The sequence below is a fragment of the Lepisma saccharinum genome, chromosome 24, assembly GCF_977018435.1.
Source record: "Lepisma saccharinum chromosome 24, izLepSacc3.1, whole genome shotgun sequence".
Taxonomy (NCBI): domain Eukaryota; kingdom Metazoa; phylum Arthropoda; class Insecta; order Zygentoma; family Lepismatidae; genus Lepisma; species Lepisma saccharinum.
The window spans coordinates 7,644,115-7,716,203 of NC_139252.1; positions in this window are offsets into that span (position 1 = coordinate 7,644,115).

The window sequence follows — 72,089 nt, forward strand, 5'->3', positions numbered from 1 at the left end:
GATGCACACGCATTCACTGGAAGTGTTTGGAGTTGTCACGATAGTTCAGTGGATTGTTATCACTCTCGGCACTACTGGAATTACGGATGTAAGTATGAATTAATATTTGGAATCCATGATGCACACATGTACACTTGGGGGAAACATGCCGTCGAGTTACTGTGAGACTTCCCTTTGGAGGTTGATGCACTTAGCAATTTTGCTTCGATGTTTTCTTTAAAGCTGGTAAGAAAACGATCGACAAGGGCATGTGTTAAAAGCACTGTTGATTAGTATTGTTCGGTGTACTTAATGATGAATAAACGACTTTTAAATATTTTCACATGGTACACTCCCGTGCAAAAGTTGCACAACTGGTTGCACACAGATTTTCATTTCAACGTTTCTTTCAAGGAACTAAGTGAGAAACGGTCGACAAAATTGTAGACATTGGCGAAACACGATTTTGTCATGCAGCATATTCACTTAAACCATGTAAAATTGCACCGTTGATAAGCATAGTTTGTGCATTTATGGAAAAGTGAATGAGACATGGGACGTTGAAACTCACTGAGTACACTCCTGTGCATGACGTTAAAAGACAGGTTGCACACACTGGAAGGTTCTTCTTTGTGGGTGTAAAACTGCTTTACATGAAAGTTGTAGAGTTGAATGTGACGCATTACATGTCACATAAAAATGCACTTTCGTAAACACTGCGGAATGACTTTTTAGGAGGGGTCATGTACATTCTGTAATGCAAGTGTACAGAGGTGAGAAGTGTAAACACTAGGATACGTCCTTGATGAATTTCTGCTTCTTCATTGGGTGAAATTTATAAAGACTGGCAGATTTTGGGGAACGTTTACACACAGTGATGACTTGGATTATGTAAGCTGCACTTTTGATTGAAGTACCGTGATATTTGTGGAAAGCGATGCACTTTCGGAACAGGAGCATATTGTGTGTAGTTTGTGGGGACAAAACTACGGTGTTCATTCTTCTCTCTGGTATTCTGCTCTCTTCCCTGCTCCCTCTTCATGTCTTCTGTTCTTCTTTTCTGCATCTCTTCTGTTCTTCTTTTGTGGGAGCATTGATGGGGAAAGGGACTGAAGAATTTTGTCCGGTTTGGGAGTTTCTTCTTATAAAAGGGTGGAAAGTGTTTGTTCCATGTACTAAAATATTGGCAGGCTGGCTGGCTCACATGGCTGTTGCATGCTGTTGTCCTGGGAAGCTAAACCGTCGGGATGCGTGCAGATTCGGGTTCGAGTCCCGTTCTCCTCGCTGGTGATTGGCCAAACTGCTGCATGTTGATTCCCAATAGATACGCTGGGAAAATCCTTCTCCTGTTGATAGCTCTTGACTGGTGTGATGAATAGACAGACTTAGGTAAAGGATAAAGTATAATTTCGTAAACGGGAAATGAGGAAAGGGGTGTTGATCTAGACTTATTAACACAAATACAGAAATTCAACTGCTTTGCCATTCCTCGTATGAACATTTATAAGTTACCACGATAATACAATATAAAGAAAGCTAATAACCATAAAATAATAAGGTATGTAATTAGATTGATACTAAATAAGGTTAGTTATATTTATGTGAGAATTCATAACGAAACCAATGAAATATTTGTTAAAATTATCGAAATTATTTCTTTAACTTCCCTTGTGCTATGAGAAATGTCCTGTTTCCGTTTGATTCAACTTAAATTACTACTACTCTTTTGAATGGAAAATTGCTTGCTATAAACATTGAAAACTCTACTTTGCCTATTATTATACTATTGTTAACGAACATTCTAGACAGTCGACCAAGTCCTGTTATCGTTAAAAATTGAACGTGTACTGGCTCATTGTGGTGAGAGAGGTTTAAAATATACATACTTTTACTGGGAAATAAAACGTTAAGATATATAATCGCTTAAATTTATTCTAATAGTTTGCTTCGCTTGAAGCAAATTCTGTTCGTAAAAGCGTTTCTGGGAATTATAACGCCGGAGTGGCAACATATTTGAGATGTGGCAACATTGTATCAAACAAAGAATTTGCTATCATTGAAGTTTTCCTTCCCGTGGTTGTCCTGTTAAAGGAATACATGTCTTTCGCGGCCGAAGTGGCTGCTTCTTGCTGCGTAACTCGATACAAGAGGGAAAGGGGGGTGATTTTCTTACGTTGCAAATTCTTCATTCCGACGGCTTCAAGACTGGAGACTAAATTCAACGTTTGGAAAAAAAAAAAAAAAAAAAGTGTCGTGACAAGCCGACTGGGTCCAAAGATGACCGACGGAGGATTGCGGGATGGCAAGGGGTTTGAGGAGTGAGAGGGGTTTGCTTCTCCGCTGCCGAGCTGGACTTTGGTCGCTCCCATACAAAAATGAACGTGTTTAAAACTGTACTGTTTACTCTCTCTAATGTTTATAACGTCGGGCTGGACTCGCGGTGATTGGTTGCTTGGTTATCGCGGAGGATTCGGCCGCAGCGGTGTTAACACTTTTGGCGCTGCTCCCGTTTTTCAGCTTGTGAGGTTTAAACTTTGATTCCAGCGACGTAGCTGCTGGCGATCGCGCTGACGCGACTCGAACCATGTCCCAATATTATTTCAAATTACCAGGCAAGCAGTTTAGTACAATCGAGGGTGTTTTAATAAGAAAATTCTTATTCTGAAGAACATGACTAATAAATTACTTTGGTTTCTTGTTAAGATGACACGATTTATGTAATGCTTCTGCTCTTGACTGTACAAGTTCCTGTGCATATTTAGTCTTAACCGCAGTTACTCTTTTTTACAACTAACGTTATTTCCTGCCTGAAGTTTTACTTTTCTTGATAGGGGCTTTTCTGGTTTAAATTTGTTCAAACTTTACTATTTAAAAGATAATTATTATTTTAGTCTCGTTAGTTTACTTTTCGTATTTTGAAATCGACCATAAAAAATAAGATAAAGTACTCTCTAAACATGCGATAATTAACTTTATATTATGCTAACATCACTAAAAATGAAGAATCTATAATTCCCTCTACTCATTCTAAAATATGCTTAGCATATTATTGTGGCAAAGTTTAAACTAAAACCGTTGTGGTTTAATCATAATCATTCTGCGATGGCAGAATGGATTTCCAGGATTTTGGTCATGATCCAATATCCGAAGGAAAATACTTGTTAGTGGAGCGCAATAAAATCTTGACGTCGACGTCTACATATTCATATAATATAAATATTCTCATAACTGGCGCTTAAAAATAAACTTTGCTAATATAATCCTATACCTTCTTCTGAAGAGTAACTATAAAATTCTAGTGATGTATTCGCTGAGCTAGTATTGTTACATACTGCAAAACTTTTGTGCCTAACGCACATTATTAAATAATAAGTCTGCTTTTAATCTTTAATATTATTAGTGCCATTTTATTATAAATTATTATTATGTCACGCGAGTGGATTTAAAATATTAGACCTGTTTCACTTTAATAAATGCCGTAACTTGGAGCAAACTTGCAATATTTATATTTAAACTTTTAAAACAATCTGCATTTTAAAGTTTTTAACATTCGAAGCTACAACGTGCTAAGGATAAATATTCAACTGTCAAACGAAACAATGTTTCGGACAGGAGGAAAAAAAAATATATAAATATATACTAACAAAAAATCTCGTTAATATGTGAGAAACGTCCACGCCGTGTGATGCTCTCCTAATTCTCTTCTAGTTATTCAAAATAAGTTGGCTGTGCCTAACTTTGCTTAAAGCATATAAGTATATGTATATCTGTGTACGGACTCATTCTCGTCACTACTGCTTACCTGTGAACGGACATCTCTCGTCACTGCAGCCTATTTATACATCTATTACTTCTCAACTAGAACTTTTAATTAATCGGGCGGTTTATACCCTAAATCACGGTACGCCAATTTGTACAGCGTGTCGAGGAATATAATTAGCGTTTCGTTTCTTTACATATTAACATGAATTAAAATTTTCAGGCAATGTATGCGTAAGTTAGGTAACGTAAGGCAAGTGACTATCTCGTATAAACTTGACTATCTCCTTAATCTAAGCTCCCTTCATGAGGTGCTAGGAGACTTCAGTCATTAAGAATATAAATGAGTGGTCCTCGGGGCCTTATTCGTTCCCAAAACTATATATGTAAAAAATGTAATATCCTCGTTGCAAAAGTCTTAGCAGTCATAGTTTAAGCATTCTAAATCCTTTACAAGTTACGGTCAGTTTTATACAAAATTTAAATTAAACTTTTAAGGAATTTCAATTAATAATAATAACAAAAACAAAATATTGACTCAAACAAGCATACTCTCTGCTATGACTCGTTAAAATGCACATAGTGCCAATTATCTCTGACTCGGTGGCAATAATTTTATTTTCCTCATTCATAAATAACTTTAAAATCCACTTTTATTCCACGTTGTTAATTAATTAAAATGTTAAGGATAAGCCTAATCACAATCTGAGCAAAATGCACAGGAACGTTAGATATATTAAAAAAATATGTTTAAAATTACTGTAGCTTACTGCATTATTTTAAACCTCATAAACAACGCTGTGATAATTTTCGTATACAAGATCATGATTAAAAAAAAAAATCCTACCTTTTACGTTCTAAAACCACTGTAAATGCAAAAAACCATCGAATCTAAATGCCTTTTCTTCTAAAAATTCTGGGAATGGTAAAATTTTTCCCAAGGTGGGAATTTGTCGTAGCCATGGTACCGGGTTCGTGAGTGAACCACAGAGCTACCAGGAGCAGATTGATAGGGAATCGTCCACGGACGTCCCTGGGCCGGCCACATTTTTGATGACATGGGCCTCCCTAAAATCCGACATCGAACCTTCCGCCACGCGGAATGCCGGACGCTCCTGATACCAAATTGCCAGCCCGACGCGGATAACCGCGACGGAGCTGGGGCGCAGGTTCCTCCGCAATTTACATTTTGCGGGTGACCGACTCTGACTTGAGGTCTATAGGTTCCATCTGATTCATCCTCAAGTTAGAACTCGACATCTATCATAGCTTAATGGTTTTCCCCCTCTGATATTAGCATTAAAACATGTGTAACTCTATAAATTCTCTACTTTTAAATACGTGCGCAGCCTGTTATTCATTTAATGTTTTCATTATAACTTTCATCCTTTCTTTTCTCTGCCTAGAAATGAGAAAACCTATCTGGAGGATGAGGAAACCTAATTTAAAATAAAATCTTATTTTTCTTTGCGTTTCCGCCTGAGATGAACGAAATCGGGCACAAAAATGGCATGACGGTTCTATGTTCTTAGTTTTCATTTATTTCAAACTGAAATGAATGAAAATTCCAGCACCTCCATCCACGTAACGTACTCTGAGTACGTGGGATCGAACCAAGAACCTTCACCATTGAGGGGGGTGATGTAGCTCGCTTAATCATTCATCCTCCTCATTTGAGCACTCGCCCTTCAAGGTAAGCCTAATGGTAATGGGCGAGAGGTACTAACTACACACTTGGAAATGGCAAAACACAAGCTTTCGGATTTATACCTTCAAGTCTAGATCAACATGGTTGGAAGTAACAATACCTGTCTGTCTCTGATGATACAATTCCCCGCTGATAGCTGTTCATATCGAAACGTGTTTGATGGCTCAATCTCCTCAGTTCCTTCTTGTTCGGCGATTCCAGGCAAAAGACCCCACACCACACATTGCTCTCTGTTTTGTTCTCTTTCCTCCTTCCCTGGTCGTTGCCCTGAAATACCAGCTGATCAGCACCTTAACTCCAATAGACCAGGAAGGATTTGTAAATTACTGATGTGACATTCTTTGAATGCCTGAGAGAGCAACGGCTGGCGACAGGGGTTATGAATTCAGGCTAGCTATAAATCTCAATTTAGAAGAGATTGATACGAATTCAAACGGGTAAAGTAATGAGTTATATTTCGGATGTTCCCCAGCATTGTTCGTAGAGCGCACGCGCACTTTTTGTAGCACTCTTGTAACATGAAAAATTGTTACAGCAAACATAAAACTGCTCGGTGACTCGTTCATTTTTGACAACGTACAGGAAAGTTGTCTACGCGATGAAGATGACGCTGCACATGTTGTCGGCGGGCAAAACGTCTTGAAACTCACACAATATCTTGATGTTGGTGCGTAGTTTGACTACCCTCTTTCTCTTCAACGTGTTGATGAGAAGCATAAGTCTGCGAGCTGTGAACTCGATGGGGGTGTAGAAGACGTCCACGTTGACGGAGGTCACCCTCTTGTACGTTGTATACGCCTTGCAAAGTATCAATAATTCATGGCTACGATGTTCAGGTGGTAGTTCTCGCGCTGAAATATCTCGTTCCTTCCATTTTTGAGGTTGGCGTTCTTGATCTTGAAGTTGTCGAACTGACTCGAATCTTTCACTCGATTGTTTCACTTCGTTGGTCCGTGTCTTGAGCTCGTTTTCCAACTTGCCGAAGCTCACCTCCAAGTTTCCAAGATGTCAATTGACGTGAGATCGGTGTGCTTTTGCAGCAGATATTTGAGTTTGGCGTCGATTTTGAGGATGGACTCCAGGTACTGAGACTGCAGACTGGCTATCTCCGTCTGGAGGCTGGAGTTCAGCGTGGACTGTATGGTCTGCAGGTCGCTCCGCAACTTCTTGACCCTGGCGTCGAGCATGAGAAGCTCGTCGACGTGATCGTCCTGTTTCGTATCGTCAAAGTTGTCGTTAAGCACTTCTACTATGGTCATGTATTATATGGTACGTGATTTTCATCTCTACAATCTCCATGTTAAATATACCATCTATGAAGGTTTGAATGTATACATGAATTAAATGGACTTATAGAGAAACTGCAGTTTCGTTAAATTTTCTTCACACGTATAAACTAATGAACGTATTTCTTTTATGTGACGGGCATGAGCACGTGTATAAAAATTTTAGGAACGATGTAAGCACGTAACTTGCTACCGTAGTCAAGTCTATTTTCACGGGTTACAAAAGATGAAAGCCTCTAACAGAAAAAAAATATAACCGTACCGAAGGAAATATAGAGATCAAAATACAGAAGTCAAAGAAGTGAAACACAGAAATTAATAAAGAGCGAGATGAGGAGGGTTTATAGGTATGCACATGGAAAGGTACTGGAATGATTTGTGTGGGAACCATGCTGTTCCAGTTCTTCAGCATACGTTTTTTGTTATCTATACGTGTCCATCCCAATATTTTGAAGGTCCCTTCTTTGTCATTTTTCACCTGGAAACAATACCCTTTATAAGATACTGTCTGTATACTTTGCCCACATTGCTCGCAGAATATAAGTAAAGTGTTCTTATAAATTTCAATTCATAAAGTTGTATTACCAGGTTAGTGTTTACAATTCTAAATAATCATCATTGTCAAGCACTAATAAATTGATGAATTAATTTAATTTGTTTCTATTTTTACCACGTTTCTCTGCCTCCTTCGGCTCAACTCGATAATGAGAAGGAGAGATGATATGATGATATTGATGAAAGGACACCCGCAAGAAACACAAATGCCCAAGCCTAGGTTAGAATCGGAGACGTATGATATCCTAGCATGCAGTGCTATCCACTCCACTACAAAGTCTGGTCAATTACCATGAAGCAAAAAGGATCGTCAGTGTACTTATTTGTTTCTATATCATGGTAGAAAAGGAGCTTTTGAATGTAAGGAAGATAAAAAAACTGATTCATTAGTCACATCATTGGTGTCGTAACGGAAAGGGAAACGCTCTTCTTGGTTTGCTTTCTTTATTTTCTTCCGTCCGCATCCCGAGTTTTTCAATCATATTTCTCCGTATGTTTTTTCCATCTACTTAGAATGTAAAATTGGACATGTACATGTTATTGCATTACTAATTAGACCGAAGGTCTTTCCTTAACCACTTCCTTAACGAGAAGAAAAACTACGACTTAGTAACTATGGTGGTGCTGTATCAAGACAATTTACTTCAGGTGTACTGACACAGTTGATCCATTCCGAAGCTGAACTTTATATCATACGAGTGTGATTCTTGATGTGAACAAAATTGTACAATGATGGAAGTGTGCACTAAAGAAAAATATAGTACTGAGATGAAGATCGAGATAGAGAAATGTGGATTGAAATTTTGGTAGACAATGTCTGACAATTTATGCTAATCCATGGTCGTATTAGTATTTTCGAGCATTCATATATTATAAAATGGTCTTCTAGTTAGCTAAGTAGCTATATCATTTGCAGATTAGTCAATAGTTATGGGTGCGGAAACAAAACTTTTGGATGGGATAATTATTTCAGACCATGCCTGCAATATGAAAAAAAACTGGATCTAAGATGGTAACTTGAATTTAATTTTCAAAGTCAGTGTCCCTGAATAAGCAGGGTATTAGTATTTTTTTTGTAATTTGATTTGATTTATTTTCTTGGCCTTTTGTGCGACCTTTGGCTAAAATCCGAAGATGGGGATGAGTAATGATATGACGAAATTGATGAATGGACACTCACTAATATCCATGCGCAAGCCAGGATTCGAACCCCGGACCCCTGCGTTGTAGCGCGATGTGCTAATCACTCCGCCAAGGGAGCCGACTCAGGGTATTAGTGTTTTTTCCATTATATTTTGTGTGTTGAGCAGTGTAACACCCTTGACGAACTTACCTGAGATTTCATGAAATTTATTGGTCATGAGATTTTCGTGTTACTTAACTCCGAGAATTTTGAATCCGTTATAATTTTTTGGTATTGTAATTATAAATATTAATAAGAGAATATGCTAATATTTCATTAAATGCTTATTTTAGGTCATATCTTTCAATGAAAAGAGACAATTTTTGTTTATGGACATTTACAACTGGAGGCAACTTGTTCTTTATCCGAAGATTATCCACACAGAATATGGGCCTTGCCATGCTTTCAACACACTTCTGGGAAATGGTGAATGGTACACCGTAATTTATATTTATTTCTTATAATTAACTTTACTGAAATACATTGACCAGCCCTAGCTAGTTATTCATACATTCTTTAACACATAACTATTCGATACATGTGAGAGAGAGTGTGAATGTTTAACACTTTCGGCACTGAATTTTACATATATTCACGTCATTGCAATATTTTGTTGCTACTCTTTTACAGCTACCATATGGTGCTTGATTGCTGATTTCTGAAGCAGTTGTTAGAATTTGTTTGGATGCTGGCAGGTGCTGCAACCTTATTTTTGATGTTGAAAAATATAAAATATTAAGGGTTGTAGGCATGGCGGAACATCCATCTAGTAAGTTCTCATTTATTGATATGAACATAACTTATTCATACAATTAACCTGTTGATATTCAAATTTAGATATTTGATAAAATTGATATTTTCAAAATTTCACCATAATTTTTGATGCCACCTTTCCGTTACGCGTACTCACACAATAATTGTTGACGTAGACAATTGTACACATCAGGTCTTCTGAGAAACGTCGAGTGTTTGAATGTGAAGCAAAGGTTTCCTGCTCTCTTTTCCAATGCTGCCGGTTGATATTAAAACCTAGTGAACAAAAGTCTTATGTGACTTTGTGTTTGATATTTCTGGTACCATTAAACATGGACACCTACACACATTACGAACCCACAAGAAGGGATATATTATTTTTAATTTTGGTTTATTTATGTATAATGCAAAAATATATATTGTTTGTCCTCTTCTTACTGTGTCGGAGTCTATATTACTCATTTGTATAATATATGATAATAAAAATATAAAATAAGGATACAGAATGCACGGTGAATATCCATTTGAATTTTTCTACTGGAAATAAAGTAAATTACATATATTTTTCGGATATTAAAGTGGGTTAAATTTTACTCAGAAAGCAAATTTGTATATACTCGTATATATATCCCAATTTGAATTTGAATCACAATATAACATTTCCAGAGAGTACTCGGCAGTTACATTTAGCTCTAATATATATTTAATACTTTGTAAGGAACAAGAAGTAAATTATACACATTTTCCTGTATTCCAGGACCTTCACATCACAAGAAACATCATGCTAAACGAGAAACCATTCTCAAAGAACAGAAAGACGAACGTCTCTAGAACTGCTTGGAAATGGCTATTTATAGGATAGTGATGAAGTTAAGAACGTGAGGATGAAGAAGCTTTAATTGAGGCTGCATTGAGAGGCAGAAAATTTGTTAAATAGGATGAAGTCGATCTGGATTGGGTCACATAGTGATGGAGATGAAGAGGAGGAAGAATACATTTGAAGTTTTCCCTGTTAAGAAAAGGCTCGAAATTATTGAACGTAAGAATTCCTATGAAAAATGAAAGATAAATAAATCAATGTTTCGTTCAATTGTTACTGAATTAAAATACAGACAAAATCCAGATAATGGCAGGCCATACTAATAATTTGAAAACATACGATATTTTACTGGAGGAAATATATCAACTGATTACTGATAAAACAACTATATATAATTTCAAATAATTGGAGAGAGCAAATATTGGTTGAAACCGTGACTCAGTGTGACAAAAATATAAAGTATATTCCATGATTAATAATACGCTTTACAAATAAACTCTGTACCATTTGACCTGTTGTATATAAAGCTGCACTTCTTGTATTTCACGAAATATAATACTTTGAACAAATATTCCGTCATGTGTTTCCTTAAATGAAAATATATATCTTAAAGATGGTGAAACTTTCTGCCTATGTAGCAGAAAAAACACAAAGTGTCATTTGTTAGCGTCTAAACCATCTTTTAACGAAGGCCTGGGTAATAATGACGTCATTTTCTGATTGGCTGAAAGGGCAAGAGAAGTTTCTAATACTGCGCAGAGGGGTATGTATCATGCTGTCATAAAACACTCTGATTGGCCGGAGAGTACGTGAAGGTGGAACCCTGGCTAATCGCTTAGGGATGTCCCCTAACGCCATAAAAAACTCCGATTGTATAGAGGTAAACAATGCCCAAGACAGTTGAGTAAAGGTTTATTAGCAGGATACAGTTTTTAAAAACAGAAAAATTCAATAACTTAGCTGTAAAATAGTTTATTTTCATAGCACGATCATGTTCTAATCTGAACTTTTTCAAACCTTCCTCAAGACTATCGTGAAGTTGTGGTAAGTAATGTGTTTTCTCTCCCTTAAGTAATATGATTATGAAAGGTGGTGTTAATGTTACTTCACACTCAATTATTATTTATTTATATATATATATATATAAATATATATATATTATTAACGGCGAAGAACGGAACGACAGATACGGCGGAGAAGGAGTCCTTTAGTACGGTGTAGATGGCGGAGGGGCAATAACTAAAATTGGGAAAACCACTGTCTATTGGCAAGTAGGGATCCTCGGAAGACTAAGGGAGAAAACCCCGACAGAAAGCCAACCAGTGCCATCGGGCTGAAAGGACTTAAGCAAAGGGCCCCTATTGCTCGGCTAATCACCCGCACAGGGATAGATGATAATTAAGAGAAGAAATGAATGCCTCGTGTGGTGTTTGCTTATAGCGATTATTATTTTAAAAGCTCCACCACATTCTCCTCTTTGCATTCACGAGGAGCTTTGCGTCAGAGTGTTACAGACGCTCGGGTCTCGTCGTCGGGCAGGTAAAATTCGCAACGCGGATTCCCCTAGCGGGAGATCAGTGTAACTCAACGGAGAAAGCCACGGCTGCGGGCGAGGTTTTCTTCCGAGAGAAAAGCAGTGGCAGTTGTGGCATACATTCGGAAGGAGCTCTCTTCTCCTTGTTCGCACAAAGGCGAAGGTGATCGGACGCGGGTCTACATGTGGATTTGACCGTGCCTTTTGACTGCTGGTTTCGACATTTAATATTAAGTATACTTATATAATTCATTTTGGTTTGAGTTAATGACCGGTCTGTTTTAGTTTATTATGATTTTCTGTAATAGTTTAAATTATTCATTTTCTTCGATACTTAATTCCTATATTCCATGCAACCACCGTACAGTCTAAATTCAATTGCTTGATTTCTAGTATATCTCGGACAAGATGACATAAGGTTTTCCGATCACCTAAACCGGCGAAAAATGCCAGAAATTTAGTTAAATGTGTGCTTATCTTCGTACTGTTTTTAAGGGTACGTATGGTAAATGAATTATTTATTACACATGTGTGTTTACTATTTTCTACGTACAGTTATATTTGTGAAGATGTATTTGTCAGTTGTTTGGGGACAGTTACAAATTGTACGGGGATTAGATTGTTATAATAAATTTGCCACAAAATGGAAGTTCCGACGTTTTCTAAATGTTCTTATTTGTTGACCAATCATTCCATCTATCTGTTGTTTTGGGAGACATACGTAACTGAAGCAATAAAGAGGGAAAGGAGCTATGTTAAATACTTGATTAAGATAAAATTGTAGTTATAAAACTTCTTGTTTCTGCATGTTGGATCGGATCCTTTTGTCGTGGCTAGACAACCACTATTATAGAAACAGATGGGTAATCCCGACTGTAGAGAAAAAGGGGAAGGAAACTGTATGATTGGGATCGGGTGCTCGGGATACACGATATTTTGTGAGTCAGCATAAAAGGGGGCCAAAACTTGATATCTCTGTGGTTATATCTGGATATTATATTTCGGATGAATGATTATTTTATCACATGTAATATATGGTGGTTTTGAGTCTAGAACAGAGACTGCGGAAAGGAGACAGAGTAATTAATCCTTTGGATACAGCTTGTAAACACAATGACATTGGCTTCAATACTTACAATGATCTTAGTGCTCGTCATGAGGCAGATCAAAAATTGGAGCAAGCAGCATTTGGAAGAGCAAAGATGCTTCATTAGGTTAATAAATTTCAGCATTAGGTACAACCATTGTCATGAATACAAAACAAAAATTAGGGTGGGGAATATAATCATATATATATATATATATATCATTATGAAACCTAGAGGTATTATATACCAAATACCTTATTCAGATCTAAAATGTGAAGCATCGTTAGACAGTCTCCTCACCAAAAAACAACAAGAGAAGAAAAAGAAACATGTTTGAGTAGATGCCATGGAATGAAATTAACACTTATTACACATCAGTTAAAAAGATTGCAGAGTTCCAGCAAAAAGAAACACACTGATGGTTTCATATTAAGTATTCCAACTTTTTTAGCAGCTCTGGGAGATGTGGGGAGTCTAGCAGGGGTAGTGCTGTTATAGCAAAAAAACAGTTATTGACGCAAAGAAGAAGAAATCTGAACTAGAAGAGTAAAAACGTCATGATTTGGAAATGGAGAAGAAAGTCAAGGGAATTAATGCTTTGAGAAAATATAAAAATATAGAAACACTCTTTAACTTTGATATTGAAAATTTAATTGAATATCTGAGAATTAAACACTTCAGAGATGTTTTCATGTCAGACTCTCTACCTATGAAGAGGCCATATAAAAAAGAGTGTGGTGTAGTCGATTTCAAGAGTTTCAAAAATGAAAGCACCCACTGGATCTGTCATTAGAAACGACCTAACATAGCTTTTGTTGCTGATTTTTTGGTATACCTCCATTAAGTTTAGTTAGTTATATCAATTTGTGAAGAGCTAAATAAGATTCGGTCATACTTATTTGTTCTAAGATAATTTCCCTGATAACGCCAGTAACGCCTGCAGATCACTTCGGAATGAAATTTCTATACCTTTGGACGCCAAGTTGAAAATACGTTATTTACAGACAACAACACCCACTATCCAAAATAGCAACACTAACCCCATTTACAGACACATGCGGAATTCCTCCCTCTGAAAGGAAAGAATTAAACATTTATGCACTGTCACGATCAACCAGAATACATATGAAAGAAAACGTTAAATAACGGAAATATGTACACAAAGAAACAATAAGAACATTTATTGAGTTGAACATTTACACATATGTTTCATGCTTGCATTGTCAGTCAGCTGATTTAAGAGAACTTGAACAGAACTTTTCATCCTTAACTGAAGCATATACTATTTTAGTACCAAGCATTGTATCTGATTATTGAGCTAGAATCTGTGAATCAGCTGTCAATCCGCTGCTCATGAATATTAGCATACATGGTCATGTGACCTTCGAGAATTCAACAATACCAATGTACATCATACAGTACAAATCTGTGATATATATATGATATATGTGACCTTCGAGAATTCAAAAATACTAAATGTACATCATGCAGTACAAATCTGTGATATATATGATATATGTGATCTTCGAGAATTCAACAATACCAAATGTACATCATGCGGTACAAATCTGTGATGATATAACCGTCCGATATTTATCATACGCAAATTACCAATTTATAATCGAATATCTCACGGGTTACGCTCGAGATATTAAAAATTCAATTTTCAGACATCAATGGCGTCCACCCACATCGCGCTCGTCCACGCGGTGCAAACAATGATTTATTCGTTTTCCAAAGTATCACACGGATCACACGCTAGCATGCTATGAACAAACGGGTAGATCTATCAACCAATGTCTATACATGAGCTCATGCAACGCAAAGAGTACAAATGCAGCTTACCTCCATTGTGCTCTCACGAGGCAAAATCAGTCCCTCTTCCTACCTTGTTTTGTATCAGCATTCAAAGTCCAGCTGTCATTCCCACGATGCGTGCTTGTTGAAATATTCACTGAACGATCCCAGCCCTTAGGCAATGTAATGTAATCGTGCATCTCAGGCCTGCACGCAGAAATCCGCAGATTTTCGTCACCGTTTCCTCATTCCGATACCGTTTTTTCAGCGTCCATCACGCGGGAATCCTCGCTCTCTTTTACTTTCTTCCTCTTCTTCCACTTCTCGTTTCCCCGTCCTTTTGTGTACAGCACGATTGTCTTTGCCAAATCAACAATTAACATGTTTAAGAAACCACACGAGTAGGTGAAATAGGCGATTCTGGAACAGCCCTTTGACCTACTTTTTATTTTACGACGTTTTACGCACTAAACTAACCTACAATGAGAGAAAAATGGACAGAAAAAGCTCTGGCATCACTTTTTAAGCTATTTTTTATGCTAACTCTTTCTTTGACCTACATTTGAAATGACTTACGACATTTTCCTATAAGGCTGCCTCACTCTTACTGTAAGGCCCCCCCCCCCTTAGTGTAATCTACTACAACCTGCTAATAGGCTTCTGCTCTCAGCGTAATCCGTTTTACGGGCTAAACTAACCTACAATGAGAGAAAATTAGACAGAAGAAAAGCTCTGGCATTAGTTTTTAAGCTATTTTTTTACCTCCTACTCTTATGCTAACATCGCCTTTTGACCTACATTTGAAATGACTTACGATATTTTCCTATAAGGCTGTCTCCTCTTACTGTAAGCTCCCCCTCAGTGTAATCTACTACAACCTGCTAATAGGCTTCTGCTCTCAGCGTAATCCGTTTTACGGGCTAAACTAACCTACAATGAGAGAAAATTAGACAGAAGAAAAGCTCTGGCATCACTTTTTAAACTATTTTTTATCCTATTTCAAATGTTGCTCTTATGCTAACTCATTTTTTGACCTATTTTTTATTTTACGACATTTTACGCACTAAACTAACCTATAATGAGAGAAAAATGAACAGAAAAAGCTCTGGCATCACTTTTTAAGTTATTTTTTACCTTCTGCAAATCTTGCTCTTATGCTAACTCTTTCTTTGACCTACTTTTGAAATGACTTACGACATTTTCCTATAAGGCAGCTGTCTCCTCTTACTGTAAGCTCCCTCAGCGTAATCTACCACGACCTTGTGCTCTCAGCGTAATCTGCCACGATGTTTTTTTTGTTTTTAAAACTCTCATGTGTGATCTTCTACAATGTGTGTGTGTATGTGTGATAATCAAAATTTATTTTTGTTAAGGAAATCCCTGGCCCCCAAAAAGAAAATATCCCGCCAGGGGTGCGTGGTGCCCAACACAGTTCTAATGGCCACGGCTAACAAAGCCATGCCTCTGTAGAGTTTCATGGTTTTTTTTTTAAACCCCCCCCATGACTCCCTACAGAGGACCTCCGTGTGTAATGTGTGTGTTTTATGATTGAAGAGAAGAAAAATTTTGGTTAAGAATGGAAAGTGTAAGAACTAAAAAAGTTTCCGTAGGGTGCAGCATCTGAAAGAAATAAAAAAATATCCTCAAAATAGTGTACATAATATGATAGAAAAAATATATAAAAAAAGTGTGAATGCAAAAATTAGTGTGAATGAATGTTTTTTTTTAAAAAAAAATGATAGAAAAAAATAAAAAAAAGTGTGAATGCAAAAATTAGTGTGAATGATTGTTTTTTTTTTTAAAAAAAGTGGGGCAAAAAATAATACGTACTTTTTTGATGCAGAAGTCTAATGGTGCGAGCAGGTTTCTTCCTCGTCATGGTATCCCCATTCTCGGGTGTGGATGTTGCAGTCCAGTAGCCTCAATTTGGTGTCGTGGGGATCAAGCGCCACTTTGTTGATCGTGGATGTATGCAACTGGTCGATGGTGCTCGTGATCCGATGTTCGGTCATGCGTTTGATTTTTTTGTCGAACAAGCACGACTTGTTATCTTCTACGGTTAGTTTGTTTGTGCTGGAACGCCCCACCCCCTTTGCCTTCTTTATTTCGGTCTCATCCTGAACTTTGATGGCGTACATTTTCGCTCGAAGACCAGCAAACTCTGTGATGATGCGGCTGTTGACTTCATCCTTTATCTTCCCGATCATCATTTTCTGGCTGTCGTCGAAGAGAGTGTGATCTTTCGGATAATTGGAGAAATCGAAATGCTGGGTCATGCTTTTGAGATCTTCGTATAGATCATCGGTGCGGATGTTGTACACGAAGCTGTCCGTGTCTGTGTACGCCACCTCGATCGCCTCTCCATAGCGCGGTTTCATGACGTCGTAGTGAAACTTGTACATGGCCAGCTTCGACAACTCGAGGATCGCGACTCCCACGGCGATTGGTATGTCGAATGTTATGTGGCGGAGAGCACGTTCGATCAATACCAACGTGTCGCTCAGTATCGTGAAGTTCTTGTACGTGGGCTGAGCGATGAGCTTGTTTATTTTCTTCGGGTCGGAGACCAAGTTGATATTTCTTTTTTTCCTGGCATCTTCCATGCTCTTGCCGTAGATGCTGTTGTTCATCAATTTGTATAGGTCTTTGTCTGCGGAAGAAGAAGCTGATGCTCGACGTTGAGTGTTGCCGTCGATATAGGGTGCTAGCCACCTGGCCTGTCTAAACTTCAATCCCGAGTGCACACGCTTCAAAACCAATCCATGCTGGAGGTAGAATTGTAGGAGACGATAATGCACCACGTAATTCTCTTTGCTCTTGAAGGTGAGCATCAGCTTATTCTCCGGAGCCGATTCCATCACAGGTGCCATCGCAAATCCATGGTGTTCTTGATGAAGCGATGCAGGATATTCCAAATCTACTTTCAGGAAACATCCATTTTCATGATCTTCGCTCCATTCCAAACAATCTTGAAGTTCCTGCTCCTTCATCCATTTGTATTCTCCGATGGGCAGAGACTCGGACATGGCATAACCATACAGGTTGTTCATGTCCCAATATGCCAAGAAGTTTGTCGGTTTCCCTGCATCGAAATCGGCAACATATGGATTGTTGGCCTTGACGTATCGAAGGGGACACTGGACGATTCCACCACGTTTTGCCTCTTCGACAAACAAAAGTTGATTGACGTCCTTGATGAGTTCTATCTTCACCTTCGTGGATTTTAACATCGCCTGCCAAGAATAACCCGGTGTGGTGTAGCTGAAAGCGGGGTCCAAACCATATGCTGCCATTCCTCTCGAACGATGGAGATGAAAACGATCGCTCAATAGCGTAACATCCAGTTTCAAATACAGATCGTGATAGTCGGCCATGGTTTGACAAGAGAATGTAGACCAGACGAGCTGAGCATGATGGTAGTCCTCTTCGGTGCAACAGGTGTCGCTAAGACGACTGTAGAATGCTTCTCTCGGTGGTAACGATGTTTCTGAGAATTTGGAAGCATCCGTCATGTATTCGTAGGGGTAAACACCCTTGCGTCTCAACAGTGCTAAATGTTGGTCGCCGAAACATTTCCTGGTGGCGACCAAATCATCGTCGGTGAGTTGAGACGCAAGTGTCGCCAAACTCGAAGACAGAAAGTTGTAGGAGTCCAAGAAGCGAATTTCTACGCGATTGCCATTTCCAACGTCCACCATCTTGCTGAATGAAATGAATTTCTCGTTGGTGCGAGCTATGACGCTAATGGGTTGAGCGTCGCATCCCATTTCCTTTATGAAGATTTTGGCGTCGTAGCCCTCCAAATTGTGAATGAATACAGGAATAAAATTTGGTTTTTTGATTTGTATATTACAGTCTTTACACAGGGGGGCCACATATTTTCCCGTGTGATGGTTATGGTGGCGAACTTTGACATTTTCGAGGGTGAAGTTACATTCGCACACATCACACTGAGAGGCAAGGTCGTATGCTTCCTTCTCTTCCTGGGTAAGAGGCTCCATTGCTTTGTCTTCTCTTAGTAGAGGAGCGAATTGTATGGCCATCTGTTTCAAGGTTTGAACGAATTTTTGTGGAGCATCATTGCCACGATGTAAAATAACATTGCCTGTGTTGTTGACCATCAATCCAAAAGCGCAGGCTTCGTGATGAAGAATTTCGGTAGTGCTCGATACGCTGGGATTCGGTTCGCAGATGGCGAGTGGAAGTTGGAAACTTTCAAAGTCGGCGCATATCACCACGGGATGCCAGAGTAATGCCTTGTAGTTGGAAAATGTCATGTCTTGAGAAGGCATTTTGATAGCCGTAGCCGGATGTTTACTACACATTTCATGATGATCTCGGAGTTCTTCATCAGCATTCTTTTTTCCTCGACCGTAGAATATACTCAGGCATCTGTCGTATACTCGAATTTTATGTTGATGTGTGGTAATTTGAATTCTTGTTAATTTTGAAAGATTCTGAATTAGACAATAATGATAATTATCATCATCTTCGATCAGGAGTAATCTGATGACACGATTACTTTTAATGTTGCTATGTCTGAGAACGTAGATGGTGTTGTTTTTGTCTAATCCGAAGATGTGTACTGCTATACTTTCGTTTTTATCTGTCTTGTACTGTGCCTCAAATTTACTAATGTCTCGTAGATTTACAGGGTAATTAATACCAGCCATAGGTTTTTCAAATTCTGAGAGATATTCTGGCTTGTTGTAGTGGCATAAGCGATGTTTGTTATCATTGGCTGGGTGATGATCGGCAATGATACACCATAAAAAGCATCTGTTATCCTCATTTTGAATGTTGATGATTTCTTTCTTACTGGCTATTTCCGAGGGCAAATCGATGAAGCTGGATCCTCCCATCGGGTTGTATCGTGCCACCTTCAAAGTTAAAGTGTGAGGCGAACCGCAAAGTGTCCAACCCGATCCATGTTTTTGGAAAGTCTCGTGCTTGTTCAACAAAGCGTCAAACATCTGGTTGCAAATAGCATCCACCTCATCGACGTCGGCGGCGTGGAGGCTCTTTACACCAGTGTAATGATGGAAAGTTTCTCGCTCTTTTTTCACGTTTTCGTAAATGACGGAAACGATGAGGTGGATTTTCAACGAGCATTGCAACAAAGCTTCAGTGATAGACGAAATTAACTTGCTTTTGACCGAGCGAAAAAAGTTGTTTAGATCAGATGTTTCTTCAGATTGGAAAGTCTCCTTGGTTAAAATATTTCGAATACTTTCGCCGGCACTCTTCTGCTTTTTTCGTGGCGCTTGATCGTCATCATCGAGCCCTCTCTTACTTGATCCTTCCCCATGCACATTCTTCCGATGTCTACCCAAGTGAGAGATGGATATATATTTCCCACAGTGGTCACATGCACGTTTCGCTTCCTTCTTCTCCATTCTTTTTGCTAAGAAAAAAAAGATGAAGTTACTAAATTGCACACATTTTTTTGTGGCGTTATTTATTTTAGACCCCAAAACATAAACGATCTACCATAGATGAAGTTACTATTTGTGGTGTTATTTATATTAGACCCAAGCATAAACAATCTACCATAGATGAAGTTACTATTTGTGGTGTTATTTATATTAGATACGATCTCAATTTTTTTCTTAAATAACCAGCATGAATCTTTTTGGTTTTCGAAAACAAACCAACATGGAGACTGTACACCGCACGACGACAGATCTACCTTCCATGTTAACTAAACTCAATGGTCTACTGATTGTTCATCTCAACAGTATTCGGACGAAATTGGATGATGATGTGGGCAAGATGTTTTACGTCTTCAACAACAATTTACATTTTTACGAAATTCCGATCGGTGGGAAACTTCAAATCACCGTGAATCCGGAAAACGTAGGCGAAATCAAAATATCTACCGGCAAGAACATTTTTCGAATCAAGCACGACAAGATGCTTTCTAACATTACGTACGATGTTTCTGCAGGAGATTATCTTTACGTTCAACTCCTAGGAGATTACGATAAACTCATTCCTCTCTTCGTAGAATTACGTATCGTCTATCCTATTATAAATAACCGTTAACCAAAAATGCCTAACGACATTTTCGGCAACACCAAGCGTGTAGACCACGCAGAAGAGATTCTCATGTTCGACGTCCGAATTAAAAAGTTGAGGAGCGATTTGATCGCTTTGCAGGAGACCTTAAACAAAAGTTTAGAGTCGGAAATCGCTACGCTCCAAACGCAATGTCTCGACCCCATTCTGAAAATCGATTCCGAACTGAAAACGCTCATAAAAAATTATGTCGACGTACCTTCTTACGACAGCGTTCAAAATATGCAGTTGAGGGTGGATTCGCTTCAAAATGATTTGGCCAAATTACAGCAATTTCAATCGAAAAATGAAGATTTGGAAAAATTGAAACTCGAAATCGAAGAACGAACTTCCGCAATCGAAAAGAATTTCTCTGAACTTCAAACCGTCGTGAAGGATATTGATGTAGAACGCTTGCACGTCGTCGTTTCCAAATAACAAGAAGAATTCGCCAGCACGTTGGAAGAAATTAAATCCAAGTTACAGACTTTGGAAGATACAATGACGAACCTACCATCGTCAGACGAACTGCAGGTCATCGGCAAGAGCGTTGCGAACATAGAAATTCAATTGGAGGCTTATCAAGATTTCGAACACATTCAAACCACCATCGCTACGCTTCAGGCGTCTCTGGAGTTGATCAACGAAGAAATTAAAAATATTCACGCTGAAACGAGAGCGTTGACGAGCATTCAGGACACGTTAATCACGGTTCAGCAGAAGATCGAATATTTAGAAAATTTGAACGTCGAATCCAATCTTGCTCATTTTCATCACGTACTCGACAACATACAGGGTGATTTGGAATCGTTACGGACGAGCGTACCTTCGAGCGAAGATTTGGAAAAATTGAAAACGGCCGTGACGGCACTATCCGAAAGGAGCGACATCAAAAGTTCGTTGAGCGATCTCGAGAGTAGGGTGGCCAATCTCCCCACCTCCAAAGAATTACATGCTTTGAAAAGGAACATATCACGTATGCTGAAACGACTGGAAACGGAAACGGCGAACGTGGAACAGATTCGAGACGAACTTGCTTCGCTGGTGTCGACGCTGCCCACTTCGCAGAGCGTCGCCGATCTTCACACGCAGTTTACCGAGATGCGAAGCATCGTGAACGATCTCACCGAGAAAAGTTCGAAATTGAATCAAGTCGAGAACCTTCAGAGTATTGTCGTCAACATCAAAAATCAAGTTGGAGTGCTGGAATCCACGCAGGAATCGACGCTGGCTTCTTTCGGTGCCAAGTTGCAAGAACTCAACGAAAACTACAAGCAGTTGAACGTGGAAGTGAAAATCAAACCGTCATTTTCTACAGTAACAGATACCATAGTCGAATATTTGTTGCCCGTACAAAATACACTGGGACAGCTTCACAGCAACCTCGTTAGCGTCGATACTAAATTCGCTAAACTGCATTCTCTGCAAGCCATCGAAATCAACAGCGTACCCAATCAACAGAGAATCTCCACGTTCGTCGAAGGTAACAAACTGTACATGTTGCATCCTTATCATCCGTACTACAAGTTTCTCCTCGATGGCACGATTCAGATAAACGAATTTTCGTACTGGTCTCACGGCAGAAAAGCTAGCGTTCCCACCATGACCTTGATATCGAATCGTGGTGTCCAGAAAGCAGGAAACATTCCTCTGGCACGTTGGAACGAAACGCGCAACGTATATGAAATACACGAAGACGAAGATCTTACCGTTTTCGACGTGAGTGACGGCGATAAGCTGATCGTTCAAAACACAGGTGAGGTGCCACCCTCTTTGAATCCCATCACGCTGGTGCTTCTCTTCAACCGTAATCTCTAAAAAATGTCTAGGCAAGCCATCGTCCAAGAATTGCATAAACCTGCACGCCGCAACTACGAACGTTTGGCGGTGGTGACCAAGGGCATCGACGACCTCTGGCAAAGTGACCTCGTGGAGATGAGCAGCGGCAATCTAAAAAACGTACATAAATTGAACAAGGGCAACAAGTACCTCCTCACAGTCATAGACACATTTTCGAAATTCGCATGGGCTCTACCTTTGAAGGCGAAAACGGGAACATGCGTCACGGAAGCATTCAAGACAATTTTTCGCAAAAGCGGCGGCAGACGACCACGGTTTTTGCAAACAGACAACGGTAAAGAATTTTACAATGCCGTATTCCAAAAGTTTATTCAAAAACATGACATTCGACATTATTCGACCTTCAGTCACATCAAAGCCAGCATCGTGGAAAGATTTAATCGAACCTTGAAAACACACATGTGGAAACAATTCACGCTTCGGGGAAATTACAAATGGGTCGACCTTCTGCCGGAACTCGTCGATACCTATAATGATACGGTACACAGAACGATAGGCATGAAGCCAGCTGACGTTACCAAGTCCGACGAGCAGCGATTAATTTCCAGCGTTTACTGTCCAAAGTACACGCCCACGACAAAAAAACCTAAATACAAAATTGGAGACCAGGTGAGGGTCAGTAAATTGAAGCGAACGTTCGACAGGGGTTTCACACGAAACTGGAGCACGGAACTTTTTACCGTGGTTCGAGTTCTACCCGGAAACCGTCATACGTATATAATAAAGGACAGTGGCGGTGAAATTTTATTGGGACGCTTCTACGAGGAGGAACTCTCTAAAACGAAATACCCCGACACGTAACTTATCGAAAAAGTTTTGCGTAAGAGAGGCGACAAACTTTTGGTGAAATGGCTGGGACTTCCGGACACGAGTTGGATCGATTCAAACGAAGTGATTCTATGAGTGCGTGGAATGTCGCGAAACGTCTACCTGATTCGGAAAATCGAAATAAGAAAAGGAACGGCGAGTTGCTTCCCGACAGCATCCGCTGTCTGATCGTAGGTCCTTCGGGGTGTGGGAAAACGACACTGCTCGTGGACAATTTTCTCCTCGCACCGAATTGGTTAGATTGGAAGAACAGGCACCTGTACGTGTTCTCGAAAAGTTTGGAGCAATCCAAATACCAGCAACTGATGAAACTGTACGATGGTCTGGACATTGCAATGTTCTCTTCGGAAATAAAACCACTCGACGATTGTCGTGAAAATTCAGTCGTTGTGTTCGACGATGTCATCCTGGAAAATCAAAATGAAATTCGCAACTTTTTCACGCAAGGTCGTCACAAAGGAATGGATTGCTTCTTCCTAGCTCAAACGTTTTCCAAAATTCCAAAACAGTTAGTACGCGACAATGCTAATTTCATATGTTTGTTTCGTCAAGATCACAACAACCTCAAGCACGCGTAGGCGGAGACATGAACTACAATCAATTTTCGGAACGCTGCTGCTCCCACTGTTGGAACAGTGACGATTTCGGATTCGCGACGATCGACATGACGAGGAAACCCAACGAGGGAAAATACAGAAACAAAATCAACTACTTTCTAAACGTTGCAACGTTGTGAGAAACGACGTGTATAAATAACGTTATGACGAAAAGAAAAATCGAAGACGAAAATCTCAAGCTTCGCGATTACCTCGCGAAACGCTTCAAAGGTTGGAAATCCGAGAATCGCGGATTCTACGAAGAGAAGAAACGTCAAGATCAACCTGTGATCGACGCCATCAGCGATCTAGGTAAAGAAATTAAAGGCGTCACGGAACAAAATAAAAATTTGATCAACGAACTCGTACCACTTGCAGCTAAAAGTTACACCGTACCCACGCCCATTTCGAGCATTCCTTCGACGCCGTTCGAACTGAAGGACGTACCGGCACGACGTCGAGCCATAGGTAGCACGTCGTCGTCTTTGGATAAGATCGAGTTGGGACCTTTGGCACGAGACTACCTGAGCACGGGGAAATTCGACAAGGATGAAGTGTTCGGATTGTATCCGAGCATGGAGAGCAACGAAGGCGGCGGTGTGGTTTGGAAGATTGGAAAATCGAAGGTGACCTTCGAAGGCAACGACATTAAAATTAATTTAGGCGAGAAGGATAGTTGGAACAGGTATCCGGGTACGGTGGGACTGTGGGAACTCGTTGCCAAAAAGCAGCCGAAAGATTACACCGACGAAGATTACCAAAGTTACAAGGAAATTTTGATCATGACGGATGCCTTGTACCAGAAAAACGACGCCTCGCAGAATAGGGTGAAATCGAGCAGCGGTGAGAAGTACAGAAATCTCATCAAACCGATTTGGAACCAGGTCAAAACAGGCAGCGGCGTCAAACTCTACAACACGTTACCCAAAGAATTCGTTTGGGTGGACGACGTGCGCAAGCTCATAGACCGATTGTTGGTTATTGCAGGAGAGGAGAATGCAGGCAATCGTAATTTCTACAACGAGAAGGTTGGCATCGTGGACATGATCAGCGCCAAACTTTCCAACTTCATCGTGAACGACGACACGGGCATAGGTTACCTCATCAAAATTATCAACACGCTGCCTCCGAGATTCTGGAACGTGGCCGAAGGAAAGGGACTCGTAAACGACATCATCAACAAGTTACCTTTCGAGATGCATTTACCTGGCTACCAGTACTGCGGACCGGGTACCAAACTCGAAAAAAGATTGGAGAGAGGAGACAAGGGTGTGGATCCGTTGGACGCCGCATGCAAAGATCACGACATCGCTTACAACACCACTCGCACCGATCTGGATGCACGTCACGAAGCAGACAAAAAGTTAGAGCACGCAGCTTTCGAAAGATTCGTCAGCAGAGACGCATCGCTGGGAGAAAGAGTTGCGGCACTGGGCACCACCATAGCCATGAACACAAAACAAAAACTTGGGTGGGGTATATAAATAACATACAGTAAAAAAAAAACAAAAAAAAAACATCATGTCTGGTATAACCGACTTGCCACACGAACTGCTGTGTAAAATATTCAAACATGCAGTAAACGGAGATTGTGAGGATATAAGAAAACTTTTGATCATAGCGAGATCAACGCCGGAATTTCGCACCCCTTGTGAAATGGCTGTCAAGGATTATATTCGGGAGATTAGCAGCATAAGGTGCGGCGATCTCGACACTCTTCTTTCGGCCGCGGGGAAAAAATTAAACGATAGGTTAGATGAACTGCACGAGGCAAGGCAGGGGAGAAGACGATTCACAGATGATTGGCATAAGTCGAAACAAGAGACGGAAGATATCATCACGCACATCATCGCGTTTTCCGAAGCACAAACTTTCTTCCTCTAACACAGACAAAAAAAATCTTCGATACAAAAATCTCGTGAAAAAAAATATATATAAAATAACACACATCGTGAAAAAAAATAATCTTCGGTGTATATATAAATAACACACATTGTGAAAAAAATTAAATTTCTCTAACACTGAAATTTTTCTCCTTCGATATAAGTGAAAAAAATGAGTGATCTCCAAGCATTAAAACAAATGCTAAATTTGTCAGTCGAGTATGTAAAAATTCAGGAATTGGAAGTCGACAAACCTTACACGATAACTTCCGGTTCAATCGTTTCTACCCAGTACGGTCCCAAGGTGCGTCTGTTGCTCAACGCACAATACAGTCTATTTTTACCGGATCGATACGCTAACATGTTATCCGACGAGAAGCTATCTATTTTAATCGAGAACAAAACTCGAATCGTGTACAAGCTGACAAAGGAACTTCTTGGTAAGAAAACGAAGCACGTAATAGAATTTGTTTAACAACGCCGCGCGGAGTATATCCTTGAAAGAAAAAAAAATTACACAAAACAAAAAAAATCTCGCAACATACATATATATATAAATAACATACCGTGAAAAAAAATCTCAGAACATTTATATATAAATAACATGCCGTGAAAAAAAAATATATATAGAGCATCAACATGAAGCCCAAGGGTGTCGTGTACCAGATACCATATTCCAATCTGAAAAATCTAGGTGCCCTCGATGGGTTACTCACCAAGAAACAACGCGAGTAGAAACGTTCTTGCTTGACGAAAGGACACGGAATGAAATTACTTCTCAGCACACCTCAATTGAGACGCTTGCAGCGTTCGCGAAAACAGCAAAAGATCGGAGGTTTCATATTCAGCATCCCGGCCATCCTGGCAGCAGTGGGGGCCGTTGGAAGTTTGGCCGGCGGCAGCGCCGCCATCGCGAAAACCGTCATCGACTCGAAGAAGAACAAAGCCGAGTTGGAAGAACAGAAACGTCATAATCTGGCCATGGAGAAGAAAGGGGGGAAGGGGGTGATGAAAAAGTTTTAAAAAAAGAAACAGCAGCACTCACCAACCGAGACATTGAATCTCTGATCAAACCATTACACATCAAAAACTTCAGAGGAGTTTTCATGTCCGACTCGTTACCTTCAAGCGTTAAAAGAAGAGAATGCGGCGTAGTCAACTTGGACAGTCAAGAAAATCCAGGCACGCATTGGATATGTTACCACAAAAACAACAATAACAAAGCATTCGTTTTCAATTCTTTCGGAGGCGTTCCACCTACAAATTTAGTTCATTATCTGAAAACAAACAAAACCTCTATATACTACAACGACGAACGCATTCAAAATTTCGGAGACGTAAGCTGCGGTCATCTCTGTCTCTCCTTGCTCACGTTTCTCTCTAAAATAAATAAGCCTACGATCAAAGATTTCCAGAAAGCATTGTGGAACCTTAAACACGATGGGCGTGTTCCATCTCACGAGCGAATCTTCAATCTTGAAACTCACGCTGCACGAGGACATCTTCTATCCTAAATCCGTAGCTCTGCGTGCATTCTACAGCATGTACCTCATACCTAACGTCACGCAGCACAACAACAAAATTAGCGTCGGAAGCGAACACATCGTCGTCACGCCAGGTCAATACAATCTTTCCACTTTGCAAGCTCAGTTACCCAAAGGCACGTACCTTTCTCAAAATTCGGTCACGCACAGAGTGGAAATCCTATCCGCGACGGAGACCGTGGACCTGGGTACCATGGGTGAACTTTTAGGTTTCGAGAACGACACAAAACTCGAAGCTGGCATCAAGCACACGGCAGCAAACATTCCTAAATTTCTGGCCATAGAGACTCTGAACGTTCACTGTAACGTGGCGGAAGGCATGATCACTAAATCTTCGGACGGGGGGTTGCTGGGAAGTCACAAGCAGACGGGAATCATCGCCACATTCAAACCCAGTTCCGAATTCATGGAACCGATCATCTACACGCCCTCTACGACGATCTATTTTCCAGTATGTCGCAACCGCATAGACGACATAGAGTTGGTAGTGACGAACGAGAAAGGAGAAGTGGCGGATTTCGCAGGTGCCACTACGACGGCCATCGTGGAGATCAACGTATAATAAATAACACGCATAGTGAAAATGGAACAAATCGAAAGTTACGAATCGCAATCTTTCCCTCCGAACCGTCGCACGTTCGCCAATCTCAACGAAGCAAACAGGGAGATCGAATACGACGTGGACGTAGGGGATGGGTTCGTTCATCCTCACAGAGCAGACCTCTACCTTCAATTCGACGTGGTGAAGAAGGAAAGCGGAGAAGCGTTTCCGCCCAATGCAAATTTGAAACTCGTGGACAACTTCGTGCCTCACCTGTTCTCGCAGGTGGAGGTGAGGAAACACAACACCGTCATCGACAGAATAGATTATCCAGGCATCACGTCGACGGCAGTGGGAACATTGAAATTATCCAAAACGGACGCGGCATACTATCAAGCGGGAGGATTCGAAGCGGGGACCAAAATATCGACGAGAAGTCACACGGTGCTCTTTCCCATGCGTCTGCTGCCGGGATTCTTCTCCGACTACAAGGAGATCATGTGGAAGGGAGGACTGCGCGTCACCTTTCGAAGAGCGGCCAACGACAACAACGCACTGATGCGATACACCAACTTGAACGCCGACGGTACGCCGATAGCCAACACATTACCCGAAGCAGCCAAGTGCGTCATCCGGAGCATGGAATTGAGAATGCCGATCGTGGAATACGAAACGAACTACGCCCTCAAGTACAAAGCGGAGATCTTGAAGAGTCCGCAGGTGCCGATTCACTTTCACGGTTACCAGTGCGCGCAAAAGTTGGCGTCGGGAAGTCACATGGAATTCGACGTGACGACTCAGTTCAACAACATACAGTTCGACATGCCAGATTTCGTTATTGTACTTTTTCAGACCGGACGCGATAACAATCAGGAGAAAGATTCCAGCAAATTCGACGACTGCAAGATCAAGAACGTTTATCTGAAGAATGGACGCAACGAAGTCTTCCCGCGCGAGAATTACAACCTCGACATGACCAAAAATGATTACCTCAAACTTTACGAAGCTTACACGGCTTACAAACGCGTGACCGAGGGAAGCGTGGACATGTACTACACCCCCAGCGAATTCAAAATCCGCAGGCCGATGTTCGTCATCAACACCACAAAAAGAAAACAGGTGGTGGTCAACGATCGAACCAACATCAAGGTCGTCTGCGAGTTCAACTGTCCATTGCCCGAGGACACCGTATGTAGCGTCATCCTGATTGCAGAGAAGTCCTTCGCGTACGACGTGAAAAACGAGAGGGTCACAGAGCAGTTTTAAAAAAATATCGCCAACAAGCAAGAATGGCTTTTCTACATTCCCAATTACAAAATTTTTAATCTAAAACACACCCAAAGCACTCCAATAGGTTTGCAGAGATTTTTAGGATCAAATCGAATTTCTTAAACCAATTGAGGGGGGGGGCTTGCTTGTAGTTGAGTAGTTATCATCAAAACCTATCCAACAAACCCACAATCATCATCCTAGCTCAATTAGGAGCCGAGAAAATCAACGTCTTAGAAAACGTCTTAAGATAATTGTCTTAAGAAAATTTTCTTGACAGACCGGAAGTAACATCTTGACAGACCGGAAGTCGACTTTCTTAAAGATTAAGATATTTGTCTTAAGACGTTTTCCAAGACGTTGATTTTCTCGGCTCCTATGGGGTCTAGAACCATGTAACTTTGATCTATGTATATACCAGTACTTGCCCAACCCTGTGGCCGAGTGGTTAGCACATCGCGCTGCGTCGCCAAGAGTCCCGGGTTCGAATCCCGGTCGAGCATGGTTGTTTGTGAATATCTATTCATCCATTTCATCACTCATCCCCAATCTTCGCAAATTAGCCAAAAGGTACAAAACGCGAAGTAAAATAAACTAAATCAATGAATCAATTAATATACCAGTACTTTTCCTACATGTTCACTCACCTTACAACCCACCCGATCAAAAAATAAAATTTACCCCCTGCGCGCATGCGCACATGTATAAATTTAAATATAAGCTCGATATTGAAACAAAATATTATTTTTCTCCTCCTCCTCTCTCTCTGGCCAAGATTGCAAATAATTGCAGGAATAATAATACCATGATATTTTAGACTGTAGGTCTAGGTCATCCGAACCGGACAACATTTGAGTTGGTGTTTTTTTAAGTCCACTTTATGTGCAGTAAGGCTAATCGGGACTAGACCTACAGTTTCAAGAACCACTTGTGCCTCCAGCGAGTATCGAACCCTTGAATACAAACCTACCTACCACTGCGCCATGGAGGAGGCCCCAGACGACATATTTGCACTACAACAAGCAAAAATAAATTCATATCTGTGCATATGGAAAGTCCAATACATAGTTGGTAATATGTGATGTGATCAGCACCAAACATTTAATTTTTATGTATGTCCGTGTTTGCCCGACCCTGTGGCCGAGTGGTTAGCACATCGCACTGTGACGCCAAGGGCCCCGGGGTTCAAATCCCGGTCGGGCTTGGTTGTTTGTGAATGTCTATTCATCCATTTCATCACTCATCCCCAATCTTCGCAAATTAGCCAAAAGATACAAAACGCGAAGTAAAATAAACTAAATCAATGAATCAATCATTAAGTTCCGCGTGTTGCAATCATGAAATTAAATTTTAATTAACTTTTTTTTTCCTATCCATCTCTCTCTCAAATCTATATAGCCTGTTCATATTTGGCATGTCGGCCATTTTGTTTACGTGGCAAAAAAAAAATCTCAAGCCACTTTTTTGCGAATGCTCGTTCTGTAGCCATAAGTATAATTGGATATAGTTGTCAGATTTTATTTAATTTGAGGTTTAATATGAATAAGCGTGCATAAAAACTAAATATTTTAAATAAATAAGATTCGAATAACTATGTACTTCCACTAACCTTTGCGATGGCGCAGTGGTAGCGTCGTTGCCTTGTAATCAAGGGTTCGATACCCCCACAAGTAGTTCTTGAAACTGTAGGTCCAGTCCCGATTAGCCTTACTGTGCATAAAGTAGACTTAAAACATCAAATCAATCAGTACTTCCACTAGCCTCTGCGATGGCGCAGCGATAACGTCGTTGTCTTGTAATCAAGAGTTCGATACCCGGTGGAGGTACAAGTGGTTTTTGAAACTGTAGGTCCAGTCTCGATTAGCCTTACTGTGCATAAAGTGTATTTAAAACATCAAATCAATCAGTACTTCCACTAGATATCAAAAACACGCAACTCTCCTCTATTTTTTTTTCTTGCTTTCCTCTAACAATTTAACACATTTATTTTTTTTAAATATGCCCCCCACACATATTTCCTACCTACCAAAAACGGCACACGGAAGAAAAAAAAATATTCCAGCTACCAAGATGCATGCTTCAAATATATAAAAGCAGAGAGAGACATGAAACATCTTCTATATTCTCTCTCTTTTTGCATGTTTTTGTGAGTATATTTTCTTCCACAATACATAAGAGCTATTTGGTTTTCAAGAAGTTATACCTTCCTTCCACAATCTCTTATATCTGTTTGGTTAGTTTCAAAAATCAACTCACAAAAGCAAAGCCATACTTATAAATCAAAACCAACTCATGCAAGCTAAGAAACAAAATTACTTACTTTTGGAAAATACTGCAGAAATGCTCTTCACTAACGTTCAAAATGAAACAGAACTTTCTACACCAATGCTTTTAGTTTTATACGGTTTTCTAATGAGGTCAAAAGTGAAATGTTAGCCAACGCAACGTGGACCAATAGAAATCCGAGACAATCTGCTCTAAAACATTCTTCCCCTACATTTCAGCCACATCATTTTGCGAGTTCGAAAATTCACGACGGAAGTTAACTTCCTGCCCTACTGACGTATACAATACACATGATGTTATCTGTACAGCAGGTTGTTAACATCAGCTCTGGCAATTGTTGAGAAATAGTATCGTCAGTTAGCAGCATAGGTAGCAGTGGCCCCAAGGCCTACGTATTGTTGAATTTGTTAACAACCTGCTGTACAGATAGCATCATGTGTATTGTATACGTCAGTAGGGCAGGAAGTTAACTTCCGTCGTCCCAAGGCCTATGTATTGATGAATTTGTGTCATTGCGTCAACATTGATAGCACACGCAGAGAGAGAGAAAACGAAATTGTCATTTTTCTAGATATCCACAGGCAAAAGTATAATATTTTCAAATACGATATGACAGTCGCTTTTTTCGATACCGAAAAACTATATACAATAAGTATATATATATTTACAATATTAATGTTTATTTAACAATATCTACCTATGATAGATAGATAGATAGGCGCGCGCGTGTGTGTGTGGCACATCGTTCCCAAAAGAGGTAGGTTTACAAAGGTCACGATATATAAACATTGGTGACCGGGACTTGGAAAATTGCGATAAAATATATTCATCCTTCCCCCTTCACGCAGCACACTCGATTTCAAATATTGTTACAATACCAATTTTTACATCATGAAGAGTAAATTTACAGAAAAATATCATAACAGGGGCCCAAAACATTGTAGGAGAAGTCCCGTTAGGTTGTAGCAGGGGCCAGGGATTTCCTTAACAAAAATAAATTTTGTTTATCACACACACACACACATTGTAGAAGATCACACCTGAGAGTTTTAAAAACAAAAAACATCGTGGCAGATTATGCTGAGAGCAAAGTCGTGGTAGATTACACTGAGGGACCTTACAGTAAGAGGAGGCAGCCTTATAGGAAAATGTCGTAAGTCATTTCAAATGTAGGTCAAAAAGCGAGGTAGCATAAAAGCAAAATTTGCAGAAGGTAAAAAAATAGTTTAAAAAGTGATGCCAGAGCTTTTCTTCTGTCTAATTTTCTCTCATTGTAGGTTAGTTTAGCTAGTATAACGGATTACGCTGAGAGCAGAAGCCTATTAGCAGGTTGTAGTAGATTATACTGAGGGGGAGCTTACAGTAAGAGGAGACAGCCTTATAGGAAAATATCGTAAGTCATTTCAAATGTAGGTCAAAAGGCGATGTTAGCATAAGAGTAGGAGGTAAAAAAATAGCTTAAAAACTAATGCCAGAGCTTTTCTTCTGTCTAATTTTCTCTCATTGTAGGTTAGTTTAGCCCGTAAAACGGATTACGCTGAGAGCAGAAGCCTATTAGCAGGTTGTAGTAGATTACACTAAGGGGGGGGGCCTTACAGTAAGAGGGAGGCAGCCTTATAGGAAAATGTCGTAAGTCATTTCAAATGTAGGTCAAAGAACGAGTTAGCATAAAAAATAGCTTAAAAAGTGATGCCAGAGCTTTTTCTGTCCATTTTTCTCTCATTGTAGGTTAGTTTAGTGCGTAATACGTCGTAAAATAAAAAGTAGGTCAAAGGGCTGTTCCAGAATCGCCCATTTCACCTACTCACACGTTAACATGCATGTGTATGTGCTAAGAATCCTTTTGCAATACATATTGAAATAAACGTTTTACTTTTAGCTATATGACGTTACATTTAGCTATATGACGACACTTAGATCAAAACGGTGTAAATTTTATAATTTTCCGACATAACTGCAAATTGGCCATGAGTGCAGCGGCTGGCACTTCAAAATGTCCCTGTGCATAAGCAAGCCGCAAGCAAATCGGATTTCAGACAAAGGAATGACAAGTATAATAATTCCAAAACCAAGTTAAGTGCCATGGGGCTTAATCAACAATGGATTTTACTTTGTTAGGCAACTGACAATTAGTTGAGGCCTAAGTTGAACATTTACAATTTGAATACGTACACCGGCCAGAGCCATCTAGCGACTCTTCGCGTAACCACGGAAGCAACAAAGTTTTATTACTGCGTTGACCTTCCAGCTCTCGTGAATTCTCCACACTAAAAGAGTGCATCGTCTTTGAACGTGAGTTGGGCTACTTGACCCCAGCACACACACACGAAACTCAAACAACCAAAATGCCTTATGACAACTCGTCATAAATCTCCTAATCTCTATTTTAGTGACCAGCATATTCAGGGTTTTGAGTATTAAATTGTGGCCACCTACGTGTTTCAATGCTGGTCTTCTTATCTCAAATAAATAAATCATAAATTGGAGATTTTTTAGAAAGCATTGTGGCATCTAAAGCACCATGGGAGTTTTTCATCTTACCAGTCAGACATCAGTACTAAAACGTAGCTTACACAATTATATTATCTATACTAAATCTATAGCTCTTCGTGCTTTTTACAGTATGTATCATATTTCTATTTACACAGAACACAATAATAGGGTTGGAGTAGTAAATGAAAAACATATTATTACTCCTGGTCAGTATAATCTATCAACATTATAAGTTATTTTGCCTAGAGGTGTGTTAATATCACAGAACTCTGTTACACATAGAGGGGAATTAGTTTCTGCAACTGAAACAGTTGAAGTGGCTACACTTGGTATACTACTAGGTTTTGAGATATATATACAAAACTTCAGCCTGCCATCAAACACGTAGGTGACAATATTCCTAAATTCTTGTCCATAGAGATTTTGAATATTCATTTTAACGTAGCAGAAGGAATGATGACTTATTCTGATGGCAGTATAGGTAGTCACAAAACATGTTGGAATTATAGCAACTTTGAAACCATATTATTCTTTGGAAAGCTCTCCATTCCTGTTATAGTGTTCATTCCTCAAAGTATTTAGTTTCCTTTTCTTATCTTCATTTGAAGTGTATTGTATTTTGATCAAGCCACAGAAATGTTCATAAGTTTTCCAGTTCATCATATTAGAAAGAAACCATGCATTAACTATCTAACCATTAAAGATGGTAGTACTTAAAGTCTGTATCGTCGGGGCATCTTCACGAGGTCCATGCATGCATTAATCTATTCTTAGTATATTTCGTTGGATATGAATTAATTTCTCCATTGAATTTGCTAATGACAATTACGTCCGACATCCTGAAGCATTTTTCAGCTTCTCCACGTTATTCTCGACCAAACGTGTGCTGGAAATTAGTATTTATCCACCTTTGTTTTCTAGACATCCTACTTTTATTGGTCTGTTTGGAGTCAGATTTTGAATCTGAATTATAATGTGTTTCTGCACCCAACGCATGGAAAAACACTTAATTACCTTAAGTTTCTTGGTGTTGTTGAGTTTGTTTATTTTGTGTTTTAAATCCACTTTACGCACAGTAAGGCAAATCTGGATTGGACCTACTGTTTAGATTGATTAGAGTGGGATCCGAAACGCTTGTGCCTCCACCTGTAATCGAACCGAGGACCCATTCATTTCAAGGCGAGGACGCTACTACTGGTCCATCAGGGAGACCCCCTAAGGTTGAGTTTGATCTCCAATTTTCATTCAACTTCCCCTAACGTCTTGTCTTTGTGAAGGCATCTGGTTTGTTGAATGGGAGTCTCGTCTATTTGCCGAATTGAATCCTCGATCTTTTCCAGCTTCCTATCTTTCGTCTCACTAACCTTACTTAATTCTTTATATTTTCGTAGTCCCTCTTCTCGGACTGTCTTACCAAAATCATTTAATACTTGATTGGTGTTCTCTTACATTGAGGTAAAAAACACTTAGCCTTCATCTCTTTCTTGTTGTTTCACATCTCTCTCCCTCTCTGTGTATCATTCCCACACTTTACTATTTTAGTTTTTTTCAGAAGTTCTATGAGCAAGTGATGTGCTTCTTCTTTCTGCCTATCATTATATTCGTTAAAGCCCTCTATAAACTTCTGAAAAATAAACATAATTTTTTCATTCTTTAACTGACTTTTCATATTGCTTTCTTCCTTCTCCAACTCCCTTTCCCTTTCATATTTTTCATTTTCTAATTCTCTTTGCTATTCAATCTCTTCGTGTAGATCTTTTTACCTTCCTCAAAACTCCTTCTCCTTTTTTGTGTCTGATCCTCACTACATTCCTTGTCTCTTGCATTTGCTTTCATATTCTATGTGCAGATTTTTAAACCCTCTTTCAACTAATGACTAATTTAACATGTCTCCCTTTCTCTCTTTTTTTGTAGTCTTCCTTCTCCACAAATCTTTAATCCGAAAGAATGCACCGGAATTCATATTTCTGGTTGTTTATCTGCTTTTCGTATTCTTCTTTCTCTTTCAGATTCTCTCTATCGTATTCTTCTTTCTCATTCAATCTCTCTTCCGAAAGAATACACAGAATTTAATTTTGCTCTTTCTGTCTCTGCTTCTTGTATTCGTATTTCTCCTTCTCTTATCTTTTTCCTATTCTTCTTTCTCCTTATGCTTCTGCTTATGCCTATCTGAAATCAGCTTGTTCAACTTTGCCATAAGATCCAGCATCATCTGCTCGAGGTTTCCCACGGTGGTGATATCAGCATTCGGGTCTCCAACGCAACGGTTACACCTTATAACCTCGGTCCTCATGATTTGTCATTTTCTGCACACAGCTCTCATGAACGTATACGTGGCAGTCTATAAACAGCACCAGATCTTCATATTTCCTGTCCTCTTGGTTACAGAGGGTCAGCTTCTCCCTAGTCTGACGGGTCAAGGGTATCTGCAGTCCTCACATCATAGCTTCTTCTTCTTGCCTTTCTTTGGAACACCAGGATGGCACAAATCGTTAGTATCGTCTAGTTGTACAGGAACACAAACAATTAGCATGTTGGTAGCTTCGGGATCCCGTCACGGTTCTCATATATCAATGAAATGCACCTACACTGGTCCTCTAGTGCCTGTGAATGTTAGCAGCTACGTTACCGAATCCGTAATTCTCAAGCCTGCTCATAGGTTAAACAGATGACCAGGTCCCGACTGGTCACTGGTGTCGGGTTTATTACTTCCATTGTGAAATGAAAAGTTCATGTAACGTTTCACCAATATAATTCTTATTTATTTTCCTTTATGCACAATTAAAATGAAACGTATCAACTTGCAATTATTGATAAAGTTGGCAGATTCAGATCTACGTGCAAATCTGTAACAGACAACCCTTTCACCATTATTCACGATTTGATGGTATCGCATGAACCCAGAGCATAAGAAGCAGGTTTATGAGAAACTAGGCCAAGCAGAAACCGATTCGACTATTTAGGGTACGTGTAATTCTCCCTACGAGGTTGACCTGTGATACCAGTTTAACATCAACTGCTTACGAAAGCCAAACAACACAGAAATCTGGTCCCATTTTGAACTGAACGATTGTTTACCAAATGACAATGAAACTTGGTAGGATATTTACACGTATCCATGCAATTTAGGCATTTACAATATTTACATAAAATTATTTAAATTGTAAATTACATATATTCTTAAATATATTTAGAATGATAAAAAGAACACAAATTAATTAATTTTGATATCTAATATGATTGCAATATAACCCATGAAAGTTTTAGTTTCGTGCATGACACAGTTAATATGTGGTACGTGCTGATGTTGGCCTCCTTCCTTACAAATAGCAGCACTACGAGATACGACTGGGGTGACACAGGCTACCCCTACCTTGACTTCCTTTATGACCAATCAGGGTGTTTTTATGACATCGCCTGTTCTATTAGCGACACACCCTGGATAAATGTTCGACAAATACGAATGACCCTTACTATTAGACTAAGCCCCTCTTTAAAATCATGGTAGCTATTAAAATAATGACTAGAGAATGTGTCATTTATACGTACTTTTGTAGTTACCTAACAGCGTTAACTGTTCCCGCATGTGAGTTTTCAAAGTTCACATGAGGCGTTCCACGATTCTGGCTTTCATCACCTTGTAACTCGATTAATGCTAAGCACTGTGCTTTGGAAGCAATTGCAGGAAGGCTAGGCACTGTGCTTTCGAAGCAATTGCAGGAAGACCAGGTTGTCGGTCTGCAAGTAGCGTGGAGATCTGTCTTGCTCGAAGTTAGATTTGAAGGCTTCCGTCACGCCAGTGGCCATTTGTCTTTCAAAGGCATAGCCCATTCGAATTTGGAAAAAAAATCAATGACGGTGAGTTTTTCATGTTTCCGCTACTCATTTCAACCAGGCCAGCCTGCCTTACATCGTCGATGTCTATGGAAACCACCGGGAACTTGCAGATATGTGAAACTCGTCCAAAATAGTCTGTCTAGACAAGTTGCCAAAGAAAAGAACACAGTTACGATGGGTTTGTGGGCTGCCGACACAACCAGCTTATGGTGTGCAAGTTGTCGCCCCTTTGGATGTCAATGACATTAGACACATCTCCGGTCTTAACATTTTCGCTACTTACGGGATGCGTGAAATCGACCAACCCCAATTTGGTTATTTTACGTTCTTCTCTAATGTTCGTCATAGTTACGGTCGGGTAGTACGTTGTTTGGGACAACATCCAGAAACAAATCTTGAAAAACTAATTTTGCCTCTTAGGAAGAAGTTGTGAATGACTTTTGCCGGAATCGGAACCTTCTATTCGCAACATCTTATTTGTCCTTCCTGAAATAACTCAAAGCCCTGAATTCGTAAATTTGGCAACATGCTACTTCAGAGCAAACAGGTAGTATCTAACTTTTCAACAGTCCATATTTCTAGAAGACATGCTTTTTCGATTTATCTAGATCATTGGTTCAAATTCCATGAACTTTGAAAGCCTAAACCAGTAATACAATACTCAATTAAAAAATAATCGGAAGCAGAAATACCAATGTTGAAAATGCATTAGAATCTTCGCTTTGAAATTGAAAATAGGAAATGTTTTGTGCAGTTTGAAATACTGACCATGTTCTCCTTCCACTTGGATAGAAATATTTGTAACTGTTCCATCTGAAAGTAAGGAAACAAATTTCTCCATATTTGAGGTGAAATGTCAGTAAAGATACCTTGCGATTATGCAAGGTGCGTCTTTATCCTTATTTGTGGTGAAAAATGGATCACAACTACAGGACATGTTTGATCTCACTGATATGATGTGTTTAACAAAGCAAATAATCTCATAGATCAGCCAAACTGTTATACTATTGTGTCAAGAGCGAAACATTTCGTTGGTTCAAATCCCACCCTCTTCTCATTCTTTCCTTCTTGTTATTTACACAGTACGGTGTGAAGTAATAATGTAACATAAGATTATAATAAATACATCCAAATATCTCTGCGTTCATCGAGATATGCTTCTGCTCACTTTCTTGGTTTTCTCTTTGTCGCAGTATTCATCACAAGTCCAGCGATACGCAATGATTAGCAAGATTTTTGGCTACATATTATATTTCACTCAGATAAGTTATATTAACACACATTAAGAATGTATATGTCATAAATATCTGTTCTGGGAGTGTAAGTTGTAATCATGGTGTCCCTGGTTCAATAACGGGGTAAGACATAGCTGGTATCTAAGCGGAAGGTATATAAAATGGTAACCGACGGTCATTTTGAAGGAGAATTGCATTTAATACTCCGTTTTTCTGAAATTAATCACTGCTTTTATTTGAAAAAGTTTATTTTTTAAAACAAATGAGGAGCTGTAACACCATCAGCTTCCTCTCTGCGTTTGCAATGGTGTCATGTCATATGCGGTGTGCCGCTCGCCTTATCAAACAAAATCCCTGTTCATTTTGCATAATATTCTCCTCGAATGAAAACGATGATCAACGTTTGATGAATTTATCTTTCATTAAAACAGCCAGGCCATTAATATAAGGTATCAATCTTTACATTTGTTTGGTGACATCAGAAAAATATAAAATACAGAATAACGGACACTAAGATCAAACAACGGACATAACGAATGACACGGTTGCGACACCCTGTAAGATACTACTTCTGCTCTCATCATTACGTTAAGGTGGAAGTTTGAACTTATCTTACAAGGTAGAAGTAGATATCACTAAATCAAAATTTAATTACTTAATTTTTCAAACTAAAAACAAACGTAAACGAATTTGATATATTTCGAGGAAGATAAAAATAATTAATATAAAAATATACTGAAACTTGTGTGAAAATATTTTACGCACAAGAGAGGGAAATGATTTGAAATATTAAGTACGTACGTGGGTGAGATTCATAGCGTAAATTGATTTGTTGTCAGATAAAAATGCTTAATTAAATGTAAATACACAGTCATGTAATTTGAATCTTTGCCACTTCCTTTGCTACATCTACAAATGTCTTTGCCATTACTATCTTTCTGAGACGCATGTCATAAGAGATTTATTGAGAAGGATTAAAACAAATCTAAATCTTTTTCGTGAGCTCTACCATTTTGTCTTGTTGTCTGGAAAAGGTGACATAAAATAGCCCAAAACACACTATATCAATCAACGAACGACATTTCAAACATAAAACCTTGGCTTTCAGATGTAAATACATTTTATGGTGTGACAATTAGACGTTGTTTGTAATCTGGTCATGAATTCTATCAAAATCAAAAATCAAAGTTCAATTAAGAAATATGCAGGAGTCAATGATGTGCAAGAAATCTGATCACGCTTTGACAAAGTGGATAGGTAACAAATCCATTAGCCGGTTATTGTATTGTAATGAACTTAAACCAAAATTTCCACCATATTAATATGGACGTTGAGGTACTTAATGTTGCAAATGTTAGCATTTATTTTGTAAAGAATTTGCAATAATAACGTCGACTTTTTTCTACACTGTTAAATAAGGTATTGAATCGAGAACATTCTGGTTCACTAAGTATTCCATAGTTACGATAAGCTATTTAAATAATGCTATAGAAACTTCAAGTCATCATAATGCTTTGCTGTTTGTATTTCTAATGCCGCTTTCTGCTTTATAATACACCTCTAGAAACTACTAGTAAGCAGGTGCGCCTCAAGATTACATATTCCCCTGGACGACGTGGGTTTTTGCACACCCTATTTTTCACCCAGAAAACCCACGAGCAACCTATCTATCCTGATCCTCCTACTTTTCACCTTCCTCCAATCAAGGCCATTACTGTTTATATATTTACTGTTTTAATGACGAAAATTAAAAGCCAAATTTATGAAATAACTTAAGTGTTACCATTAAAAAACAAGGTTAAGATAGGCATGTTTACATTTAATGCCTAATGCATAATGAATACAAAATAATAGTAGCTAAATTATAAAATGCTCTAGTTTGGTCCCCCGTAATACGAATACCCGGCACTTGCGCGATACGGGAGAAAACATTAAATCAACAACAAGTAGAAATGCGGCATCTTTTTAACCAATCAGTTGCCATATAATCGCTAATGTGAAATAAATTGATATGGCGGAGGCAGCAACAAACAATGATTTATCACGTGGTTCACCGGAGGTACCAACCTATTTCTCAATTCACACTTGATCAAAACTCTGAACGACGTCTTTTGCGCTCCAAGCGAATGAAGCGTGAACTAATATGATATACAATCCATACATTTTGCTTACATTGTGGCATCAAATATCATCACCAACATTTAATAATACAAACTTGAATCATACTTATATACATATACCAATAATCACACACAATAGTATCATCGTGTGATTCTAAACAGTAACATCGCCAAGACATGTACAGGGTGATTCAAAATTACTATTGCACAATTTTAGGGGTTGTAGGGGGTTTTTGGTAGATTTAGTTTTGATAAGGAACCCATATCCGGAAACGTAAAGTTTTGGTACTACACAGATGACAAGATCACATAATGTCACATCTCCCGCTTCACGGTAGGCAACCCACTTTGACGCAGGGCGACATCTTCAGTAACCTAATGTCATGTGTACATCTTACAACGTCCTCTGATTACAATCTATTTACACATCACAAGTGGTTACAACATGGTGGCTCACCAGCACAATTTTCTCATGACGTCCGACAACATCTCAATAAAACATAAGGGGACAGGTGGAAAGGTTGCTGTGTACCAAATTGTGGCCAGGATGATCGCTGGACCTAATTCCTCGTGACTTTTTCTTATGGGCTCACATGAAGAGTCTTGTTTATGAGACTCCTGTAGTGTCGAAGGAAGACCTGGTTGCAAGATTTCTGCTTGAACACCCAACAGATATTTTTGAGCGTCTGTATGCACACATCCTTCGGAGGTACACTGTTTGCAAGGAACGTCTGTGTCGCCACATCTAGCAGCTCTTGTAGTGACGCAGATAAAGCGCGAGATGTGAAATTATATGATCTTGTAATCTGTGTAGTACCAAAACTGTACGTTTCCGAACATGGGTTCCTTATCAAAACTTCATCTACTAAGTCCCCTCTACAAACTATAGAAATGTGTTAAAATAATTCTGAATCATCCTGTACATGAAGCGTGGCGTTAGACAATTAAAACGTGCAGTGGTTTTAGGAAATCGAGCAACGCAATGAAAAATAAAATTGACTATGCCCACTTCAACAACTCGTTAAGCTTTTATCGCTGCTGCTCGAATCCCTGACATACGGGGCGTTAAATACTTCGTACTTGTACCCCGGTACTGCTTTCTTATCTACCCACGACGTCTGAGTAAGAAGCCATTTACAAAATTTCCACTGAGTTCTAAATTCGTTGAGCGAACAACAATTGGCAGCTATAAGTACATCACCAGGTTGTAGCATCGTGCTACCAGCGAGCTCCTTGGTGCCAATTCGGTAAATGAAGGAAGAAAAAGCAAATGAAGATCTTGCGACGTGAATCGTCTTGTCACAAAAGTTGTCAGAGGTAAGTGTCGAACGTACAAAATATATTAATGAAGATAACGATTGGAGTCACGATCCTCACAATTCCTACCATAAAAATTCCATAGAAAAATACACATTAAACTCTCAGATGTTAACACATCTGGGTGGAGCATTTGATTTCCAACATCCATGATATAAATATTACAAAACGTGAGAGAAGCAAAAATTTGAAACAGCAGACCAAGTCGTAATTTGAAGAGGAAATTGTTTTTGTAAATGTCTATACTAAAAATTGTAGTATTGAAGTTCGAACTTTAGCCATGTATTTGCCGGGTAACAGGTATACGCATTTAATAATGTTCAGTTGTGGTGAGTTGTAGAAGCAAAAGATTTTCACGTATAAGGAAACCAAATTCATACTGTTTCGTAGAATTTATTGTTTCTTTTGTATTACAAGCAGATAACCATCTGCTGTGAATTTTATTCCTTTGTGTATTTTCCTACGCCTAAAACCTGGCTTCAGATAATTTTCCAGATTACGATAATACAATAACAAATTCCTTATTCAATCCAAATTAATCATCATTGTTGTCTTCTTGGAACCTAGTACAGTTTGGGAAACTTTTGTCATGGAAAAGTGGTGATGCACGTGTGAAATTATGTTTGATATTCCTGGTCAATTTCACGACACCAGCTCCAGTTATGATTATCCGTACAATTTAGAAATGCACACTTTTTGTTAACTTATAATATTGGAAATTACCCATAAGAACACTTTCGTCAAAACGAGCCCATGCATATTTTTGAAATGAATATAAAATGAATATTTTTGATTTATTTGTTCGGATCATAATTCTGCATATAAATTATGTATGCTTTTCATGTCGACATGGATATTTTACAATTAACGTTCGTTTCGCAAACTGCGATAACCGACGAGTATTCCTTCCTTTGGCTTAGTGGTAGCGTCGTCACCATGCAATAAAAGGGCAGTGCTTCTTAACCGTCGTAGGCACATAATGGTTTGGATCTCACTTTATACTGTAGGTATATTCGCGATAAGTCTTGGTGTGCATAAGGTGAAAAGGAAAAGCACCAAAGAAAACCGTCTTGGTTGTTCAGACACTAATGAAACATTTACATACATACAGGGTCCAATATAACTTGAAATCGGAAAGTCGCAAGAAAGATAAGCATCGAAAAAAAATATTTCATATGAAAGTATCATACGTAGTATTGTAGGGCCAAGTCATCTACGCTACATGAACCAACCTTGTCAACCCAAAGGGGTGGGCCAGGGGACAGCCTGACAACTCTATTTTATATTGAAGATTCGAATTCAACGTCCGAAAATGGGTAGGATTTGTCCTTCACATTTTGATACTTTTGCGATAGATACATAGCTCCCTTCGTTCGCCTCTCACCATCGGTGTGCTTGCTTTGGGTGAGTTCCTACGACTCTCATTATAGGGATTTCCTTCTTTTGGGTGCGTTTCGTTGCCTCTCACCATCGAGGTGCTTGTTTTGTGTTAGTCCACTTGCCTCTCACCATCTGGATCCTAGATGCAATTATTCCATGCAATGCTCGAAATGGTATCCTCGAATTTCAATGCATGTCGTTATCCGTTGTTCAATTGATTGAACATAAACAGAAGTGTATCTGCATTAATGTGGGCGCAAGCATTTCTTATCCCTTCGATAATGTTTGCGCAGGTTGTTGGCACACCTTGATAAACACGTTTCTTTTTCAGATATCATCACAAAAATAAATGCTGCAACGTAAGGCCTGGCGATCTGGCATTTCAATGCACCTGACCGCCCCTACCGATCCAACGACCATTGCACTATTCGCAACACTTTATTTGTCCGCCCTGAAAAAGTTCAAAGTACTGAATTCTTAAATTTGGCAACATAACACTACAGAGCCAACAAATATTATCCAACCCAGCAAGTGTTTTCCTTTCTAAATGAAAATCTTCTTGTGATTTTTATTCATTCCTTCGCATTCCATGAAGTTAGAAACCATAAACCAGCAATACAATATGCAATTAAACAAAAATTGTAAATTTTAAGAAACGAATCTTGAAATCTTTTACTATTCTTCTTTCTGAAATAGAAAATACAGGAATATATGTGCCGTTTGAAACACTGAACTGGTTCTCCACAACCTGGAGAGAATTTACATCACATTTGAATGCAATGAAGCAAATAGCTCCTGATTTTAGGTGAAATTACTGTAAAGGGACTTTGAACATTCCAGGATGACAGTGAAAATTGCGTCTATCCTTTGCCTATTGCCTAAAATGTTTCGGAATTCCTGTACAATATTTTTTCAACTGAGATCAACTTGCTTTACAGAGTTTGACGTTAGTAATCGCCTGGAGCAATTTGTTAGGCGGTCATTTTGCTACACTTTTCGTTAAGAAGTACGTAGTACGAAGTGTTTGTAATAATGTAATATATGTATGAAGTTAGTTTCCTTATACGTTCAAATCTCTTAAGTTGGGCTCACCAATAGGATGTGACCAATAGTTTCGAAGTTATTGAGTCCTGAAGTTAGCTATGAGGCACAATTCTCAGAATTGGGTCACATTTTGTGTTGCTATAACTATAGAACTATTTCTCGGAGAAACCTAATATTTGGAATACAAGACTTCCCTACATGATTGGGCCACCATGCCAAATTTCTTCCTAATCCAAAATTATGACTGAAATTTTCTGAAATTTGTCTGTTTGACATTGAATGACCATGCTACTCTTTGAACAGCTACTCAAAAGGGTACTTTTCGGGGTACTTGGTTCCGTATGGTGATACAGTTCTTTTCTGAATGTCCTTCCCGTAAATGGTTGCGAAAGAATATCATTAACGGTCTAGAGTAATTCCTGTTTGCTTTTAACCCGATCTGGAGCGACATTACGTCCAAAAATCCTATGATCCCTGTCAGTTATAATCCGATTTGAGGTTTTTTGCGAGGTACACCACCCCTTGTACACCCTTTGGACTGTTTTCTCTGACACTCCAACAAACTGGGCCACTTCATTCACTTTGTGTCTGAGTGCACGCCCAAACACAATGGCACATTAAGCCGTTATGTCTTCTTTGTGACCAGCAGCGTTGTCAAGGTATTGATTGAGGTATAATATCACAGTTCAATATTGATCAATTTGTATAATTAATCATATTATGGCTTATGTATAGTGTCAGATTTGTTTTGTTTTTTTTTGTCATATGAATATTTCCAATGAGTATATGTGGTAAAATTGAAATTCGAGCAAGACATCGGGAGTTTCTGTAACAGGATATCTGAGTCACAGCAATAATCGTCAACCCAGCCAATGTATACGAAATTTGGGCAACCGAAGTAGCACGTTACGGATGGAAGATGGATTTAAGTTCGTCAAAATGAACCCAGTAGCCACTACGTACGGGAGAATTCGTTTTTATCATAAATTCACGGCGGACCACGGATTCCCAGATAGACGCCAAGCAGGCGAGAACTTAATCCCCTGCACCAAACTGAAGACACGAACTTTGACCGCATTTAGGCACAATAGAGCCGGGATTGTTGTACCCCGCTCGAACCGAAGCCATGCCAAGTGTAAAGTCTATCGAACTGACATTTTCGAATCTCGTATAAATCTGCGGATAAGACGATAGAGAAAAAGGGAACGTCGGCTTTCCCCGAATCTCGCAACGACGCGATGCCTTTATAATCCGACGCGAAGCTACAGCCGATCAACATCAACAACACCGACGCACCATGCTGCGAAGTCAAATAACGCCAACGCCAAACTCCATCCACAACGACGCTACAGCCAAACCTCCAGCGCCCATATAGTAACCACGGAGAGACGTCCAACGCCGAGAGCGAGGATTCCCGACTTGTGCTTGATAGATGCCCGATGACCGAGTGAGAGATTGATAGTATTGCAGACCAACGCTTGGGAGATGCCCGATGCCCGAGAGAAGAAAGGTTCCAGACCGACGCTTGAGAAGCTATAGCCGGCGTTCGAGATGTTAACGTACAGCCGACGCTTGAGGAAAGGAGGGATACGCGACGTCCGGTGAAAATGAAAGCGCCAGATATAGCCGCCACGCCACCACCATTCGTCGCAGTTGACTCCCGAAGGAACAGTTTTGCCGCAAAGGAATATAGTGCAAATTCCGGTAACCAGGAGAGATTGATGATCCGACTATGTAGTAGAGTCTGGGTAGAGTAGTCTTCAGCAGGTTCATGTTTAAATACGAATGTATTGTTTTGTGTCAACGCCGTAAGATTAATGCAGAACTCACATTGATTCGCAAAGTGATTAAGGAATTCCGAAACTAATTTTCATGTCTTGTATTTTGAATAATGGTTATATAAAATGTCGTTTCATGTTTATATATTTTTTAATATTTTGATTGTCTGGATTTAAAGGTAAAAGCTCTTTTTAATTACGTTAATTATTAATGTAACTTCTCAAAGTGTCCTCCATTTTAGTGCATAGATTCAGAGACATATTCTGGATTATCCAGGTCTTCAGTTCCTTTTCCAACTAATTCAGCTGAGTCTCTCTCTTCATCATTCAATGGCTTTCTATGATTTGTGACTGAATGGGATAACTGCGCCTGGAATGTTCTAATTAGTTGAGGAAACATTCTCCGTGGTTAACGGCCATAGTAAACTGATATTTTTCTTACCGGATAGTTTATTCGCAAAGAACAATCATCGGCTGACCGAGATTCGAACCCAGGACCCCTGACGTCGTGGTGTGCTGTGGCAATCACTACACAACGAAGATCCGCTCTTAGGCCGACCTGAATTGAGATTGGTTTATTTTGGAAATCTCGCACAACCAGAATTGTACTACATTACACAGGCTTTTATAAGAAAGGTTATATTTTCTAAAGTACAATAATACAGAATTCTTTACAAATATTGTCTTATCGGAATAGAGACAGTTGCGTGCCTAATGAGGCCAAAAAGGTGACTTGCTACTAAAAAAATGTATAGGTCTCCCCACCTTTGGAAAGTCCTTGGTACGCCACCCACAGTATATAGAGCATGGTAGAGCATTGCTCTTATGCCCAGGTTATGCACAGAAATTCTAATCGGGACTGAGGACTTGCAGTTTAAAATGGGATCCGAACAACTTGTACTTCAACCTTGAATAAATCCTGGAATCCCCTTGATTACAAGTATGCGACGATACCACTATGCTATCGAGCAAAAAATAAAACGGAATACTGTCCCACAACTTGTTAAGGCATGGACTGTTCAATTTTGAACAAAGATAGGCAGGAGAAAGTGTTGCTTCATTTTCTGATAAGGGAGAGTATGTGATAATTTACATTGACATTTCTTAACATTTAAAAAAGAAAATTCTAGATGATGGGCGAGGCCCCAAAGTTTTTTTTTTTATTTCTTTGTGTGAGTACATGTATTCAACTAGCAGTTAGCATACTTAATATATTTCTTCGTTGATGCTGTTTTGAGGTAAGTGTAATTCTAAAGTTGCTGATTCCACAATATTTGAGAATTGAAAGTATTAAATCTGCTAACAGCATCATTCTCCAAGTAATGTGCTACATCAGTTCGCTTGTCCTTATGGTGAACTAAAACGTCCAGTAAACAAATCTTTGGGGTACTGTTACTTAAGCAAGATACCAAGGGTTAAAAACAGGAAAAAAAAGTATTTTGGACCCTTTTTGTTCTCGCATAACAATGTAAAGAGACAGTGCTCACTCAAAGCATAAGAATGTATGTAAGGAAACAGCCTTATATTAACAGTAATTATCTTAATTAATTTAATGGGAAACAATATTTTTCAAGTTCCTGAAATTACACAATATTCGTATCTCATTACAAACTTCAAAATATAAAAATATTAAGCCCCTCAAAAAATCCATCGCTAGGGTACGAATACCCCCTCTCACTCAATAAGGAATGTAGTTCCTTTGTAGTGTCACCATATTCCGACATTAGTTCAGGAGGTAAACCATTCCTGGGTAATTTATATCCAGGGGCTAAACCATCCCTAAGGTGCGACTAGCCCGATTTCACTCAATTAGGCTTGTAGTTCCTTTGTAGTGACACCATATGGTGCCATTAGTTAGAGGGTAAACCATTCTTGGAGAACTTATACTCAGGGGGTAAAGCATCCTTAGGTACGATTAACCCCCCTACTTCAATTAGGATTGTAGTTCTTTGTAGTGACATCATATCCCGAAATTAGTTGAGGTAGTAAACCATTCCTGTGGAATTTATACCCAAGGGAAAAACCATCCCTATGGTACGATTACCCCTTCTCACTCAATTACGCTTGTAGCTCATTTGTTCTGACACCATATGCCGACATTGGTTGAGGGGGTAAATTATTGCAGGCAATGGACACAATACACAGGGGTTACCCATCATGAGGTACGATTACCCTCCTCTCACTCAATTAGGCCTGTAGTTCCTTGTAGTGAAACCATATGCCGACATTATTTTAGGGGGTTAACCATTCCTGGGAAATTTATAGCCAGGGAGTAAACCATTAGTAGGGTACGATTAACCCCTCTGACCAAATTTGGCTTGTAGTTCCTTTGTAGTGACACCATATGCCGACATTAGTTGAGGGCGTAAACCATTATTGGGGCATTTATACACAAGGGGTAAACCTTCCCTATGTTACTAGTACCCTACTATCTCTCATTTGGGATTGTAGTTCCTTTGTAGTAACCACATACGCTGACATGTTTTGAGGAGGAAAATAATTCCTTGCGAATTTATACCCAAGTGGAAAATTATCCCTAGGTTAAGAATACACACCTCTCACTCAATTTGTCTCGTATTTCCTTTGTAGTGACGCCATATTCAGTTGAAGGGTTAAACTATTTGTGGGGAATTTATACCCAGGTGATAAACCATCTGTAGGGTACAGTTAACCATTCTCACTCAATTAGGTTCGTAGTTACTACGTAGTGACATAATATGTCAACATTAGCTGAAAGGTTAAACCATTCCTTGGGAAATTGTACCTAAGAGGTAAACCATCACTAGGGTGAGATTATTCCCCTCTCACTTAACTGGATTTGTAGTTGCTTTCAAGTAAATCTAAATGTCGAAATTTGTTGATGTGGTAAAACATTCCTGGGAAATTTATATAAAGGGGTTGAACCATCTCTATGGTAGAATGACCGCTTTCAATCAATTAGGCTAATAATTTCGTTGTAGTGATACCATATGTCGAAATTAGTTGAGGTCGTAAACCATTCCTTCTGAATTTAAAGCGAAGGGGAAAATCATCCCTAGGGTATGAATACCCACCTCTCACAAAATTAGACTCGTATTCCATTTGTAGTGACACCATATGCCGAATTACGTTGAAGGGTAAGCGATTTGTGGGGAATTTATACCCAAAGGTAAACCATCCCAAGTGTACAGTTAACCCCTCTTACTCAATTAGGTGTGTAGTTACTTTGTAGTGACACAATATGCCGACATTAGCTGAAAGGTTAAACCATTTCTTGGAAATTGTACCTTGGAGGTAAACCATCACAAGGTAAGATTACCCACCTCTCACTTAATTTGGTTTGTAGTTGCTTTGAAGTAAAACCAAATGTCAAAATTTGTTGATGGGGTAAACCACTCATGGAGAATATATAACCATGGAATAAACCATCCATGTTGTACTATTACGCCCTCCTAAATCAATTAGGCCTGTAGTTACATTGTAGTGACATCAGGTTCTGACAATTTTTGAGGCAGTATACCCTTCCTGTGGAATTTATAAACAGGGCAAAACCATCCCTAGGGTATGATTACCCCCTCTCGCTCAATTAGGCTTATAGTTCCTTTGTGGTGACAACATATACCGACAATAATTAAAAGGGTAAATCATTCCTTAGGATTTTCTACAAAAGAGGTAAACCATCCCTACTGGTACAATTACCCCCTCTCACACATTTTGGCTTGTAGTTCCTTCGTAGTGACACCATATGCCGACATTAGTTGAGTGTGTGAACCGTTCTTTGGGGAATTTATACCCAGGAGCTAAACCATCCCTGGGGTACGATTAGTAACATCTAAGTCAATTTGGTTTGTAGTTCTTTTGTAGTGACACCACATGCCGACATTAGTTGTGGGGGTAAACAAATCCTGTGGAATTAATACCCATTAGGTAAACCATCCCTAGGTTTCTAGTACACTCTTATCTCTCAATTGCCTCCTCCCTGGCGCAGTGGTAGCGTCATTGCTTTGTAATCAAGGGGTCCCAGGTTCGATACCCGGTGGAGGCACAAGTGGTTCGGATCCCACTTTAAACTGTAGGTCCAGTCCCGATTAGCCTTACTGTGCAAAAAGTGGACTTAAAACACCAACTCAAACCAATTATCTCTCAATTGGGATTGTAGTTCCTTTGTAATAACAACATACACTGACATTTATTGAGGAATAAAAACATTCCTGGAGAATGTATACAAAAGGGTAAAAAAATCCTAGGGTAAGATTACCCTTCTCTATCTCAATATGGATTGTAGTTCCTTTGTAGTGACACCATGCGCTGACATTTCTTGAGGAGGAAAACCATTCCCGGAGAAATTATACCCAGGCGGTTAACATTCCTAGGGTAAGATTACCCTTCTCTCACTCAATAAGGATTGTAGTTCCTTTGTAGTGACACCATATGCTGGCATTAGTTAAGGGGGTAAACATTTCCTGGGAAATTTACATTAAGGTGGTAAACCATCTGTATGGTACAATAATCCACTCTCACTCAATTAGGCTAATAGTTCCTTTGTAGTGATAGCATATGTCGAAATTATTTGAGTGCGTAAACCATTCCTGGTGAATATATACCCAAGGGGAAAACCATTCCTATGGTAAAAAAAAAATAACTTCTCGCTCAATTAGGCCCGTATTTACTTTGTAGTGACACAATATGCCGAATTCAGTTGAGGGGTTAAGCTATTTGTGGGAAATATATACGAGGGGGTAAATCATCCTTAGGGTACGGTTAACCCCTCTTACTCAATTAGGCCTGTAGATACATTGAAGTGACATCAATTTCTGACAATTGTTGAGGCAGTATACCATTCCTGTGGAATTTATAAACAGGGGTATACCATCACTAGGGTACGATTGCCCCCTCTAGCTCAATAAGGCTTATAGTTCCTTTGTAGTGACAACATATACCGACAATAGGTAAAGAGGTAAATCATTCCTTGGGATTTTCTACCCAAAATGTAAACCATCCCTATTAGTACAAGTAACCGCTCTCACTCATTTTGGCTTGTAGTTGCTTCGTAGTGACACCATATGCCGACATTAGTTGAGTGTGTGAACCGTTATTGGGGAATTTATAAACAGGAGATAAACCATCCCTGGGGTACGATTAGCAACATCTAAGTCAATTTGGTTTGTAGTTCTTTTGTAGTGACACCACATGCCGACATTAGTTGTGGGGGTAAACAATTCCTTTGGAATTAATACAATTAGGTAAACCAACACTAGGTTTCTAGTACCCTCTTAGCTCTCAATTAAGAATGTAGTTCCTTTGTAGTAACAACATACGCTGACATCTCTTGAGAAGGAAAACCATTCCTGGAGAATTTATACCCAGGGGGGTTAACATTCCTAGGGTAAGATTACCCTACTCTCACTCAAATAGGATTGTAGTTCGTTTGTAGTGAGACCATATGCTGACATTAGTTAAGAGAGTAAACCATTAATGGAAAATTTATATTAAGAGGGTAAACCATCTCTAGGGTAGAAAAAAACCACTCTCTATCAATTAGGCGAATAATTCCGTTGCATTGATACCATATGTCGAAATTATTTAAGGGCGTAAACCATTCCTGGTGAATTTACGCCCAAGGGGAGAACTATCCCTAGGGTAAGAATACCAACCTCTTACTCAATTAGGCTCGTACTTTATTTGTAGTGACACCATATGCCGAATTAAGTTGAAGGGTAAGCGATTTGTGTGGATTTTATACCCAGCGGTAAACCATCCCAAGTGTACGGTTAACCCCTCTCACTCAATTAGGTTCGGTTGAAGGTAACGAGTTGGACATGAAAACTCCTCTGAAGTTTTTGATTTGTAATGGTTTGATCAGAGATCCAATGTCTCGGTTGGTGTGTGCTGTTTCTTTTTTTTAAACTTTTTCATGACGCCCTTCCCTTTCTTCTCCATGGCCAGATTATGACGTTTCTGTTCATGAAGCCCATGGGTGTCGTGTACCAGATACCATATTCGAATCTGAAAACGCTGGGAGCCCTGGATGGTTTACTCACCAAGAAACAACGCGAGAAGAAACGTTCTTGCCTGTCCAAAGGACACGGAATGAAATTACTTCTCAGCACACCTCAATTGAAAAGATTGCAGCGTTCGCGGAAACAGCAAAAGATCGGAGGTTTCATATTCAGCATCCCGGCCATCCTGGCAGCATTGGGGGCCGTGGTAAGTTTGGCCAGGGGTAGCGCCGCCATCGCGAAAACCGTCATCGACTGGAAGAAGAACAAGGCCGAGTTGGAAGAACAGAAACGTCATAATCTGGCCATGGAGAAGAAAGGGAAGGGCAACATGAAAAAGTTTAAAAAAAAAGAAACAGCACTCACCAACCGAGACATTGGATCTCTGATCAAACCATTACAAATCAAAAACTTCAGAGGAGTTTTCATGTCCGACTCGTTACTTTCAACCGTTAAAAATAGAGAATGCGGAGTAGTCAACTGGGACAGTCAAGAAAATCCAGGCACGCATTGGATATGTTACCACAAAAATGATAAAACATTCGTTTTCGATTCTTTCGGAGGTGTTCCACCTACAAATTTAGTTCATTATCTGAAAACGAACAATCATATATACTACAACGACGAACGCATTCAAAATTTCGGAGACGTGAACTGCGGTCATCTCTGTCTCTCCATGCTCGCGTTTCCCTCTAAAATTAATAAGCCACAGGTGGAAGATTTCCAGAAAGCATTGTGGAACCTGAAACAGCATCACGATGGGCGTGTTCCATCTCACGAGCGAATCTTCGATCTTGAAACTCACGCTGAACGACGACATCGTCTATCCTAAATCCATAGCTCTGCGTGCATTCTACAGCATGTACCTCATACCTAACGTCACGCAGCACAACAACAAAATTAGCGTCGGAAGCTAACATATCGTCGTCACGCCAGGTCAATACAATATTTCTACATTGCAAGCTCAATTACCTAAAGGCACTTACCATTCTCAAAATTCGGTCACGCTCAGAGTGGAAATCGTGTCCGCAACAGAGACCGTGGAACTGGGCACCATAGGAGAACTTTAAGGTTTCGAGAACAACCACCCAAAACTCGAAGCTGGCATCGAACACGTAGCACCCAATATTCCTAAATTCTTGGCCATAGAGACTCTAACGTTCACTGCAACGTGGCGGAAGGCATGATCACGAAATCCGACGGATTGTTAGGAAATCACAAGCAGACGGGAATCATAGCCACGTTCATACCCAGTTCCGAATTCATGGAACCGATCATATACACACCCTCTTCGCCGATCTATTTTCCAGTATGTCGCAACCGCATAGACAACATAGAGTTGGTGGTGACGAACGAGAAAGGAGACGTGGTGGATTTCGCAGGTGCAACGACGACGGCCGTCCTGGAGATCAACGTATAATAAATAACACATAGTGAAAATGGAGCAAATCGAAAGTTACGAATTGCAATCTTTCCCTCCCAAACGTCGCACGTTCGCCAATTTCAACGAAGCGAACCGGGAAATCGAATTCGACGTGGATCTAGGCGACGGGTTCGTTCATCCTCACAGAGCGGACATTTACCTTCAATTCGACGTGGTGAAGAAGGAAAGCGGAGACGCGTTCCCCGCAGCAGCAAATTTGATACTCGTGGACAACTTCGTGCCTCACCTGTTCTCGCAGGTGGAGGTGAGGAAACACAACACCGTCATCGACAGAATCTATTATCCAGGCATCACGTCGACGGCAGTGGGAACACTGAAAATATCCAAAACGGACGCAGCATACTCTCAGGCGGGAGGATTCGAAGCGGGAACCAAAATATCGACGAAACGTCACACGGTGCTCTTTCCCGTGCGTTTGCTTCCGGGATTCTTCTCGGACTACAAGGAGATCATGTGGAAGGGAGGACTGAGAATCACATTTCGAAGAGCAGCCAACGACAACGACGCACTGATGCGATACGCTACTTTGGGTCCGGACGGCACCACGCCGCTGCCCAACACTTTACCCGAAGCAGCCAAATGCGTCATCCGGAGCATGGAGTTGAGAATTCCGGTGGTGGAATACGAAACGAACTTCGCCCTCAAGTACAAAGCGGAGATCTTCAAGAGTACACAGGTGCCGATTCACTTTCACGGTTACCAGTGCGTGCAGAAGATAGCGTCAGGAAGTCATCTGGAATTCGACGTGACGACGCAGTTCAACAACATACAGTTCGACATGCCAGATTTCGTCGTAGTGCTCTTTCAGACCGGGAGGGACAAGAATCAGGAAAAAGATTCCAGTAAATTCGACGACTGCAAGATCAAGAACGTTTATCTCAAGAATGGACGCAACGAAGTGTTCCCGCGCGAGAATTACAACCTCGATATGACCAAAGATGATTACATCAAACTTTACGAAGCTTACACCGCTTACAAGCGCGTGACCGAGGGAAACGTGGACATGTACTACACGCCCAGCGAATTCAAAACCCGCAGGCCGATGTACGTCATCAATACCACAAAAAGGAAGCAGGCGGTTGTCAACGATCGAACCAACATCAAGATCGTCTGCGAGTTCCACGACGCGCTGCCCGAGGATACCGCGTGCAGCGTCATCCTGGTCACAGAGAAGTCTTTCGCGTACGACGTGAAGAACGAGAGGGTCACGGAGCAGTTTTAAAAAAAAAATCGTAAGAAAAATGAAGGATAGGTTAAGTTATATCACGTAAGATTGAGGCATTCGTACCAAGTACGAGTGGAAAAAAAATAGATGCGGTGAAAATTGCATCGTCAAACGCTATAAAATCAACAAAAAAAATCGTCAAAATATGCTACCACTGTGGTTAAATCCATAAAGAAAAGCTCGCCAGCTCCTTTGCTTTAGGTTAGGTTAGACCAAGGAAAAAACCTTGGTGACTTTATTTCGAGTAAGGTGTTGGCAACACTGCGAGAAAATGAGGCTTATGCCTTACAAGAGCAAACCATTAAGTCGAGCCCCACCGAGCCCCACTTCGAGCCCCACTTTCTGACGTTGAACTCTCTTTCTCCCACTACTCTAATGTAGGTCAAAGCACGTAGAAGCTCTCGTGTAGTTTAGCACGAAAACAAATGAATAGGTTAAGTTATATCACGTAAGATCGTGGCATTCGTACCAAGTATGAGTGGAAAAAAAAGGGAAATTTTACTAAAACATCGCTAAACGCTAAAACATCGACAAAAAATTGTCAAAATATGTCAAAAATTGATATTCAATTGATAAAAAAGGATAAAAAAGAACTCGTACCAAGTACAAGGTGGGAAAAAAAGGGAAATTATATTAAAACATCGCTAAACTCTAAAACATCGACAAGAAATTGTCAAAATATGTCAAAAACTGATATTCAATTGATAAAAAAAGAGGATAAAAAAGCACTCGTACCAAGTACTGCGTAGAAACAACCAATATACACTACTGATAATACATTTTAAATTTGCTAATATTATTCCTTTTCAAATGTAGCCTTTCCTATTTACATGAAATATTGAAAGACTGAGAAATCATATTGTAATTTTAACATGCGAATTTGTATATTGGGTAATTTTATTTCTTACTAAAAATGCGAGATTTTGTATGAAACAATAACTTTTTCGTTTTCCATTCTCAAATTAAACGAGCTAATTTTGTGTAATTTTGTAGGTTGTGTATCATACAATAATAAATAAATACAAAATTATGCATCGCTCCCATTGTCGTATGAACCGTGTGGCTCAGTTTTAATGACGTCTGCCTACCATGCAAAGGACCCGGGTTCGATTCCCGGTGAGAGGAACGGTGATCTTGACATCTGTTGTAGGGGTTCCGATGCCCACCTAGCGTCGTATATATTTGGTACCTGGATGAAACTATAAGGGGTAAAGGCGGTGAGGCGTGTGGTGCTTATCACATACCTTCCAACTTCGACGGTGATCAAATAAGTGTTGGTCCCTAATTCCACACATCCTATATTCTTTCAGCGTGGTGAAAAGCACAAGGGAGCACTTTACTTTTTTCTTCTTTTTAACTTCCATAGACATGTAAGGCTATGCTTTGGCCTGTGAAAGTTCGGCCCCCCTATCCCTCGTTTGTATCCGGCCCTCTGGATTACTTCCTGTGTTAATCCCTCAATCTCTCCTTTCACCTCACCCTGGGTGCCAAGCGAGCAGATTATATTTGCGCCGGAATTACAAAAAGGGGGGGTTTCACATAACAATTTATGTTTGTATGTCCCTGGTTCGTTTACACATATACAGCAAGTGAATATACAACTTGTTAATGGACAGTACCGTAGTTCTTGAAATTATAACGTTCTCGTAGGATATATTGGTTTATTATACGTAGTTATATATATACATATTTTACAGAGCGTTTCCATGAGTGTCTTGCATAGACAAAAATTACCAAATATCTAAATCAATATAATTGCGCACCTATGGCATAACCATCGGCACTTCCCTTACCACCGAGTTAGCATAACTATCTCGGTGGGCCTATCCTCAGCTTAAATGATATTCCGTTACAAATGCGTTTCCTTACGCCTTCACTCCTTCTTTTGGGCATCAATTAATCAAATACGGAAATATCCACATCATCAAAGCTTTTTCTAAAAGGGGACTTGGGACAGCAAGAGGGGCTGGCATAACCAGATGCTACATTGTTATATCCAGTTTAGCCACCATAAGTGGACTAAACTTGAGGAGACGTTCCTCTTTCGTCGATCAATGGGGAAACACTGTTTTTTTTTTTGCTAAAGCCCACTGGCACTTTTTATAGTCGGGGTAAACGTCCGTGGACGTGGACCCCGTAGCGTTGGAAAATTCCACTGCCAACGGTCCTTTGTAAGACAGCTAGCTCCCCCAACCGGGGAGTTAAAAAACAAGGGAATCTAACATCCAGCAAAGCACAATCCAATAAGCATATACACTTACATGCAATAATAACATAAAAATACACTCATGGAAATATATTACTTAACCCTACACCTTGTAGCTGGCCAGCAATTAATTATTACAATATACCAAAACCAGTAATGGTCAATCCGACCGTTACAGGCCTTTTTGCTGCTGGTAATGCTTTAAACTTGCTAATGTCTGAGATATCTACTGCATATTTGCAACGAACATAGCTTTTTCGAGCTTGTCTATATTGTATCTTAGATGCACAGATTATATTTATGATTTTCAGCTGGAAGAAAATGTGGAATGTTGAACGGCAAAAAAATTTCAATACCACTTTCATGTGTCTTTGATTGTCGAAGAAGCTCGATGTAACTTTTTACATCAAGAATTGAATATGGTTTTGGTAATTCATCATATCATATGTTGAATTTTTAATTTAATATATGTATGAATTGAATAATTTACATTGATATGAAAGGAGACAATCAACATTGTCGATAGACACACACTCTTTGAACAATAGGTATTTCATATACATAATTAGTATTTTTTTGTAAAACAGAAAGTACTTGCCATATCGCAGACAGTAATGTTATTGGTACTATTATAAACTCGAGAAAGTATTAGCCCCTCTCAAGCAGATTTGGCTACACTTAAAACTAGCTCAAGATGTGCATATGAGCTTATTGCTCAAGTGTGGTACTCTGTCTAACCCAAGATTTTTGTAAAAATGCACTCGGGAATTTCCCGTGAAAGTCTGAGCCCCCTCAGATTGATTTGGCTACACTTACAAAAGCTACATCTGTGAGATTGTTGTTCATAAGCTTGTTAAAAATATGCCCCTTTTGATATTGTTTTTGCTACACTTAAAACTAAGCCAAAAATGCTCATAAGAGCCACCCACATACACCCACACCCACCCACACCCACCCACATACACCCACACCCACCCACGCACACACATATTTACTTCCGGTCCACATCCGGTCCACTTCCGGTTTACTTCCGGTCCACTTCCGGTTTACCCACTTCCGCTCCACTTCCGGTTTACTTGACATACACCTGTGTTTTTTAGCTTTACGAAGTATAGAGTTTTGATTTGAACCCCAAGAAATTTTATATAATAAACCAACAACAAAAATGCCAAAGCCAAACATATTTACACACACACACACACACACACACACACACACACACACACACACACACACATACACACACATTAGGTATACAAAGCACACTGTTGAACCCAACTGATATTTTTTATTAAGCATAGAATTTTGATTTGAATCCCAAGAAATTTTATATAATAAACCAACAACAAAAATGCCAAATCAAAAATATTGTAATCAAAGCAAAAAGAATATATCCAGCCCCAATTGGGCCAAGCTCCAAAAAAATTGTAATCCAGACAAATGCAGAACTCCCACAAAAATATGCCCAAAATGCCATAGAAAATATAGCATGGAATATTTCACATATAAACATATGGGTACTTGTTCTGCACAGTCATCAATATTGCCCCCACAACCATCTACATCTGGTCTGAAAAGGAAGCTTGAAATACCTGTTAATGCTAGACCAGCAAAGCAGCCACGCTATGAACCCATCCATAGCAGTTTTGCTGGCCAACTTAGGGATCACCGTTTTGTATCAGAGCCAAGATGTGATATTAAGAATGTTTTGAACAGTATTAATCCTGATGTGCAGGCAATTCTAAATGCACAAAATGGCTCTTGTAAGCTGTCCCTCAAATTGTTTACACAATATAAGAAACCAAATGGCACAAAATTTACACAGCCCCACATAACAGAAACTGTAGCTATATATTCAAATACAAATTCAGACAAAATAATAAGCAGTTTGATAGATCAATTGAATATTAAACACTCTGAATTTGCAGCAAAAGAATCAGGATGGAGCCTATGCGGAACTCCACACAAGCTCTATGTTAATATTTCTGAATTCAGCCCATTACAATGATCTACATATGTGCCTTTACATGCCAATATTAAAAACAAAAGAGCCGTGGTTAACATAGAAAATAATGATGAGAAATGCTTTTTGTGGTGTATTTTAGCTGCTTTGTATCCAGTTTTAAGGAATCCTCAGAGAATAACTTATTATAAACAATATGAAAATGATTTTGATGATGCTATGGAGGGCTTAGAATATCCAATGTCTGTTCAGAATATTGATAAATTTGAAAAAAAGGCCAGGAATATCAATGGTAAACAATTATCTATTAATGTATATATTTGTTCTACTGGCCGTGGCAATTGCTTGATAGCACCTCTCAGAATCAGTACACTTGATGATGATTCTGCTGTTCCGATTGATCTGCTCTTAATTGAAGGGGATGACACATGCCATTACACTCTAATACACAGTCTTGAAGCTTTAGTCAGAAAACAACAAGGCAAATCCAATACAATATTCAAGATGTGCAGAAGATGTTTGACTGTATTTGATGGTAGAAAAATGGTGAATGGGGTTCGGGAAGTGAATGCAGAAATTGCTAACAACAAGTTAATTGAGCATCTAAAATACTGTGGCAACCATAAACCTGTTCATATGGTGATGCCTAGTCCAAGTGAAAATACCAAATTCAAAAAATTTGAAGCTTTGTTGGAACATCCAGCATATATACTCTGTGATTTTGAATCAAACCTCAAACCCCTTGCATTTTGCAGCCCAGATCCTGAATATTCAATTACATCATACCACTTACATGAACCTTCTAGTTTTTATTATGTTGTACAGGATGGTGTTGTTAGTGAAGAATATTTATAAATGGGAGCAGATGCCATAAAAAGAATTTGCATATAGAATAGAAAATCAGTGCCATGACATAGCATCTAATATCTTATTAAAATCAAAACCCATGATGCCTTTAACAGAGGAACAGATTGAAGATTTCAACAATGCAGAAAAATGCCGGTATGTGATTCTGAATTTTCAGATATAAAAATCAAGGTGCATCACCATTCTCATACAGATGGTAAATTCAAAATGGCCCTGTGTAATAGCTGTAATATTAAGATCCAGAGACCAAAATTTGTCCCTATATTTTACCATGGTGCATCTAATTATGATTTTCATCATTTGATCAGGTACGAGGGGTTTGAGAAGCAGAATTTAAATATTTTAGCAGAAAATAATGAGAAATATATAGCTATTAGCAAGATAGTTAAAGTTAATGTTGTTCCCATTCACTTAAGATTTCTTGATTCCTACAGAATTCTGTCTGCTAGCCTGGCTACACTGGCCAGTCAATTATCTGATGATCAATTCAAAATCAAATGTGCTTTTTTTCCAAATCAGGACCTGAAATTAATTAGGCGGAAGGGTGTATATCCATATGACTATGTTACAGGTTTTTCTAAATTTGATGAGTGTACTCTGCCACCACAACAAGCATTCTACAGTAAACTCAGGACATCCGGAATCACTGATGATGATTATCACCATGCTCAGTTGATGTGGAACAATTTAAAATGCCAGACATTTGGTGATTATCATAAGGCATATTTAAAACTTGATGCGATCCTCTTAGCTGATATACTTCAGGCATTTAGAAAATCATCGATGGAAAATTATAAGCTGGATCCAATGTATTTCTACAGTGCTCCAGGCCTAGCATGATCTGCAATGTTTTTAAACACTAAAATGCAATTGGATCTGATCCAAGATCAAGATATATATCTGTTTATGGAGCAATGTATAAGAGGAGGCATGGTTCAATGTTCTCAGAGATATGCCAGAGCAAATAACAAGTATATTTCCAATTATAATCCAGCACTGCCATCAAATTATATACTGTATGTAGATGCCGACAGCCTGTATGGTTATGCTATGATGGATAAATTGCCATATGCAGGGCTTGAGTGGGTTGAAGATTTCAATATTGAAGATCTTCAGGATTTTGATGACAGTAACTATGGTCTATTCTTAGAGGTTGAACTGACAATTCCTGATGATTTACACAACACATTTTCTGATCTGCCCCAATCCCTGAGGTTAAGTGTTCACCTGGCTCTAAACATAAGAAGCTCATGATGACTCTAGAGCCAAAACAGGATTATGTTATATATTACAAAAACCTCAGTTCCTGATGCATCATGGTGTTCAAGTGACCAAAGTTGGCAAAGTTTTGAGGTTCAGGCACTCAAGATGGTTGAAGCCATATATTGATACAAACACAGAGCTTCGAACATCTGCAATGAACCAATTTGATAAGACCTTTTTTAAATTGATGGTAAATTCAGTGTATGGCAAAACCATAGAAAATGTCAGAAAACATACAGTGCTCCAGGCCTAGCATGGTCTGCAATGTTTCTAAACACTAAAATGCAATTGGATCTGATCCAATCCAATTGATCTGATGTTATATTAATTACTGACCCCAGCATGAACAAAAAATTGATTGCAAAGCCTAATTTCAACTACAGAAGAATTTATGATGAACATATGGCACTCATCAACATGAAAAAACAAAGATTAAGTTTGATAAGCCTATTTATGTAGGGGCTGTGATATTGGAATTGGCAAAATTACACATGCTGGAGCTCTATTATGATGTGTTGAAGCCTTTTTATGGTGATTGTGTAAAGCTGATGTACATGGACACAGATAGTTTTTTCTTGATATTCAGACAGAAGATGTTTATCAAGATTTGTCACAGCCTGCATTGCTTGAATATTTTGATACCAGTGAACATTCAAAGATTCAGCCCCACAACAAAAAGGTGCCTGGCAAGTTAAAAGATGAGACACTTGGTGATGTTATTGTGGCATTTGCTGAGTTAAGGGCCAAGATGTACAGCTTTGAGACATGTAGTGGTGTTGTTGCCAAAAAGGCCAAGGGCATTGGCAGAGTAACTGTGGACAAAGAGCTCCAATTTAAAGATTACAAAAATTGTCTCAAAACCCAGTGTTTAATCAGAACATCAGAATGCAGAATTCAGAGTGAGGATCACTTGTTGACTACAAATATTGTAAGAAAAGTGGCTCTGGACCCACATGAGGATAAGAGATGCATTTTGTCATGTGGCATACATACTCTACCATGGGGGTATTGTGATTTGAAAAGTGGTAATCAATGCCCAATTACAGAGCATGTTTTGAAATAAATAAACATGCTTATGAACTTATTTGGGCTCAAAAAACAGGCTATTATGGACCTGCCAACAACAGCACCCTCTCCTGGTATACAATCTGTAATATCTAAAGTAAGTGGTTTGTTAATTATTCATCTGAACAGCATACTTACAGATGTTGATTATAAAACAGGTAAAACATTGTACATATTTAACAATAATTTAAATCATTACCAATTACCTGTAGGTGGGCAATTACAATTTATTACAACCCCCAAGGGTAATGTCAATATTTCAATAGGGAGAAATATTTATAGAATTAAGCACTCAAACATGGTTTCTGGCACTGTATATACTGTTTCTGCTGGTGATTGTTTATATATTGAGGTCCCAGGATCCTATGACAAGCTTATACCTTTTTTATAGAATTAAGAATTAGATATTCAAGAATAAATAAACACTAAATCAAAATGCCTAATGATATATTTGGCCATACAAGACATGAAGATCACAGTGATGAAATTCTGATGCTTGATGTCAGAGTTAAAAAATTAAGAAGTGATTTACAAGCTTTACAAACCACACTCAATGCCAGTCTTCAACTAGAAATTACAAATTTACAATCACAATGCATGGACCCTCTTCTTAAAATTGACTCAGAACTCAAATTGCTGCTTCAAAAATATACTGACTTGGCTACATTGGATAATTTTCAAAATTTAGAGGAGGCTGTAGCAGCTCTTCAAGCCAAATTTAAGACCCAGGCCACCAAATCTGAGCAATTGAAACAGCAATTGGAAGAGCAAATAAATAATGTCCAGGCACAGCTCCAAACAATTGTCAAAAGCATAAAATCGCAAGAAGATTTTGATCTAGTGATTTCCACTCTAAAAGAACAGATTCAATCATTACAGATACCTAATCTGGACCCCTTGAACAATGCCATAGCCGAGGTTAAAGAAAAAATTGAGACACTTGAAAATTTTATGAACAACTTGCCATCTTCTGATGCTTTGAGTGCTATAACTCGTAGTGTTTCCAACATTAAGCTGCAACTTGAAACATATGAAGATTTTGGAAAAATTCAGAGTACCATAACCCATCTTGAGGGTACCATAGCAGCAGTGCAAAGTGATTTGACAAATGTACAAGAACTTCCAGAATCCCGCTTGCCTGGTATTGTAGACACTCTTGTCAGTGTCCAGCAACAGATCACAAAACTTGAAAACCTCAACACTGAATCTCAGCTATCTCATTTTCATCACTTGATCGATGATATCCAAACAAAGCTTGAAATTTTACAACAATCAACACCTACTCAGGCAGACATAACCCTGCTTCAAGATGCTATGCAAAGTGTGGCTGATGCTTCTGAATTAAATAATGTAAAATTGGCACTTGAATCTTTGCAGAATACTGTATCAAATCTGCCTACATCACAGGAATTTAAAAATATTAAGAGAGATGTGAATCGCATTATAAAATCAGAAGATATCAAGAATATCCAGACAGAGATCAAACAACTTACTCAGACAGTGGCCACTCTACCAACTAATCAACATATTAATGAACTGCATGGCAGTTGTTGAAAATCTACAGCAAATTGTAGCTAATATCAAGCAACAGCTATGAAGCATGGAATCCAACCAAGCAAATGCTTTGTCTGTTTTTGCCACGCAGCTACAAGAAATTGTGCAACAATTCAAAAAACTTGTTGTGGACATAAAGATCAAGCCAGGCCATGATGATGTTGTTAGGACTATCAATGAGCACCTTGAATCTGTAACAAGTAGATTGCTTACAGCAGAAAAAGAAATAACTAGCATAATCGAGAATCCAAAACATACAGTAATTCTTGAATTGTACAGTATCCCCAACAAAGAATATGATTCACCATTTACACCAGGTGGCATAATATATATGCTGTCCCCTGCACAATTTTATTACCAGTTTTTTGTTGGGGGCACACTCAGACCAATCAAGATCAAATATTGGCTACAACCATAGGCACACCACTACCCTACCTTATCAATAACAAATGCTGATAACAAAGCAAAAATCACCAGTGTAGAGTTGCAGGATTTTACAGAACCCAATACATTAGAGACATCTTATGCTGATGATGATGGTTCTCTGGAATTTAATATACAAATAGGGGACAAATTATATTTAGAAAATCCTGTAGTATCAGCTGCTGAACATCCCATAGTTGCAATATTCTTGTTTACCATACTATGTCTAGACAAATTATTGTTGATGAACTACACAGACAAGCCCGACATAATTATAAGAGAGTGCCAGTAGTCACAAAAGCATAGATGATTTATGGCAGTGTGACTTGGTTGAGATGGCAAGTGGACAGCTGAAAAACTTAGACAAGATCAACAAGGGCTACAAGTATCTACTCACTGTCATAGACACATTTTCAAAATTTGCCTGGGCTGTGCCACTCAAATCCAAGACTGGAGCATGTGTTACAGAAGCCTTCAGGACAATCATCAATCAGAGTGGATGATCACCGCGCAATTTGCAAACAGATAATGGCAAAGAATTCTATAATTCTGTGTTCCAACAATTTATTAAAAGCCAGTCAATAGAACATTACTCGAGTTACAGTGATCTCAAGGCCTCTATTGTTGAATTCAACAAAACTCTAAAAAATCATATGTATAAACTATTTACACTGCAGGGTAATTATAAATGGCTCACAATCCTACCAGAACTTTTACATAAATATAACAACTCAGTCCATTCCACAATCAACATGAAACCCTCTGAGGTAACTTCATCTGATGAGCAAAATTGATCAGTACTGTTTATTATCCTAGATACCAGGCAACAACAAAAAAGCCAAATACAAGGTTGGTGATCAAGTAAGGATCAGCAAATATAAGCACTTATTCAAAAGAGGCTTTACCAGAAACTGGAGCACTGAAATATTTACAGTGGTTCAAGTTAAACCTGGGACCCGGTACACATATATAATAAAAGATCACCGAGGAGAAATTCTCAAAGGCAGGTTTTATGAAGAAGAACTCAGCAAAACTATGCAGCCTGACACATATCTCATAGAAAAAATCATCCGCAGAAAAGGCAACAAGATACTTGTCAAATGGCTAGGACTCCCAGAACACAGCTGAATCGAGGCAGACAAAGTGATACTGTGAACACCTGGGATTTTATAAAGAGACTGCCAGAGCTTGAACAGCAGATTAAGAGAAAATTGAAAGCTGCTGCCTGATAATATTAGATGTCTTATTGTTGGGCCATCGGCTTGTGGTAAAACTACACTAGTGATTGATAATTTTTTATTGGCACCCAAATGGTTAGACTGGAAAAACAGGCACTTGTATGTCTTCTCTAAGAGCTTGGAACAATTAAAATATCAGCAGCTGATGAAGCTATATGATGGACTGGATATAGCCACTTTTGAACCAGATGTTAAGCCACTCCATGAATGTCTCGATAATTCTGTTGTTGTGTTTGATGACATTATACTGGATAATCAGAACAAGGTTAGAAATTTTTTTACACAGGGCCGACACAAAAACATAGATTGCTTCTACCTGGCACAGACTTTTCCTAAAATTCCAAAACAGCTGATCCGAGACAACAGCAATTTTATATGTGTGTTTCATCAAGATCATACCAACCTCAAACACATACATGATGAATATGTAGGTGGTGACTTGAGCTACAATGATTTTTCCAAGTTTTGCAGTAGGTGCTGGAACCAGGACAGCTATGGGTTTGTCACAATTGATATGACAAGGAAACCCAATAGTGGCAAATACAGAAATAAAATCAACAATTTTCTAGACATTGAAACATATATAAATAACCATGAAAAGGCCAATCATTGATGATCTTAAATTAAGAGATTATCTTGTAAAAAGATTTAAGGGATGAAAATCAGAGAACCGAGGAATCTATGAACAACACAAGCAAACAGAACAACCTATTATTGATGCTATTAGTTAATTAGGTAAAAATAACAAAACTGTTACAGAGCAAAATCAAAATATGATCACAGAGCTTGTACCTGTAGCTGCTAGGAACATATTAGATTATCCAATCACCCCACTTTCTAGTATTCATACACCTAGTCCTGTTGCTCCTCGAAGAATTGAAGCTACTCAGGATCCTATTGAATTGGGTCTTCTTGCTCAAAAATATTTAAGCACACCTAAAGACAACAAAGATGAGGTTTTTGGCTTATATGCTGACACAGAGCGTGATGGTAGCATCATACATAGAATTGGCAATTCCAGAGTAACATTTATGGGAGATGATCTGATTGTATATTCAGAATCTCATCTTGGAGAAAGAGGTGGTTTTGTTAAATATCCTGGCACACCTGGATTGTGGGAACTGATGACTAGGAAGAGACCTGGCAGCTATACAGATCAAGATTAAGAGCATTACAAAGAAATATTAATAAAATCAGATGCTCTATACCAGAAAAATGATCCTACAGAAAAAAGAGTCAAGTCTAGCAGTGGAGCAAAATACAACAACTTAATCAAGCCCATATGGTCACAGATCAAGACAGGTAGTGGGATCAAACAATACAACACCCTGCCTAAAGAATTTGTCTGGGTTGATGATGTCAGGAAACTTGTAGATAGGTTGCTGGTCATAGCTGGGGAAGAATATGCTGGCAACCACAATTTTTACAATGAAAAGGATGGAATTATGGACATGATCAACACCAAATTGTCTAATTTTATAGTGAATGACACTAAGGGCGTTGGATATCTTATAAAAATTATTAATACTCTACCACCTAAATTTTGGAATATCTCTTAGGGTCGGGGCCTTGTTAATGACATTATAAACAAGCTGCCATTTGAACTACACATTCCAGGCTATCAGTATTGTGGTCCAGGCACAAAATTGGACCATAGATTAAACAGAGGGGACCCTGATGTTAATCCCCTGATGCCATGACATAGCATACAACACACATTCTGATCTTGATAGGCGACATGTTGCATACAAGAAATTAGAAGAGGCTGCATTTGGTAGATTTGTAAGCAAAGATGCTTCTTTAAGTGAGAGAATAGCAGCATTAGGGACCACAATAGCTATGAACACCAAACAAAAACTGGGGTGGGGGTTGTGATAAATTAAATAAATTTAAGCCACTTAATTAAGCTATGTAAACCCAGAATATGTATATAATAAACCTAGGATGAAGGCCAAGGGTGTCATGTATCAGATACCTTATGCAGGTCTTAAATCTCTTAAAACTATTGATAGTCTTTTAACCAAAAAGCAGCGCAAGAAAAAAAATTCTTGTCTTGCCAAGGGCCATGGTATGAAATTATTACTTACTACCCCTCAATTAAAAAAATTACAGCAATCTAGAAAAAATCGCATGTGGGTGGCTTCATATTTACTATCCCGGACATCTTAGCACCAGCACCACTTGGTGCTGTTGGGAGCTTGGCTGGGGGATCAGCTGCTATAGCAAAAACAGTAATAGATGCCAAAAATAATAAGGCAGAATTAGATGAAATAAAGCGCCATAATCTAGCCATGGAAAAACAAGGCAAAGGTGTTAAGAGAGCCATGAATAAGTTTAAAAAAACAAGAACCGCTTACAAACCAAGATATTGAAGCTTTAATCAAGCCACTGGGCATCAAAAATTTTAGAGGTGTGTACATGTCTGATTCTTTGCCAGAACAACCACTCAACAAAGAGTGTGGCATAGTTAATTTGGATAAGTACAAAAATCAGGGCACTCACTGGATCTGTTATCTTAAATATTTAAAATATGAGACATTTGTGTTTGATTCATTTGGAGGTGTTCCAACTGAAAATTTAGTAAAATATCTAAAATCAACTAATCTTTATTACAATAATGCCCGTGTTCAAAATTTCAAAGATGTTAATTGTGGACATCCGTGTTTATCTGTTCTTAGATACCTGTTTCAAATAAATGAACCATCAATTGAAGATTTTCAAAAGGCCCTGTGGTATCTGAAACATCATGGGAGTATTCCATCTCACCAGCCAAAATTCAACATTGAAACTTAGATTACATGATGATATAGTGTATCCCAAAACAATAGCTCTCAGAGCATTTTATGGCATGTACTTGATCCCTAATATTACACACCACAACAACACAATTGCAGTAGGTGATCAAAAAATTGTCATCACTCCAGGGCAATATAATCTATCTACTCTAAATGCTCAGTTACCCAGAGGTATAGTGTTAACTCAAAATTCTGTCACTCACAGAGTAGAGATTGTGTCTGCTACAGAAACAGTGGATCTGGGTACTATAGGAGAGCTGTTAGGCTTTGAGAACAACACAAAACTTGAACCAGCCATTAAACACACTGCTATTAATATACCTAAATTCTTAGCCATAGAAACTCTAAATATTCGCTGTAATGTGACCGAGGGTATGATCACCAAATCAAATGGCATAGGCACTCACAAACAAACTGGCATCATTGCAACATTCAAACCTAACTCTGAATTTATGGAGCCAATCATCTACACTCCATCCCCAACATTATATTTTCCTGTGTGCCATAATAGAATAGATTATATTGAGTTTATGGTCACTAATGAAAAAGAAGAATTAGTTGATTTTGCTGGAGCCACACAACTGCTATCATAGAGATTAATATTTAAATAAAAATTCATACAAAAAAATGGAAAATATTGAGGGTTATGAGCTACAATCATTCCCCCCAAACAGGAGGACCTTTGCAAATTTAAATCAACCAAACACAGAGATTGAGGTTGATCTTGATGTAGGGGATGGCTTTATACACCCCCACAGAGCAGATCTATACATCAAATTTGATGTTGTAAAGCTCGATGGTACAGATTATCAGGCAAATTCAAATATAAGATTGGTAGACAATTTTGTGCACATCTGTTCTCTGAAATTGAGATTAGAAAACATGGTGTTGTTATATACAGAGTAGATTACCCTGGTATTACCTCTACAGCTTTGGCCACACTAAAATTATCCAAATCCGAGGCTTCTTACTACAAAATAGGTGGATTTGAGGCTGGTGATAAAATATTATCCAAGAGCCACACAGTGCTGTTTCCCATGCGCCTGTTGCCAGGATTCTTCTCAGATTACAAAGATATTATGTGGAAGGGTGGTTTAAGAATCACATTTAGAAGAGCTGCCAATGATAATAATGCTTTGATGAGGTACAGTACATTAAACTCTACCGGGGAAGCTCTGCCTAATACTCTACCTGATGAAGGCAAGTGCCTTATTCAGACTATGGAGCTAAGAATTCCAGTTGTTGAATATGAAGCTAGTTATGCTCTTAAACATAAAGCAGATATTCTAAAAAATCCACAGGTGCCTTTACAATTTTATACATATCAATGTGTGCAGAAGCCTGCCACTGGTAGCTATTATGAGTTTGATGCTACAAATTCATTCTCCAGTTTACAATATGACATGCCAGATTTTGTGGTGGTACTGTTTCAGACTGGAAGACACAATAATCAGCAAAAAAATTCAAGTAAATTTGATAACTGCAACATCAAGAACATATATCTTAAAAATGGCAGAAATGAGGTGTTTCCTAGAGAAAATTATAATTTAAACATATCCAAGGATGATTTCCTCAAATTATATGAAGCATTTACAGCATACAACAGGGTCACTACTGGCAGTACTGACATGTATTACACACCAGATGAATTCAAAGCACAGAGACCCATGTTTGTCATCAACACTTCAAAAAGGAAACAAGTTGTGGTTAATGACAGGACAAACATTAAAATTATCTGTGAATTCCACGATACACTCCCTGATGACACCATATGTAGTGTTATTCTTATAGGTGAAAAATCATATGTTTATGATGTAAGAAATAAGAGAGTCACAGAGGAATTCTAGAAAGCCTCTGCAAAATGCATTGTCTTAGTACTAGATATGCAAGTTGGGCCTGGTGTCCAATTGAACTTAAACCGGAAGTGGACCGGAAGTAAATATGTGTAGGTGTGGGTGGGTGTGGGTGACTCTTTGTCCTAGTTTTAAGTGTAGCCATAACAATATCAAGAGAGGCATATTTTTGACAAGCTTATGGACAACAATCTCACAGATGTAGCTTTTGTAAGTGTAGGCAAATCAATCTGAGGGGGGTCATACTTTCACGGGAAATTCCCGAGGGCATTTTTACAAAAATCTTGGGTTAGACAGAGTACCACACTTGAGCAATAAGCTCATATGCACATCTTGAGCTAGTTTTAAGTGTAGCCAAATCTGCCTTTGAGGGGCTCATACTTTCTCGAGTTTATAATAGTACCAATAACACTACTGCAGACAAATAGCAAGGAATACTTGCAAACAAGTTCTGACATAGCATTTTCTTCTATTTCAGGTCCTACTTGTTTTCGGAGGATAACCACGTGATTTTTCATATTGTGGCTGTAACCTTATATGAGGATAATACACAGATTTATGTATTGGAACCACAGAAGGATATAAAAGTAAGAAATTTTAAGAAAAAGATAATATATAAAGAATACAAGTACTACGTAAGAAGTAGATTCTACGATATAAATGCAACGAAAATGTCAGTAATTTTTACTGCACACCTGCATTATACCTGTTAAAAGTTCAGAAATTTCCCCTAATTGGTACAGTTTTTACAAATCACACGCCCATACCAGACCTCAATCGAGTATGGCAAAAAAAAGCAAAATGAAAGTGCTCCTCTCTGCGTTGCACCATGCCATGAAGTCGGGTAAGGGTGGCTGGGTTAGGGCTCTGCACTTTCTTATTTACGGCAAAAGGGAGTGGTGTAATCATCACCACACCCATTGACGCCTTTCCCCCAAGAGCTTCCTCCAGGTACCCACCTTGTAACACGCTGGGTGGGCTTCGGTGTCACTTGAAGAGGCTTTAGAAAATTCATCAATAGGGCATTTTAGGCAATATAGCATTGATCATAACTAGTCATGGACCAATATCTTTACCCCTATTTCAAAAATTGGAGAACTTAAACCAGTAAGTTAATGAGAAAACTATCTCTTAAATCAAAATAAAATATAGATGTGTCTGTTCCCTGAACTTTTATCACTGGAGCAAAAAGTGCAGGCCATTATAAATTGTTCTCGGATACTAATTTTATTTGATGTAATCAAACAAGCGTATTGTTAGTTAGTTTTTGACTTGAGTGGTTTGAAGGAAAACCAGACTTAAGATGATATAGCTATTACAACAATTTTACATCCAGTTATATATAGTCTTATCAACTAAATATTCATTATTTACACAAGAGGTACACGAAGTCAAGCATGTTATTTTTTGAGTAGAGTACCTCAATGAAGAATATACAACTAGACAACGTTTTTACGTAAATATATGCATTTAACTGGATCAAAATTTTTGAGGATTATCCAATCAAAAGTAAATACTATTTAAATGATTTAGAAAAACTTGAACGTAGAAATATTTGTTATCTAAAAGCTGAATACAGATGTTCTCTACTGAGGAAATATGGAGCAAATATGGACTTCAGAGATAAATCTTTAAAACATATCTCACCTGAATTATAATTTTGTGTTGAATTTAATAATCAAGTC